Source organism: Puntigrus tetrazona, chromosome 3 (assembly GCF_018831695.1).
Source record: "Puntigrus tetrazona isolate hp1 chromosome 3, ASM1883169v1, whole genome shotgun sequence".
Lineage (NCBI taxonomy): Eukaryota > Metazoa > Chordata > Actinopteri > Cypriniformes > Cyprinidae > Puntigrus > Puntigrus tetrazona.
The window spans coordinates 4,643,416-4,715,504 of NC_056701.1; the positions used below are offsets into that span (position 1 = coordinate 4,643,416).

Genomic DNA, 72,089 nt, shown 5'->3' on the forward strand with positions numbered 1-72,089 from the left:
ATGAGAGGCTGGATTGTCAAATCAAAATCCTCCTATGCTTCACCAGTGGTTTGTGTCCGAAAGAAAGATGGGACGCTCCGCCTCTGTATTGATTATCGCTCTTTTGAACCAAAAACAATCCCGATAGACATCCTTTGCCCAGGATACAGGATCTGACAGATTCCCTGGGTGGCTATACTTGGTTCAGCATACTTGATCAAGGTAAAGCCTATCATCAGGGTTTTATTGCCAAGGACTCTAGACATGTCACAGCTTTCACCACCCCTTGGGGGCTGTATGAATGGGTGAGAATCCCATTTGGCCTATCAAACGCCCCAGCGGCCTTCCAGAGGAGCATGGAGGAAATGCTAGGTACCCTGCGTGATGAGTGTTGCATCCCATATCTGGATGATGTCCTCTGTTATGCAAAAACCTTCGAGGAACACGTAGAAGGAGTTCGGAAAGTCTTACAGGCACTGCAGAAACATGGGGTGAAGCTAAGGCCGGAAAAATGTGAGTTCTTTCGATTGGAAGTCAGGTATGTTGGCCACCTCGTGTCAGCTCAGGGGTGAGGATTGATCCTAAGGACCTGGATGCAGTGCGTTTGCTAGCCAGCAAGACCCCAAAGACAGCCGGAGACGTGAGAAAGCTGACAGGATTTCTGGGCTATTATCGTTCCTATATTCAAGACTTTTCACGAATAGCCAAGCCAATCTACGAGTTACTCCAAGGTAAGAGAGAAGCAGCAACTCCACTGAGTGGTAAAAGCAAGGGACCACAAATGGCATCACGGACACCCGTGAACTGGATGCCAATCCACCAAAAGCACTGGAACAGCTCATTAATTTGCTTGTTAGTCCTCCAGTGTTAGCTTACCCAGACTTTAATCTACCTTTTTCGTATTACATACAGATGCTTCAGACCAAGGGCTTGGTGCCATCCTATATCAAGACCAAGGGGCAAGTTGAAAGTCATTGGATACGGGTCGAGAACGCTCACACCGGCTGAGCGTAATTATCATCTACACAGTGGGAAATTGGAGTTTCTTGCGCTGAAGTGGGCGGTGTGTGAGAAGTTCAGAGACTACTTGTTCTACGCCCCTTACTTCACCGTATATACTGACAACAATCCATTAACCTATGTCATGAGTACGGCTAAACTCAATGCAGTAGGCCATAGATGGGTTGGGGAACTTTCCGATTTTAGATTTGACATCAAATACAGGCCTGAAAGTCCAATGCAGACGCTGACACATTGTCACGTCTCCCACTGGACATTGACAGTTACACAAAGTCTTGTACAGAGGAATTCCCAAGTGATGTGGTTTGTGCTGTCTGGGATGGAAGTAGAGTGGCTAAGCAGAAAGATGTGGCCTGGGTCACTGCTCTTAAAATCTCATCTCATGTTTCACCTAACCATTCCCTTGATCAGTTGGTCACCATTAGCCACGATGAGCTGGTACAGGCACAGAGAGAAGACGACTCCATTGGTGAAGTCATAAGGCTAAAGGAAGCAGGTTCACTCCTTACTGATGAAATACGTAAGCGAGCAAGTGGGGGAGCCAAAAGATTATTTCATGAATGGGGAAAACTTGGTCTCGAAAGTGATCTCTTGTTCAGACTTACCAAAGAGAGAAAACAGTTGGTACTTCCCGCCAAGTACAGAGATCTTGTGTTAAAAAAACTGCACAATGAAATGGCTCATGTCGGAACAGAAAGAGTCCTGAACCTAGCGAGAGAAAGGTTCTATTGGCCTTTTATGGCCAAAGATATTGAGGACTATATCACAAAAAGATGCCCATGCATAAAGTCAAAAAAGCCAGTTACTCATGTGAGAGCCCCAATGAGTAGCATCACTTCTAGCTCACCTCTAGAGTTAGTGTGCATAGACTTCTTGCATCTGGAGACCAGCCGTGGTGGCTATGAGTATATCCTTGTAGTAGTTGACCATTTTACGAGGTTTGCAAGCTTATCCCACAAAGAATAAGAGCGGCAAGACAGCAGCTGAGCGTATTTTCAATGATTTCATACCACGCTTTGGATATCCATCGAAATTACATCATGACCAAGGCCGTGAATTTGAGAATACACTCTTCCACACACTCAGAAAGTTGTCAGGGATTAGCCACTCAAGAACATCGCTATACCACCCGCAAGGTAATCCAGCTGAGCGGTTTAATCGCACTATACTCCAGATGTTAAGAACCCTGACTGACAAAGAGAAAGAACAGTGGAAAGATAAGATTCCCCAAGTTGTACATGCATACAATTGTACTCGTCATGAGTCAACAGGCTTCTCTCCATTCTTTCTTCTATATGGCCGCCACCCTCGCCTGCCAATTGACTTACTGTTTGGGCTGGTAGACGATTTGGAACAGGACACCCCAAAAGGATATGCGAAGAAGTGGGCAACTCAAATGTCAGAAGCCTACCGAATTGCCAGCGAGAATAGTAAGCAAGCCAGTGCAAAGGGCAAAGTACTCTATGATAGAAAGGTGAGAGGTGTTGTGTTACAGCCTGGCGACCGGGTTCTAGTTAGAAACCTCAGTGAGCGGGAGGGCCAGGAAAATTAAGATCTTACTGGGAAAAATCTATCTACATCGAAAAAGAACAGCTTGCTGAGAACCCAGTGTATGTAGTGTACTCAGAGAAAGGGGACAAACAAAAGACAAGAACGCTGCACGCAACCTGTTACTATTAGTGAATGACCTTCCTGTGGAAGCTCCTCAAACCTTACTATGTCAGCCTCTGAGAAAAGAAGGAAAGGCGGAGCTCTGGTTCATCATACTGATCCTGTGGTCTCGCAGGAAGAATCTGATTCAGGGTCTGAGGATGACTCCAGTGGACCCTGTTACTGGTTAAGGGTACCAACAGAAAGGATACCGGACAGACCTGCTGCAATCCAACTCCAACAACCTACCTCCAGTTCAAGATGTCTTACCCGGTATCTGTAAGGAGGAAACGGTTATACCCAGTACACGCCTGATACGAACCTGGTGCCGATGATGGAAACCGGGAAAGGGAATCCATCGAGGAACATGAACCGGTGGTTGCTGAACCTGAGGAGGAAGATGGAAGTGAGGAGACTTCAGGGCCTACTCATGAGGAGGAAGCCTTCATCCATCCAGAGTCAGACGAACATTCAGCGGTAAGAAGGTCAAGTCGGAGTAGACAACCTAGAAGAATCCTAACATATGGAAGCCTAGGCCAGCCTACACTGACAACACCAGCTACCGTCAGCTCTGTAAATGTTACGTTGCCTTCACTAGCATACAGTTGGCCTCATGTTACTCAGCACTCGCTTGTTCCCTATACAACACCTCCTTCCCATCTGAGTCCATACCCAGCCCTTTATCCCCTTTCACTCACACACAATATTCTTATACTCCACCACCATATATATATCCCGTATCTCTTGCTTGTTGAGCAAAGGTAGCAAAGAGAGTGAACATTAAGTTACAGTAGTAAATGTGAAATGAAAAATGGTGGGACCCATTTCTTTTTGCCGGGGAGTGTGTGACGTCCACAAAAGTGTTACAATTGTGTGGTGTAAAAATGGCATTGAACTTTTACATATTATAAATATGTTTATATATTTTTTCAATACCTTGAAATGTTTTATTTCAGATGCTTATAATGTGTAGTTATCGCGAGCTTATTGTGATGCACGCTAGGGCCAGCAGGGGGTGTAGTCGCATAGTGATTCTCTGTTTCTTCTTCGTGGACTGAAACATAACTGCAGAGAATTCTGAGCACTCGACACGCTGTTGCCCTGTCTCCTGATTATTCTCCTGTATTTCAGGTTGGTAATGTGCATACATCACAAAAATATGATAAAACAAAAGAGGACATTAACTAACTATGCTGGCCAGGTAGTTGGTTATGTGAGGTAAAGTTTTATCACTGTTCAGCCAAGTTTCAATACCGTTTTCACGAGAAATGTAATCTTCACGAAATGTGCGGAGTCATTCTAAACATTCCTTTAGTCGTTCTATAATATTCCTTTATTTGATATCTGGGTTAATATAATATTTGTCTGAATGTTAAATTTATGTATTTCTTTTGTGGCCACGTGTAAGTGTCTCTTGTTGTTCACGTGGGTGTATACTTAGTACACAGGTTTTAGGGGCTAGTTAAGTTGCCTCGTGAATCCGCCATTTTAGGTGTAGCACGTGTTAAAATGTTAACGATAGGTTATTTGAGATGTATATTAAGTTACAACTATATGAAAAAAAGTAGAAACGAGTGTTGAAGAGTAATGCAGTTGAGTAATCAATGTTGTGTACTGATGATAAAAGCATGTTAATTTGCTTAAAACAAGTTAAACAAAATGGTAATATACCAGGTATGATGTGTTTCATGTTAAACAAAGAATTGGTGAAAGAGGTATGCTGTATAGTTTATTATGCATTTTGAGAATGAAAATAAGTATTTACATAATGTTACAAGACATTGCATTGAATATAAAAACGGTTTAAAGAACGAAATGTGTTATTGTGAACTGTGAAATAAAACATAACTGCAGAGAATTCTGAGCACTCGACACGCTGTTGCCCTGTCTCCTGATTATTCTCCTGTATTTCAGGAACTTTATCTGCTGACGTGGTTCTGCCGCTGCATGTACCCGTTACACAATCACTATCAATCTCTACATTCAGTCTATATTGCACTTGATCTCTTGTGATAAACTGGCAGCAGAATCAACACAAGAGACATATCTTTCCTAAGAAACTCTTTTCCTCATTCCACACATCGACATCTAAAACAGGTTTTAAGGTTTGCACTTGACTTTTATTGTACAGCTTTCTAAAAAACTAAACTGATGGGTCTTTTAATGAACTTATCAACTGTAAATATCAAATATTCAATATACATTTCATACACAAAGTACAATCATTTTCTGTTATTAGAAAACTGACATTATTGTCTGGATTGTTTGTTTTGTTTTTAATCCTGTCTGTAATGTTATGAGAGTTCATAAGAAGATTATAAAGTTATTATTACTGGCTTAGTATTTATTTTAAGTGTGTCACTGAACATAATCGACTCAAATAAGTTGCACATTTATGACTCAAATTGTTGATAACTCAAATAATTTTTTTCACTTTTGCACCTTACTATATGATGATTGAAATAATAATGTTTTATTTTGTTTTTATTTGTAGATCATGAGTAAAAACAAGTGTACATTAAGAAAAAAGCATTATTTTTGATTGTTTGGGATCCAGTTTGTATTCCAGGATTTAAAAACAATAAACTTCAAAATAATCCTAAATGATGAATTTGGGAAGTTAAACTTCTTCTTTCAGATCTGTAATATTTTCATAGCAATAACTGCACTTACATTTTTCAGCACTTGCACTGAAATTAACTCATTTTCCTTTATATGATTAAACAGTGTTTGTTAATTTAATCTTTTATCACTGGTGTTATTCACTGAAACACTGTCACATTATATAGGATACGTTACAAATCCAGGTTATTGTAGCTATGTATTTGTTTTATGGTAAATCTATAGGTTTAAACTCCCTGAAGTTGTATTGTTTGAACATACGGCAGCGTGGATTTATGGTGTTCATGTGTTTTCTTAACAGCTGTAACAAAAAATATGATAAAACAATCTGTAAGTATTAACTCTTGAGCATCAATAAAAAAAAAGTTATACATAGGTTCTGGACATAAATATCCATGTCAAAAAACTGATATAAACATTTTAATCTTAGGAGCACAGACATAAGTTTGGTCTCATTTAAAAGACATTTGTTGAAGTAAAAGAAAGTTTAAAAAGTGAAACCAAACAAAGTTATAGAGGTTTAAGTTTTTGAAAAATATTTATGAACAAACTTTTATATAAAATATATATTTTATGAAACATATAAACCTGCAAATAGCTTTCAGTAAGATTTTGTTTAGGAACAGTACTGATAAAAATATATTTAAGGAAATGGAGGTGAAATATCAAAATGTATACAGCTGGTTATAAAAATAAAAATAAAAAAACGGAAAAGGACAAAAATGTCCAAAAGGTTAAAAATTAAACCTTAAAATACGTGTATATTAGGCACATATAAAATATTTTTTAAAAGGCTAAATGAAAGATATTACAGTGCTGCACTTACATCAAGCGTTAAACTTTCAGAGATGTATAAACTCTATCATTAGAACTGAATAACTTCAGAAGATTTAGACAGAACCTGCATTTAGTTTCATGAACAGATTAACAAGAAGTTATACCTGGAAACAATCAGGGAACTAATCAACAAGAAAAACTACAAGAGGACTACAAACAGAACAGGAGACAAGAACAAAACTGAATGCAGACAAAAAAAAAAAGTCCTAATAACAAAAACACAAGATACATAAAACCAAGTGTCAAAGGTCTTTTAGGAGCTTGGGAGTAAAACATCTCTTTTGTTTCTTGAAACAAAAGAAGAATTAAAACAGGGTTGGAAAGACATAAACATTCAAAGAAATACAAAATCAATATGAAATCAAATTAATAAAAAACATTAAACATAATGAAAACATAATTGTACTGTGAAAATAAAGAACAATCAGTAACTGAATGATCTCCATGATCTTCAATCATGATCAAAACATTATTTATGTTGAAGTAAAGCTACAATCTTTTAATGAAATTCTAGGCATCTGTATTGTGTCTATAATACTGCAACCACCCTGGGTACCCTAGCAACAACATAGCAACATGCCAGTAACTGCCCCAGTAACTTAGCAACAGCCTAGCAACTACTCTGATTACCTAGCAACTGCATAGCAACACCTTAGCAATCACTCTGGATACCCTAGAGATCTACCTGGGTCTCTTAGCAACTGTATAGCAACATCCTAGCAACCACCCAGTAACTCCTAAACAACAACCCTGAGTCCCTCTTCTACTGCATCTATTTCTTTATAGACTGTAAACCTATTTTAAACCGAAAAACAATCAAACTTTCACAACCTGTAAGCTACTTTTAAAACATTAAAAACTTTCTGTCCTGGCTTTCTCAAGCTAACTGCAGATCTAGTTATTGCTGTTACACTTTTACTTTAGTTGATCCTTGACTGATCTCTTTAATAATCTTCACAGATGATCAGTGGCGTGGAGTTTTCATTCCTATGAAACCCCAAACAAACAAATGGATAGAGTTTCTCATTAAAAGACTGATCAGTGTAAGAGTAGATATAAGAGCTGGACTCCACATCATAAAAAAAAGACGAGACCCTTCTCATAATCCACAAAAACACCGACCCTCTGGGGCTTTACACTCAGAGAAATAGAGTAATCAGAAGAATCACAAGCTTGATATTTCTCATTTCTCCGTCCCACGATCCAGTATCCTCTCTCAGGTCTCAGAGGGAATGTGCTCTTGTTCACAGATTCTCTGGCCACTCCTAAATCCCACTCAGTTTGTCCCTTCACCTGCACCTCAAAGTAGAAACACCTCGAGGAAAATCCATCCTTCCCAAGAACACCGAGATATTCATCAAATCTGTCTTTCCCTCCATTTACTTCTTTTATTTGTTTGTTTTCATCTTTCACTTGTTTCCCATCATCAGACACAGTGAGACGTGGATGAGCCGTATCAGCATCCAGAATCACATTCACTGAGAAAAATATAGAAAACTCTGCTTTACACAAGATTACATCATAAAGATAATAACAGTTATTTATTTTTACAAGAATCAAACTTCACAACACAAACAAAAGACACTATTATTTGTAAATAAATATAATGTTTAATGTACATTATATTATAAAACTGTTTTATTCACTTTGTTGTTCATTTTGGATCCCTTTTTCTGATTTAGTTTTCTTTTCTTTGGTTTTTAGTCATGTATGAAAAATAAATAATTATAGTAAATAATGTATTTTTTTATATAATTAAGCCTTTAATTAAAAAAAAATGATAATAATGTCTTTTTACTCACCCTTGTATGATCTTAAATATATGAGAGCTGAAAACAGAAAGTATGAAGTTATAAAGCGTCCATAACAGAATTCATCTTTAGATTAATGAAGAGATCAATAATTTCAATCAATTCTTGAAGACCAATAAAATCCAAGAACATCTTACAGAGTTTATATCAATTATATAAATAAACATAATTAATATATATATATGAAGAAACAGTATTCATTCTTTGTTTGACTAAATAATATTAAAGTAATGAATCTATATTTGAATAAGATCATATTAAAGATTCACATTTAATGATAATTATCTTCAGATGTTGTAAAGGTTGAAGATGTTCAGGTTCATTGTCTCTGATGAACACTTGTGTGACGTTAACAACACTGAATGATCAGAACTGGTTTGTCAGAAAATTATATACTATTTTAATAGGATTTGTTCTTTTCTCATGTTTTTGTCTGAATTTTCTCTAGAAGCTGGTTTAGCTGACTAGTCAGGTACGTTTAGTGTGTTCTGTTATTATTTATTAAACAATATTGATTGTGGCATAATATCCAGCTGTTGTCTTTTTACAATCATGACAGACCTGCATAAATATACATTATACAAACAACCGGTGACCATTTACTAGAAGATCTACACAAAATACATGAATAGCCAACAGTTATCACTGTATACTGTATTTTACTGCTGAAGACAGACTTTAAATGAATAATGAATAACATAATAAAGACAGATTCACCATGTTGTATTATTCTTTTCTCATTCTGTAGTTCACTGTATTTATCCTGTAGTTGACTGTGTTCTAAAGAAGATTCACAAAAGACAAGACAAAACAAACATCATTCAGAAAACAAATATAATTTGTGATTGAGGAATAATAAATTACGAGATCCAAGATATACATAAAATACATGAATAGCCAAAATCCGTAAAAATACAGTAAAAACGTCTGTTTTTAACAAAGAATTCTCCATATTTTTAGTTTACAGGTGCTTTTTCGTAATTTTTAATGACGCATTGCATTGTGGGTGCAAGATCCTTGAGCGTGAGAAACAAACGCCATTAATACACAAAATTACTTCATTCAGTTTCCGGAGAAGGATTAGTTTAACGCTTCTGAGATAAAATGTAAGTTTAGGATTTAGTTTTTGTTCTTTACAGTCTTTATTAATGCCAGTGTTGTATTCAGTGCTATCTCTTATTAGTTTGTTGAGACCCCTTGAGTTTAATTTAACGTTACTGTTTTGCATGTCCTCACACAACGACACAATTATTTGATATCAGTATAGATTTAATTGGTATTTTTGGAGATGATGTGAATACATGTGACTGCCCTTATATTTCAGTGTTTTATTAGACTAATTTATTGTGGTTGCATGAAATTTCTGGCGTGAATCGCGTGTATGGAAAAGGAAACGTCATCAACACATTACTTCATCCAGAGAAGGATTAACATCCCTGAGGTAAAATATTAAGAAGACTTGCTTTTTCAACAACATATTGCCTGTTTTTGCTCTATTTCACCAACAAAAAACATTACAAACCCAGCCACAGCACTGTTTTCCTTCCTGAATGAATCAGCAGTTTAAATGAATCTGTTCAGTCGTTATGACTCACTTATCAACAGTGACTTACTGCCACCTACTAGCGGATTAGTTCTTTATTTAAATCATTTCAAATGTCAGCATCCAACGTTTTGTTTAATATCAAAACAAGTATGCATAAAATTAGGACCTTATAAATATATCTTTAAGTATGTAAAAGCTGATCGAGCACTGAATATATTGCTTCAGAATAAATCTAGGTGATGCTAAATCCTAAACCTTGTCTGCGTGTTAATCTTTTGGTGTCATTAATTTCTTTACTTGTGAAGTTAAACTAGTATTTATTTCTTTCAGAATAAATCCTGGTCAAAGGCTGAGATGAAGGGAACAAAACATCAAAATCTTCCAAGACTGTCGAAATTCCTGAAAAAGCTGCCACCCTGTTTATTTCTGATTTTGTTGTTTTTTCTTTTGATTTGACTTGGTCTCTTTACTGTTTTACTTTGGAGCTCAACTTTTGAACAGTGCAGCACTAACATTGTACACACAAATACTGTTTAAAAACAAACAAAAACTTTAGCAAGCATTTTCTGCACATTGCTCAATGAATTACTAACACTGAAGCCATGACTTTGTATCCAAGGTTTGATTCTTGTATATATGCATGTAGGTGTGATTATTTAGCTGCAGCTTTGTTTTTATTCCTGTCTTTGTGTTTTTCTTTTAATTAATTTGACTTGGTTTCTTTTATTTTACTAATGGAGCTAATTGTTTTGACAGTGCATCACTAATATTGCACACAACGCTATGTAAAACATGACATTGTTTTAATGTTGCTTGTATGCATGTTATTAGTTGGTGTTTTTGAAAATTATTTTGCAGTATTACAGTTTTGTGCTTGTATTTTCGTATGTAATACAAAAGCTATTGCATACATTTACCTGTAGTGAAAAATAAATGTTTGGTTTGTGTACACGTCCTTCGTTTATTGGACCATGTTTATTATATATTGTTTGTTTTTAGTATAAATAAAATTAGATATCTTAGCATAACTAGTGATTATATAGAGAGCAATACAGTTTCATTATTTGCTATATAACCATTAACGGAAGTAGTTAAATGGTACGGAGAATGCTCTGAAAATTTACAGAATTTTCAGTTTTTAAATTGAAGGAAACGTCTGTAATTTTACCACAAAATGACCTGGTAATTTTCTGCCGCAAGTTCTCCGTTTTTTTACAGATTTATTTTTTACAGTGAACAGTTATCACTGTATACTGTATTTTACTGCTGAAGACAGACTTTAAATGAATAATGAATAACATAATAAAGACAGATTCACCATGTTGTAGTCCCCATTTCTCTTTCTGTAGTTGACTGTGTCTATCCCGTAGTTGACTGTGATCTAAAGAAGATTCACAAAAGAGAAAAATAGACAACATTCAGAAAACAAAAATAATTTGTGATTGAGAAATAATAAATTATGAGATCCAAGTTATACATTAAAGTTTATATATGAATGAGCAATATCTGTTAATTAAATATTTTCTGGATGAAAACAGACGTGACATTAATATTGAGAGAAATAATTGGTCACACTTTTATTGACAAATTTTACATAACACTGTTTTTAGTTCAGGGACATAAGGTTAGTTATTGTTTAAATTGTTCTCGATTCTGATTCTTATCGATTTCCATTTTAATTCCAATGTGGTTAAAATTGTTTTTGAATTAAGTCACACATTAGATATAAATGTATTTATTTATTTATTATGTTTGTCTTTTTGGAAAATTAATTAAAGTTAATTGCAGCTGAAAGTCATGAATAAAAATCAGCTGGAGACATAAAATGTTGAACTGATTAATAGCTTGTTTTAAGCAAAATAAAGCAGCATGATTCTAGTTTATAAATAAATGGAGATTGTGTTTTTTTCACAACTGTTCTGATAAAAGAACAAAACGACAACTAAGAACAATAACATATAATTTATAAATTAATTATTCATTGACTCTCTCAAGTTTGACTAGTTTGTTTTATTACTAGATGAAGAGAAATGAAAGAAACTAGTCAAAGAGTGTTTAACGGTTTAAAAACAGATCTCTTAAAAACACTTCACTTCTCGCTGGGTCTTTTGACAATTCCCTGAAAACTGCAGTAATCTGAATAACACCATATTGATCAACTATAGACCAATATCAAGATCATTAAAAAGGTTGTGTAGCCATTTTTTGGTTGTAATTTTCTTTCACGCCTCTAGAGAGACACCTTCATGCTGTATTTATGATCTCAAGTAAACTCAGAGGTGAGACTTTTATTTAATCAAAGTAATGAACTGAACTTTATTTTCAAAAATATGGACATAACATTTTATTATCTATCTGTTCTAGCAAAGCTCACCTACAAAATAAAGTCAAGAAAGTCTGAATGCAATCCGTTCTTCGTCTGAACAGCCAAGTGAACAAAACTAAAGAAATGTTATCATAGATATGAAATGTGCAGCTTTGTTTCTTTCTTTTTTTACATGATTGCACTGATACTATTTAAACCGATAACCGATAATTTAAAACAATAACATCTCTGAATTTAATAATGAAATGTCTTTAACTGAAAATTGAGTGTTTAATCTTGTCATTATATATAAATGACAGTCTATTCTCAGTTGATATTCTCAAAAGTGCTTCACAAATAAACATGTTTTACATTTTTATTTCAATGATGTAATTAGCAATTAATTGAATTTGATCTTTGAAGCAGATTTCTTATGTTACAGCATTAAATAAAGTTTCTAATAGATCAAGTTATCTGTCTGCATGTCCTGCGCTCATCAAAAGCTGTCACGCGCTCAATTAATACACAGCTCAGATGAACTGTATAGCGTGCGTATTATTATTCAATTATTGAACAATTATTTGATCATTAATAACTGGCTTTGTCCGTGGTATTATAAACTACACAATAATGTTATATTATTTTAATGAAGCATCAATTCTGTTTAAAAGATTCAATCCTGTTTACATGAACCCCAAGCAGGTTTAAGTTTACAGACCTGTTGCTATGACAGCAAGTCTAGGATGAGCTTTAAAGACTTCCTTAAAACAAGTTTATCAAATAAAAGCCAGGCTTATTTCAGTTGGTCTGACTTATCTTGAACCAAATCAACTGACAATAAGTCTAACAGAAATAAGCCTGACTTATTCAGTAAACTTGTTTTATGGAACAGGCCCTAAATGATCCAAGATCAAGGAAAGTCATTGACAGTTACATATAACTGTGTTAGTGACGTATGAAGAACGTGTCCTGGGATTGTTTGTGAGACACAGCTGCTTGAGAGCAAAGAAAAAGATGACAGCATGCAGCTTGTTAAAGTGGGAACCAACTGTGCATTTAAAGAATGAGCACTGGATTTTATGATCACGTTTTTTTATTATAAAAGTTTTAATTTGTCATTCTTTTCTTTTATTATTGTGTTTAATGAAGAGCATCGTCAAGAATGCTTAATCAAGAATCATTGTTATGTATAAAATATGATATAAAAAAACTTTAATTATCAGAACCATACACTGCCTTATTTGCAAAACCAATTAAAATAACAAGAAAAGAAACATCTTACCTTTGTATTTACGGGCAAACACAGCTATCAGTATCACACTGAGCACAACAAAAACTGAAATCATGATGACTGATGTCCTCCAAGAATTAAACATATTACCTGTAAATCAAAACAGAAATGAAGCACATTGTGTGTGAATCAAACTTTTTAATGAGATGAGTAAAATATATAATGTATATAATTTCTGAACAGTAAAATATTTTTGCTACTTAATAAACAAAGCTGATAATCATTAAATCTTTTTACTGCATCAAATAAACCACAAGAAGATTCTTGAACAAAAGTGTCAGAAGTTACTTGAGGTGATAATCTGTGTCTCCAGCATGTGATGCTTCAGTCTGATCCTGCAGTGAATCTTGTCGTCTCTCTCATATACAGTGATGGTGTGTTTCACACTGAATCCATCTATTTTTTTCTGCATCTCTGTAGTTTCTGAACTCAAACGGACTCCTTCTCTGTTCAGCCACTCAAGAACAGGTTCAGGGTTCCAGCCTTCAGAGTCACACTGTAGATGAAGTCCTCCTGAACGATCAAACCCATCTACAGTGATCTCCGGAGGACGTCCTACAGCTACAGACAAACAAGAAGAAGATTATGTTGTTGTTTTAGAGCATGTTAAGACTTTCCTTGATGTACAATCTGAAGAAATTGATGCTAGCTGCTGAGAGTCAGAGCCAGTCTGAAGATTAGAGTTTCTTAGACAATCATGTAGTGTATGATGGTCACAAACTACAAGTTTTTAGCTTCAGGATTGATTTCATCCAATCAGAGGATATTAAATGTGTTTTATATTTTCAGCTGATTTTAGAACAGATATTATTTAATTTGTCACGCATCTCCTATCAACAATGAGTTTGTTGTGATCCTCTCTCATTCAGTGTATGATGGCCATCTTTCTTTTGTGACTTTTTATAAAGCTGGTAAGTGTATGGTGCCTAGTGTTTTAAAATCTGATTCATCTTTTAATGTGTGTAGTGTATTCCAGCCTTTAGTTTTCATTGGTTCACTCACCTTCAACTCTGACATTAACAGTAACATCATCACTCCAGGATTTGGACTCAATAAAACACTTATAAAGTCCTTCATCAGAGACTCGGACTGATGAGAGTTTGAGTGATGCATCTCCTCTCTGTAGTTCTTGATGATTCAGTTCTGTTCTCCTCTGTAGGATACAATCTGCTCTGTGTTTCTGTCTTCATGATCCTCATAGAGATGCACTAGTTGTGAGTCTTTCAGGTCAGATCTAAACCACTCCACTCTCATGTCCTCAACACTGATGCTGGGTTTGACTGAACAGGGCAGAATCACATCTTCACCAGCTACAGCAAAAACAGCATCTGCGGGACCAACTACTTCATACTGCTCTGTAAAAGAGAAGAAGTGAACCTCCTGTCAGTGAAACTTCAGCAAGACAAAGACTACAGCGTTCACATGTAAAGCAGTAACTGTTTCTCTCCACAAAACTTTGCATCCAAACATGTCTGCTTAAAATCACCGCTTGTGCACATTTCTGTTTTATTAAATATTAAGTGTTTTTTTTTTTGCAGTTTTGCTTTTACTCAATTTTGTAGATGTCCATGACAATGTTAATAATGTTGACATTATAATTTAATGTTACAGTGAGTCAGTTGTTATCACAGACTATAAACTAAACTATAAATAGACTTGTAAATATAGAGTTCAGCTGGACAATGAATAGACATGAAGACACACTTCAGCTCTTTACATGGATGTGAATAATTACCTGATCTCGAATCTGTGATTCCACTAATAATCAGCAGAAACAGACAAATGAACTTCATCTTAAAGGACACAGATGCTAAAACGAAAGAAACAAACAGTCATCTCATGTGTGAACTTGTGTGTGTTTTACATTTACACAGAGAGAATACAACAGTTTACTTACAGACCTAGAAACAACTGGTTAAATTAGTCCAGACCAAGCAGGTCCAAATACACAACGTGTATCTACATGTAGTAGCCCAGTATTTAACTTTATCCTTTTTAAACACATTTTAATAGTTTAGTATCACTTCAAGATCTACGTATCGGTTAAACACCTCTGATCTCACGACAGACACTTCTTCAAGTAAATGTGTTTCTCGACTTACCTTCGACTAAACATCGACGCGTTCACTAGAGTTTAATAAATAATTGATATGATTACACGAGTGTTAACTAAAAGCTGATGTGACAGTATGTAAAGATTAAAAAGAGATTATTCCTGTCTCAGTTTCACTTTCACCTATAACTGAACGATCCTCTGAGGACACGCCCACAACAACAACACCTGATCATAATCTGAATCCGTCTCTGTTTAAAGAAGTATGTCTTATTCTGGCTTGTAGCCTGTAAAACTGATCTTTGTTGAGCGCCGTGATTTATTTATTTATTTTACATCTGAATTGACCTCATTGACAGATTTCCTATTTAGATGTTGATAAATGTAGTTCCTCCTTATTGGACCAGGGTCACTTTCCTGCACAAGACAATTTCTTAAAAACGTATTAATAGACTACATTTCTGTCCTACAAAATCAGCTTTTCCTAGTTTAAGGTCTAAAATATTGGGAATGATGGTGGAATAGGTTAAAATCCCATTTAACATTAAGAAATGGTAAAGGAAATTTTTTTATAACTTTAAATAAACTTTTCCCTCCCCCTCGGGGGTCCGCGGCCGTACAAATAGTGTTTCGGTGTTTCCCCATCGGGCCCCCCTTAGGATCGTTCTAACTTATGTTTTACATTTCCAACAAGAGGGTTTGTAGACTTTTTTAACAAATCGGTTTGAATACCAATTTCTAACAACAATAAAGACGGTCGAAACATTACATGTTAAAATATTTTTTACTCAGGCATGAAGCGAGCTGTGCGGAGACGTCATCAGTGAGCGTCCGCAGGGTCCTTTCACTCGCTGTACGCCTGTCACGCCGTAGTTTCCAGTCTTCTATAGGTCAAACTGCACCAGCAGCAAAAACTGAAATGATTCGATCGTTAGGTTTACTCAAATACTCCCTGAATGTCTCTCAGAGGGCTCATGTCAGGCTGTTATCATCCAACAGAGGGGTCGGGAAAAGAATAGTCCCCGCGACATTCACTGGAGGTACCTTTAATTTGTTTAATAGCCCTATGGATAATCCATTAAATAACATGTTAAATTAATCAAAACACAGCAGCGTCATGAAATAGTACATGCGAAGAAAGATTTTGATCAAACCTAGCACAGACTCTTCGGTTAAAGCATGTTTAAGTTACTTTGTCTCATTACCAAACCATGATTAGTGCAGGATAACTCTGCAATCTCTGTAAATAATCCCTAAAGACTATCTAGCATAGACAATAGCAATCATCAAATCCAAACTCATCTCCTTGGTCAATAAATCATCAGTGCTGTTTAATTCTGACTCTTCTCGTCTTCAACAGTGGATACTGATGGCAGACAGCAGCTTCTTCACCCTAGATCTGTCAGTGTGTGGAGCTCCAGCTGTTCTGGTGTTAATGTGTCTCGTCGCAGATACAGCACACAACAGGCTGAGAGCGCAGAGGAGGAGACGCTCCACAGCATCATCAGTGACACCGAGAACGTTCAAGGTACAGGAACCGTAGAAAACCTACTGAATCACAGGCCTCTGAATGATCACCACGGTCATAACCATGCTACTATATGCCTTCTGTCGTCTCATTAATAGTTTGAACACTTTTAGCAACCTTTTTCCTTCAGGTTGTGGTTTATGTGTCTCTTTGTGGTAAGATCTTTACTGGCATTCATGAAGTAAACCTAAAAGAGTTTTTTTTCTTTTTTAAACAATCATGTTCAAATGTGACACGTCAGGTTTATTTGTTCGTGTCTTAAAGCTGCAGAGCTCTGATCATAAAGCTGAGCATCTAAATATCAAATTCTGTAAGAAACAATTGTCAGATATAGTGACAGCTAAAATGTGTGTGTAGTCAAATCTATTGTTATTTGAATTAATAAATGTAATGCTTTCCATGAGTGTGAAAGTAATATTCTCTACTGTATCATACTGTATGAGAAATAAAAACCTGATGTATCAAATCTGATGCACAATTTAAAACGCATTAAATTTTTTAAATATATATTTTACAAGAATCAAACCGTTCCATTTAAATGTAATATTTTACAGGGTTAAAATACAGTATTTAGTAGCATATGGGAATTGTGAGGATGTTAAAACTCTGCTGTTTCTTTGTTTAAATAAGGATCCTTCTCCAAACATGAGTTTCAAGCAGAGACGAAGAAACTGCTGGATATTGTGGCCAGATCACTGTATTCTGAGAAAGAGGTGATAAATGAACAAAAATAATGTGCAAGCTGATTATTACCAGTTTATTATATATATATATATATATATATATATATATATATATGTATATGTGTATATATATATATATGTGTGTGTGTGTGTGTGTGTGTGTGTGTGTGTGTATATATATATATATGTATATGTATATGTATATATATGTATATGTGTCTATATGTGTATATACAGTGTATATGTATATATATGTGTGTGTATGTGTATGTGTGTGTGTGTATATGTGTAAATTTTAACAATAATAAATGTTGCATGTAATTTCAAGGCTTGGATCCTGAAATATATAGCAATACATGAATGAAATAAAAATCCTATAAAAACATGAATCAGACCACAGCTCCATCTAATGGACGTCTATTTTCTGGCACATACCTGCTGTGTTAGGTGTTCATCAGGGAGCTGATCTCAAACGGCAGCGATGCTCTGGAGAAGCTGAGACACAAGATGATCACAGCGGGAGGAGAAACAGCACCGATGGAGATCCACCTGCAGACGGATGCCGCCAGAGGCACCTTCACCATCCAGGTACCTCCAACCCAAACACCTCCTTCACCACAGCTCTGCGCGGGGTACAGAGTCACGGATTACAATCAGACGGAGTAGCTGTTTTCTTAAGGCCGTGTCATGTTCTGTAATCCATCACTTTATTTAAATTCTCGAGACCGATAGCATTTTGAGGAAAGTAGATGAAGAACAGCTTTTCTGTTGCTGGCTTTAATTTATGCAATAAAACCGACACTTCATTTTTTGATGTTCATGCAAACAATCAACCATCTACATAACTGGAAGGTAATGCAGACGGTTATTCCAGAACTTTCCAATGATTATGAGTGGCCATTGCGGACATAATTAATCTCAACAAGAATATGATTGGTTGCAATGCTCCGTGCTAAAATCGTTTTGTTATGCTGCAGTTGAGTTTTCACACCACTTTAATAACCGCAGTTTAAATGAGGAAGAACATTTTTAGTCAATAAAGCAGCTGAACCACTGTTACTTACTTTATTCATTCAATAAATAGAATAAAATTCATAATAGCTCTAAAAGGTTCACTGGTAAAATATGCATTTTTTTAATAAAATACCTTAATATATAAACATCACATAACTACAAAATGCTAACTGAATAATGCATTAATAATGCAAAAATACCAACTGAAATACACATTTAATTGTACATAATTTATATGCAATTAAATAATAAAAATGCAGGTAATAAAAAAAATTACATACTTCAAACATTACATTATACTTACAAAAAATGTTAATTTATATAATAAATTTTCTATTGTAGTGATGGAGCGCTTTCATATCGGTGTAGAATGCATTGATCGCTATTTTTCTCTTGCAGGACACGGGGGTTGGGATGAACAAAGAGGAGCTGGTTGCTAACCTGGGCACCATCGCTCGATCCGGATCAAAGGTGCGTCTCTCAAACTCCGCTGTCCTTCATCGGTCCGGTGGTTTTATTTCACGGCCCTCTGGTCCTTCTTCCTCCGTCAGGCTTTCCTGGATGCTCTTCAGAATCAAGCGGAGGCCAGCAGCTCCATCATCGGTCAGTTCGGTGTGGGCTTTTACTCCGCCTTCATGGTGGCTGATAAAGTGGAGGTTTATTCTCAGTGCGCAGAACCAGACGCTCCTGGATACAAGTGGTCCTCAGACGGGTGAGACAAATGAGAAGAGGCATGGGTTTAATAACAATAATGGTATCTTGATTATGGCAGAAATCATAATTACACTTAGTTTGGTCAATATCATAATTACGATTATTTAAACGGGATTGGGAGTGGGCAATATGACCAAGACAATACGTTGAAGAGAAACAACAAATAATAGAGTAAAAATGAATGCATATTACAGTAGTGGCATGACATATTTCTAATCTAATACGTTTGGGGTGAAAAGTGCATGCTTTAAACTATTTATTTTACATCAATTGTTGGGTTTTCTTGATCATCGGAAGCCAAGTCTGGAGACCAAATACTAAAATGACCATCAACTGCTAGCTTTTGCCATATTTGTGGCATCATACCTATTTTAAATTAAAATAAAAAACACATTTTCTGTGCTTTACTCCCTGGAAGCTCCGGAGTGTTTGAGATCGCAGAAGCTTCGGGTGTGCGTCCGGGAACCAAGATCGTGCTGCACCTCAAAGACGACTGCAAAGAGTTTTCATCGGAAGACCGAGTCAAAGGTGTGAGAGAGAGAGAGAGAGAGAGAGAGAGAGAGAGAGACAGAGAGAGAGAGAGAGAGAGAGAGAGAGAGAGAGAGAGAGAGAGAGAGAGAGAGAGAGAGAGAGAGAGAGAGAGAGAGAGAGAGAGAGAGAGAGAGAGAGAGAGAGAGAGAGAGAGAGAGAGAGAGAGACACACACACACACGACGTGCTCGGGGGAGAAACTCGCTGAAGTGACTGTGTCTGTTTTGCAGAGGTCGTGACCAAGTACAGCAACTTTGTCAGTTTTCCCATCTTCCTGAACGGACGGCGGTTGAACACGCTGCAGGTACGGCGTTGCGAGGTCCGCTTGCGAATGACCTCCGACCTCCCCTGCGGCTCTGAGCGCTTTCTCTCTCTCCGCAGGCGCTGTGGATGATGGAGCCCAAAGACATCAGCGAGTGGCAGCACGAGGAGTTTTATCGCTACGTGGCTCAAGCTCACGATAAACCGCGCTACACGCTGCACTACCGCGCTGACGCTCCGCTCAACATCCGCAGCATCTTCTACGTGCCAGAGATGGTGAGCTTACTTAAAAAGGACAATGCACATATCAGAATTGTACAAATACATACTTATTTTAAATTAGTTACATCAAGGGCCGTCAAACCTGATATCATGATTAATTAGGTAAGTGTTACATGGATGCATGTATATATTAAGGGGAAAAAATGGTATAAATTATATAAATATACATATTTGCATGCGCATACATGTTTATATATTTATATATACATGCATTATGGGAAAACATTTTGCATGCAATTAATGATTTGACAGCATTACTTACATCTTTTAGTTATGTTACGTAACTAACAACTGAAATATGATTTTAAAGTACTCATTTCTGCTAATTAATATAATATTTTAAATAAATATGTACATAAATTGCACATACATTATTTAAAAAAGGTGAAAAAATTACATTATGCATTTTAGAAAAATCAATTTTACATTATTTACAAACTAGTGTATTTAAAATACAAACTCAGGCATAATTTATTAAATTATATGCATTTAAACTCAAAATACAGTGTTTACCTGATTTGCAATTGTCTTTTTTATTTTGCACATAAATAGCATTCAGCATATGAACATTGCTTATTATTTTTTAAATAGTTTTTTTTGTATTATATGTTTTATTTAGTATTCAGTGGTGTATCTGAGCCATGTAAAAAAATCCCAGTGGCACTCTTAGTTTTGTAACGATGCACAACAGACTGCGTTATCCTTGCGTGTGAGCAGAAACCGTCCATGTTCGACGTGAGTCGTGAGATGGGATCCAGCGTGGCCCTGTACAGCAGGAAGGTCCTGATCCAAACCAAAGCCGCGGACATCCTTCCCAAGTGGCTGCGCTTCCTACGAGGTCAGATGAGCGTCCATGCGTCTGCGTGAAACATGCATTATCAGATTAAAAACGTGTTCGTGTGGCCTCTTCCGCAGGCGTTGTGGACAGCGAGGACATCCCTCTGAACCTCAGCCGAGAGCTGCTGCAGGAAAGCGCTCTGATCAGGTACGAACCCCCCTGAAGCGGCATTACCCCTTCTTGCATTTTGCACAAGAGCAAGAACGACAAAACTATTCTCTTTCAGGAAACTGCGGGACGTTTTACAGCAGCGGGTCATTCGCTTCCTGTTGGACCAGAGCAAGAAGGACGCGGAGAAGTACGCTCGCTTCTTCGACGACTACGGGCTGTTCATGCGCGAGGGCATCGTCACCACGGCAGAGCAGAGCGTTAAGGTGCTAGACGACTCGTCCGGCCGTCGCCTCATTCTCTCCCACTGTGTTTAAACGGCTGTGTCTCGTCGTCACAGGAAGACATCGCCAAGCTGCTGCGCTTCGAGTCTTCGGCCCTTCCCTGCGGGGCAGCAGACCAGCCTGATGGAGTACGCCTCTCGCATGAAGGCGGGAAGCAGGAACATTTACTACCTGTGTGCGCCGAATCGCCACCTGGCCGAGCACTCGCCGTACTTCGAGGCCATGAAACAGAAAGACATGGAGGTGAGGCCAGAGACGGTCGGGTCTAATGTTCACTGTCATGCTCCAGAGCAAAGGCTGATAGGATGCGGTAACTGCTAATGAATTTGCAATCCTCCTATTTTAGATAGAAACTGTGCTTCATGCACTGGCTGTTGATGTAAATGAACACGAGGGGGCGCCAGCGACGCCGTTCTCCATCTCAAAATGGCCAAAAGCACTGGTCGGCAGCTAATGGAAGACGAGAGACACGCAGCGATTAAATCATTTTAGCTGTTTATTTGATCTAGAAAAGGCGGTTTTCTCAAGGACCTAATTTTTTTTTTCTTCTTAAGGGATGAATCGGATTCAAAAGGCGCTTAATTGTAAATGTTGAAACAGCGACTCATTTGGTTATTATATAGAAGTTTTCATTTAATAATACAACTGCATTACACTTTTATATCAATATATATTGAGGAATAACAAAACAAACTAAAAACAGTTTTTAGTCAATGTCTGTATGTTCTTTTACACCACAGGGTGAAAATAAAATAAAAAGGAAGCTCACTTAATATTAAAACCTATTATCTATTAAATCGGTGTTGCTCTTTATTAATATATCAGTATATAATAAATTAATAACATTGTTTAAAATAACACGGTTTTAATTTCTTACCTTTAACCTGCAGAAGAACAAACTCTAATTTAAATATTTAATTCTGTGCTAAATTTATTCCATTAATCATTATGTATTTATATTATAATATATTTATATTTTAATATTTATCAGATAATGCATCGTTTGATCCAGCATTTAAGCACAAGGATTTATTGTCTGTGTCTGCCTGCAGGTCTTGTTCTGCTTCGAGCAGTTTGACGAGCTCACGCTGCTTCACCTCAGAGAGTTCGACAGGAAGAAGCTCATCTCAGCCGAGACCGACATCGTTGTAGATCACTACAAAGAGGAGAAATTTCAAGACAGCAAACCAGGTAAGACGGGGCGTAGGGGAGGTACGGTCACGGTCATTATCTGGGACGTCCCTGGAATTGAAGAAGTCACGTTCTTGATTGCTTGCCTTGTTTTGCAAACCATGTTAATGCGGTTTAAGCGTTTAGACAAATAAACGGACGGCTAATTACCTAGAAAGTCGTGATATCAGCTCGAGTCGCTGGTGACGGGATTGTGTTGCGCAGCTTCAGAGCGTCTGACAGATCAGCAGGCGGAAGATCTCATGGCCTGGATGAGGAACGCACTCGGACAGAGAGTCACCAACATCAAGGTTAACCTCGTGTGCATACATTCTCATTCACTGCTTCTCGCATTGAAAATAATTGTGTAGCAAAGGTATCTTTCAGTAAACATCAGTCAGTAGCTAAATTTAAAAAAAATTGCAGGCACATACTGTAAAAATATATGAAGTATTTAGATTTGTCCTATACACGTATACCAAATATTTTTCACATTTTTAATTAGCCCGTTACATTTAACTATATAAAATTAATTTAATATTTTATCTTCAAATTTTCTTTAGTATTCTTTTCTTTCAAATAATCATTTAAACTTCAATATCTATATTTCATGTCCATTTATTTGGTTGTTAATCAGCTATGTAATATAAAATATTGTCTGTTAAAAATATAAACGCTTTAAATTCATATTTTTTTATTTCTATACAATTAAATGCATTTCTTAAATTACAGTATGCAATTAAAAATAGCATGCATTTTATATATATATATATATATATATATATATATATATATATATATATATATTAATTTTTAATTATATCCAAAATGCAGTTATGTACAATTCATGCATTAGCATTCGTTTTAATTTGATATATATTTTTAGTAAATTATTTTTTCTCACAAAATCACTTTTGTAGCCCAAATTAGTATTTTGTCTGATTATGTATCATTTACCAACATGCATTCATTATATATATATATATATATATATATATATATATATATATATATATATAAAAATGCACACACACATATTTTGCAATCATTCATTTAGTTTGCATACAAATGAAAAATTTACACTTGTGTTTGTCATTTCAACATAATACTAACTTATCAATATTTCATGTCCATTTATTAGTTATAATAACCAGCTGTACAATCACTCTTTGTGTTATAATGATGATTGACATGGTGCTTAATTGTGAATGCTTAAGCGTCTACATAATTAAGTTAATTCAAACAGTGATTTGCACTCACAAATGTGTAGAAACCTGACGCCGACGATCATTGACGTTAACGTACGACTGTTTGCGCAGGTGACGCCGCGTCTGGACACACACCCTGCTATGATCACGGTCCTGGAGATGGGCGCCGCTCGGCACTTCCTGCGCACGCAGCAGCTCGCCCGCAGCTCAGAGGAGAGAGCCCAGATCCTGCAGCCCACGCTGGAGATCAACGCCGGGTACGACACCGCCGTTTCCCTACAGGGAGGAGATGCACACCGTTATAATGCGTCTTAAAGGAGAAGTTATACTCACTTTGAGGCCATTTGTTTCTTCATTAGAACGGGTTTAGAGAAATGCATTGCATCACTCGCTGCCCAGTGCGTGCTCTGCAGCGAATGGGTGCCGTCAGAAAGAGAGTAAAAACATCACAATGATCCACCTCCAGCCCATCACTGGAAGTCTTGAAGTGAAAAGCTGCCTCCTCCCGTGAAATAGTCCGTTGTTATGTTTTCTCAGGACCGCAGGCCAGTCATAAGTGTCCGTTTTCCGACACTGAGGTCCTTACAGCATCGGAAAGCTGAACAAACCTTTAAAAAAAGGCAAAATAAAAATCTTTCCCTTGATGTACGGTTAGATCACCGTTAAAGTTGTCCAAATGAAGTTCTTAGCAATGCATATCACTAATCACAAAGTAAATTTCAATATATTTACGATAGGAAACGTGCAAAACATCTTTAAAATTTGCCCCACGCAATGCATTTTTAGCTGTTGCTCTTTTGGGCTGGTTTCAGTTTTAAACCCTTTTTTTTGTCTGTTCCGTGCATGTTTTTTTTCTCCAAAAAATGTTAAATGACGGACTGCAGTCATGTGGACTACTGATGTTTTTTTACCAGCGTCTCCCCTAACACCGAGCGTTTGTTTTGCAGACACGACCTGATCAAGAAGCTTCACGCCCTGAAGGACTCGACCCCGGAGCTGGCGCAGCTCCTCCTCGACCAGGTAAAGAAACCGTTCCTCCTCCTCTCTCTCTCATCTCAACCCCGTTTCCGGTTAAAAACCCCAACTTCTATTTTTTTCACACCAGATATATGACAACGCCATGATCACCGCCGGCCTGAACGAAGACCCTCGTCCGATGATCTCTCGTCTGAATCGGCTCCTCGCTCAAGCCCTGGAGAAACACTGACACGGCCGACGGACTTGTTTTGCCTTTATTAGAGCCATGCATGGGTGCCGCGAAGGGGGCGTCCCAGGGGTCACCCTCGCACACTAAACACAAACAAGCGTTGTTTATATGGAGACTTGAGATGCTTTGTGCAGGTGTGACATTGTCGTTTCGGCGGGAGACGTGATGAGGCTGACCGGAGACAATTATTGAGCAGTTTGAAGATGCAAGAAAGTGATTCCAGTCAAGCGTTAGATGTCGAGTGTTGATATTTGTTGTACCTTTTTGCTCTAAAATTCTGTACGTGTAAGTTAGCGCGAGGACGGTATTAAATAAAACAAACATGTCTCAAATGCTTTGCTCTCACCACTGACATCCGCTAAAACGTTTAATAGCGGGTTAACGCTTTGGTTTATTGAAAGGACAGCGCGTGCACGACCGTTCTGGCGCTTCCTTAACGTCTCGACCGCGAAAGAAGATCCGTCTCGGCTGAATCCGACGGTGCCCGACTCTGTGAAGCGAAAGCGGGATCCGGAGCGCTCGGAAACGAAGTGCGCCACGCGCCGCGCCGCGGTTGCGTCGTTCGGCCAGCAGGAGGCGCGTCGACGCCGCCGATGATGAGCGCACGCTGCGCTGCGTGACGCGACGCCGACGGAGGTGAAGCAGCCGGTTAGTCACGCATTTACAGTAGATCATGTGGATTCTAGTTCACCTCGCCGTTATGAAGAACGCCCTGCTCGTGCCGTTTCGTTCCCCGCGTTGATCGCGCATCAGTGCAAAACTGATCACATAACACTTTCATGCTAGGCGCTGATCGATTAGGTTAAGAAAACGCTCCCGCGGCACGGTATGAATTTTTTAAACGCACAACTATTCCAGGTTATCGAATTAATTCGGGCTCATAAATGATGCACGCGTGATAATTACAAGGGAACGCTCTGAATTGACTTCGGACTGAGCCCAGCGCGCCACACGAACAGTTTCTTTTATGAATAAAACATAAAAATAAAAAAAAAACGCGAGAGAAAGGTCGGTGCGCGTGCAAGCGTTCAAAATCCCGCATCCTGAAAAAGCGCGACCGGACAGGGTTCGGACCGAGTAACGCGTTCCTGCGTTCAAAAAACACAAAGCGGCGACGTCGAGCGTTTGTTGCAACTGAAACGGTGTCTTAAAACGTGGCAGAACGGCGATGGAAACGCGTTCCGTGGGGAAAAAAACTCGCTGAACTTACGCAAATTTTAAATTCGTTGAACGCTAGCGGCGACCCGTTTCGTAGCGTTCCGGAACACGCAGAACGAGCGCGAGGTCACGTGCACGCCGCGAACTTCAAAGAGAGCGACGAACGCGTCCCCCAAGAAACGCAGGGCTCTCTTGAAGAGGACGAACGCATACCTAAGGCGTTTGACTTCTTGCGTCCGTAAACGACACGGAACTCAACTCCGTCTGTATAAATAAATATATAATTATGAGAAACCAATTCACAATTTTTTTGCATAAAGTGTCGAATTGCAACACACAAAGCAATACCGAATGCCATAAAATATTCAAAAGCATTGACAGAATTGACTTACGACATACAGCTTAATAAAAAATAATAATAAGCGAAGACGTACCTCAGTTTAAGCGATTTCATTGGCCTCTCCTCAGACAGCTGTTAGCGTGAAGAAACACGCAGTATGTGGCTTTAAAGAAAAACTGCACGTGTGATTCCTCTAAATGAGATCTCGGGATCAAGCATAGCGTGTATTTTTCGAGCTGTAGTTGTTTGTTAGGCGTCTCGTGCTCAGGTCCGCTCGGAGCAGGGTTTCTCTCCCTGTGCCCGGAGCTTCTCTTGAGAAATAGAAAGTGCAATTTGACGCAAAAACAATAAATATGCACATTTTGGAAAAACATTTAATTTTTGTATGTGGCTAAATTACGAATCATTAAGCAATGCCACACTTGCAATCATTGAATTACCTGTATGTTACCTTAAATTTAGACCAAAGACTAATAAATAAATAAATAAATGCATTTTCTATATATTCAATCACATCCAAGCCTGTTTAAAAAAAAAAAAAAATGAAGCACGCAGAAAATGTGAATTGCAGGACAAGGGCTCTTGGTGGCAGTGGCGCCTTTCAGGCAGCAGGGGGCGCAGTGGAGCCGGCGGTGAGCAGATCGTCTCGACCTCGGGCTGAGAAGTAAAACGGTCATTTAGCCTAACTTCTGTGCCACATTTCATAATTGCTTTTTCAAATGCATCCGACACGCTCACTTCTTGGCTTAGTACAAAAAAAAAAAAAAAAAAAGTTCACAAAGTAAAACCTAAATAGATCTATAAAATACAAGACTGCACTTTTATATCTAAAATAAATGAAATGATTTTAAGAAAAAAAAATTAAAATAAATATATATATATAGCACAGGCACCATATGAAAACAATCAGGTGTTCATTTAAAAATGCATATTAATAACCTGAAATCAGAAAAACCCGCATATGAAGTCACCACAAGGGCCGTGTCTGTTGCACACAGTTTATTTAACAATATGGTATATAAGTACGAAACAAGTTCTTAACCAGTTTATACAGCGATCTCAATCTTTTTTCCTTTTATTTACAGTATGTCATCAAGCTGCATGATTTACATTAAAGAATCGTTCACCTTCAATTCAAGTTTCATGAGGAGAAAAACAAAAGAGGTTGACTGAAGAACTCTTTGAACAAATCAGCAGTCAGACGAAGCTCCGGCCTCATACGCGAGGCGGAGGGGACATCATTGATGTTTCAGAGATCAAACGAGAAAAACAGGAACATCTTCCTACATCTTAAGAGACAACTACTGAATCCAGGCCAATAAATTAACGCATTTGGGCACCTTGAAAAATAAGAGCAACTTTCACAATTTGCTCGCATGTTTGTGTGTGTGTTCTTGTGTGTGTGTGTGTGTGTGTGTGCGTGCGTGTGTGTGTGTGTGTGTGTGTGCATGTGTGTGCAGTAGCCAAGCTCCTTTCTGTACAAATGAATACAGGTCCTCTGTACAAACTCCACAGTTTGGAGAGAAAAAAGGCGGCGCGTTCCTTTTCCAAACCTGGTAAATGTGAATACGTATCAGACAGGAATGAGGATTGCTCCGATCCTAATTCCACACCTAGTATCTTACAGTCCCTAAACACGCACACACACACTCACAAAAAAAAAAAAAAAAAAAAACCAACGCATTTCAGTTTGCAAACATACAAAACGAAAGTCTTCAATAATAAAATCAAATATTTTGCCTTGAGAAATTCCATTTAAAAAGTCCATAAGCTCAAAATAAACCCCTCCCTGAAAAAAAAAAAAAAAAAAAAAAAAAACATCGAAAACAATTAAAAATGTAACTCGTAGACCAAGACTGCATTTCGGCCGGTCCAACAACCCTCCCAGGAAAATACCCTTTGTGATTCTGCTCTTTAAACAGTAATTTCAGTCCCTCCGACAGGAAGAAAAAGCAGTCCATTGGTTGTGTAAACCTATTACAGTTCATTCTGTCACCTCCTAATTTCCTGTGTAGAAAACACACCTCTCTCTCCTCAAAAAGAACGTCTCTTAATGCTACAATCCCTCGACGAACTTCTCTAACGTGTCTCCCGATGTGTCCCCAACCATACTCAACTCGTTGGGGAGCCCTCCACGGTTTGGCGTGTTCAGCTGCGGAAGCATTGCACTCTGTTCGGGTGTGCACATGTGAGCCTGGTCCATGGGGCCCGGCATGGGTCCCGCCAGGCTGGGGTGGGACGCGCCGGAGTGCAGGGGCGAGGGTTGGGGCTGCATGCGCGGGGACGGGCTGGAATGTGGTGGCTGTTGGGATGGGGGGCGGGGCGATTGCACGGGCGCAGGCGACCTCACTTGGTTGCCCAGCGCGTTGGCCATGGCCTGCCCGGGCAGGTGAGCCCCCTGCGGCTGTCCTGCGAGCATGTGGGGCTGGGGACTCATGGAAGCAGCCTGAGCCGGCGATCCCATCTGCTGCTTCAGCATCTGCTGCTGCTGTTGTTGCTGCTGCTGCTGCTGCAGAATGCGCTGTTGCAGCATGTTCTGCTGGGCTTCCATGCTCATGCCAGGCTGGCCCATCTGAGCCATTTGCGGCATCTGACCCATCGGTCCGGCGCCTCCTTGCATGGCCATCTGCTGCTGCATGCGAATTTGCGAGTAACTGGCCGCGCCTTGAGGCTGCGGGAACCTCCCTTGTCCTGGAGGCATCGCTCCCTGCTGCTGCTGCTGCATGCGCATTAGCTGCCTGCGGAACAGCTGCTGGTTTCCGTTGTGCGCGGCGTTCAGCATCTGTCCCTGTGGTCCGAGGGCGGCCATGGCTTGGGGCGCGGCCGGCTGCGGCTGCTGAGGTGGCATGACGGGCCTCTGCACGGGGCCGGTTTGCATCGCAGCCATGTTCTGCATTCCCGGCTGAGCTGCGAGCATGGCCTGCGGGTTCTGCTGCTGCGGCTGGCTGGCTTGGTACTTGGCCGTTCTCTGTTTGATGAATGCAGCCATGAGATGCGGGTTAGATTTGAGGATGTTGAGGACCTGCTGCTGCTGCTGAGGGGAGCTTGGCGATTTTAAGGTGCGCAGCAGGTCTTGCAACGCTCCGGGAGCGATGCTGCTGGCCACCCCTCTTTGCTGCATGCCTTGCTGCTGCGGGGCCTGTGGCTGCGCCTGCTGGGGAGGCATGACGGCCTGCATCTGCCGCGGCTGCTGCTGCTGCTGCTGCTGCATCATGGCACGCTGTATCATTTGTGCCTGTTGTGGCGTCTGCACTACCTGAGACTGCTGCGGGGCCATGGCCATCTGCTGTGGCGGCACTTGCTGCGTCGGAGGCGCCTGGGGATTCTGCATGGACCCTTGCATCCCAGCTGGCCACTGGCCAGGCTGCATGTTCTGAACCATCTGAGGGCCACGAGGGGCCATCATCTGCATGGGAGTCATCATGCGAGTCTGGTTCATCTGCATGCCATTTACGTTCATCCTGTAGTCTTGCTGCTGCTGCTGTTGTTGTTGTTGTTGTTGCTGCTGCTGCTGCTGTTGTTGTTGTTGTTGCTGCTGCTGCACTTTGGTCATCATCTCTATTTGTTTCGCAACCTTTAAAGCCTGCTGCTGCTGCGGAGAGGGCTGCGGCTGCAGTTGCGGCGGCATGGGCAGGGGGGACTGCTGCTGGGGCAGAGGCGAGGACTGCGTGCCTGACTTACCCTGCGACCCAGGTGTAGGCGGTTGGTTGGGGAAGGGTTGCACCATTGCAGCCACGTTTGGATGCGTCTGCTGGGGCTGGGTGGGTAATGCCTGCGAGGTCTGAGGCGTATTAGGCTGCTGCTGCAGCTGCTGAGAGTTGGGCGTCCCTGGACCTCCTGAGGTAGTTGGGGAGGGCAGACTGGGCGGCATTCCTCTGCCCTGCATGAGTGCCATGCGCCGGCGCATCATCTGCGCCTGCTGCAGCCGCTGCTGAATCTGCTGCTGGCGCAGCTTGTGCTTGATATTGAGACAGAAGGGCACGGGGCACTTGTTCTCCTGGCAGTGCTTGGCATGGTAGCAGCACAACGCGATGAGTTGCTTGCAAACGGGGCAGCCTCCGTTGGTCTTGCGCTTGCAGCCCTTGGTGTGCTGCACCACTCTCTTCATCTTCTGACAAGACGGCAGAGAGCAGTTGGCGTTGCGGCACTGGCAGGCATGCACCAATGACTGGATGCAGCGCTGGATGCTGAGGCGTCGACTCTCCTGTGGACTCTTGTTGGCCTCGCCACTCTGGTTGTTGCTGTCGTCGTCGAGGCCCAAACCCCACTTCACCATTTGGTGCTCGTGGCCCTTGGAGTTGTAGCAGTTAATGCATAGATCAAAGTCCTGAAAGAAATCAGAAGTAGTATTAATATCATTTTCAGAATAATCATAGCGCAAAATATTGACTGCTGCATGACCGATTGATGTTATATTCACAGTTGGAGACGCAGTTGTCAAGAAAGCCTCGCTTCATTAGTAGGTTGTAGGTTTAAAACTCCCATTTAAACCTCGGATATTGATAAATTGGCAATAAAATAGTACCATTTTTGTTTCTTAAAAAAAAACAATGGCTGATGACTGACCTCGCATACGGTACAATGCCAGCGTGTCTCTACATGGTGCTTGCATTCGTTGCAAGTGTACACAAATCGGTCTTGGCCCTGATTGTGTAGCTCCACCAGCATGCACATAGTGCTCCATTTGCAACGACGCAGGGAACTGAACTCCCAGTGCTTGTCCCTGGCCAGTGTCAGGAAAGCATCACGGCCATCCATCAGATCGCAGGTCAGCAGGGGGTCAGGATCCATTATTGGAGGCAAGGTATTGATCACTGGACCGGCATGCAGGTGGATCACGAAGAAGACCTGGATTTTTTGGGGCGCAAGAGTGTTTCTGGTCAGCACTTGGCATATTCAGAGCAAAACAAATGGTATTCAGGTAAAAAAAAAAAAAAAGATTTAATGAGACAGGTCTAACCTCTTTGTGCTTCTCCATTGTTGCATATAGCTTCTGGGACAGATCATTAGCTACATTCGGCATCCCAGGCTTCTTTTTGTTTGCGCGGCTCACGCTGCTCTTATTTTTATTGGTCTTCTTATTGTTCTTCTTTTTGGCGTTCTTGCTGTCAACTTGGGTTCCCTGTTGAAAAAAAATGATGTTTAACAAATGGCTAGAGACTACAATAAATACTCATTCACACCATTTGGCTCTTTGACTAACCTCAGTTGTCTCAGAGGAGGCTGTATTCTCCTCCTTCTTCCTCTCCTCCTCCTCTTGCTCCAGCTCCTTGATGCTCTCCTCCAAAACATTGGGCCAAAAATCACCCTCGAAATAGGGCAGCTCGTAGGCACTTGTAAGCCGGTCCTCTGTGGCCTGCTTAAATATGTCCTGCATAACACAAGCAAGTCATTTTGTGAGTCATATCTGTGTCAGTGTGACGTTAACCCATAGTGAATGAAAACTAACCGACCGCAAATCCCTTAAAAACCAATTCAGCACTGGGCATACCTTATAGTCATGGATGATTCTTTCTGCGAAGGCTTTGTCTAGCATTTTTCGATACCACTCCTGCAGTCTTTTAGGCTTGGGAATCTTTTGATCAGGAGGGTGACAGTGGAAGATATAGTCATCGCCTTCACTAGGTGGGCAGGCCCAGATATGACCAGTCACATAGCTGTAGGTGGGAAAAAAGTCCATTAGTGCATAACCAATGCCGCAAATGCAAATGTTAGCTGTGAAGTGAAAAATAAAGAGGTGCATGCAAGTTTCCCGATTTGGTGTTAGCTTAAGAATGGCTTTTTAGTATTTTAACACTAAAATCAACGACACACATGAAAGGACTTAAAACTTACCCAAGTTTCTTAACATACTCCAAATAACCAATGAGGATTTCATGGTAAACCGCAGTTCTTAGCATCCGAGGCTTGAAGAAGTGAATACTGTCAAGATATGATATGTATACCCGTCTAGAAAGAGAAGTAAAATGTTAATTAGCAATTACTGCCATGTTCAAGATGGACTTCATTACTTTCCCCCCTCACTGATCAGTATTTGCATGATACCTGGTGTTAGGAAAGGGACAATCAGATCCATATTCCTGGACGTGCATGCCAAAGAAACACACATCCACTCCGTCAATCTCCTCAAACGCAAAAAGTGCTTTGGTTCTGTAGGGAAAGCTTTCTGACATCTCTCCTGAGTCAACAAACCTGCAGAGAAATAATTGCTCCTGTCAATTTAGGTACATGCTAGACTTTTCTCAGTCAGTGTGAAACCAAAAACAAACCACTTCTGAATACATTTTAAAATGTCTTTACTAAGGGAACTATACTTGATTCATATTCATTATGCGTGACGTTACCTGGATTTCATTCCAGGTTTGACCTCCACGGTCTTATCAGAGCTGGCGACCACCCGCACAAACACCTCTCCGGCCTCGGGGTGATTCTGTCTCTTCAAGTACTTGTTCACTCGGTCCTCGATGTACGAGCCCAGTCTCGTGCTCTGTAACCCTGATCAGAAAAACACAGAGGGTTACTTCACTCTGCGACAGATAGAGCAGCAAGCAGGAAGACGCTTCGAAAGCACTCACTTTTAGCAGAAAACTTGTTTTCCTTTCTTGTTTTCCCTGACTTCTTCATGCAGTTTTCACAGATGAAACTGTTACAGGAACGAGAGACAAATAAAGCAGCTGCAAGATCACGTCAAGCCAAACTCTTCAGGGGAACAGTGGGACAAGATGCTTACCCTGATGGCCAGATGACGTCGTAATGTAGTACGCAGATTTGATGCATTTTCCGGCCACAGTCTTTACATTCAACAAAGCTGTTAGACAGAAGGTCATGTTAGTGGTTGATAATTCATGACATTTCCATAGATATTCATTAGAATATGCGCCATTCAAACAAAGCTTAAAATGACGAAACTTACGGCTCAGGGTCCAACATGTCATTTTTCTTCTTCTCAAACTGCTCCTTTGATATCATACTGCAGAAAGACGTACAAGATAAGTTCTTCCTCTGCATATGCACAAGTCATTTTTGAGTATAAACTGTGTAATTTAACATAGAAAAACCTCAAAGCCTTCTGGGCGTCAGAAGATACGTACGTCTGCGGCTGGGCCGGGTCATCTCCCAGGGTGACACTGTCGCCCTGAATCTCGTTGAAGCACTTCTCGCAGAAGTGATACCTGTCGGCAACAAGGCCATATTTGGGTGAACTGGAGCCAGCACACAAGAGCACAGGCAAACCGGCGCGAACGGAGAGCAGCACAGCACAAGAGCGCAGAACGAAGGGGTCGGGCAGAGATTGACACACACAGCAAACAGGCCAAGGCAGAGTAGAGGTTAGCATTCAAACACGTAAATGAACGTTAAATAAAAAAAGAAAACAACAACAATGGATAGCTACAGGATGGAATGTCCTTTCATGCACTAGAAAGTAGCGACATGCACTTTCTGATTGCTTTTAAGAACAAATTAAAGGCATGAAACAGAAATAAAGACAATGCGGTGAGATCAGAAACATGCACTAATGCCAGCTGTGGAAAAGTGATGCACCAAAGCTTTTCCAGGCATGTTATTAAAACTAAAGGCTGGTAGATTTGGGGGGAAAATTATGATTTTGAAAAAGCAATAAAACATTTATTCTAATTCTGGAAAGCTACACAGTTCTGAAAAACAATGATTTTATCTTAATATGACTATAAATAACTAAACTAAATAACTAGTAATTATTTTATTACCGTCACTAAAAGAAAAACGATTTGCTAAATAAGAACAAAAATATTACAATTTTGATTTCACTTTTAAAATAAAGTATTTAATAAAATTAATACAATTTTATTTTACAACTGTAAAATTAAAACACGCCTGTCTTAAATTATTCGTTTTTAAACACTGACCATCAATGCAGTGCATATATATTTAATTAAAATGCAGATGTCGTGATCTGATTATCACAAAGTCTAGTAGGCGAAGATCTAGGCTTGCAAACAGATTTAAAACCCACAACGACTGACCCACAAAGTGTAACCTTGAGCAAGACACTTAACCTCTGAACTTGCTTTTATGATTCAATTTTTAAAGGCGCAAACAACATGGAGTCAACTGAGCACTAAATGTCAGAAGCGTATCACAGTGCATCACAGTCCCACTTGAAAAGTCATTCATCGCCATCTCATTTCTCACACCACTGATCATGCCATTGGTTACCTGTTTTGGTAGCTATAATATGTGCCGTCCCTGGAGATAGTGCAGAGCTGTTTGCCATAGCAGCAAAGCGTCTGAGGTGAAAACTTCGTACTGTGGAGACAGAGAAAATTTAATTCTGTTAAAAGCAACTTAAAGCTGTAGCAGTATTATAGTATCTATTACACTATTTTTTTATTATATTTTTCAGTTAATTTTAGCAATTTGTTACATCCATTATAATGTTTCCACAAATTTTTTTTTTAAATGAAAGTATAAACCGTGGCTGACAAATATTTATTCAAACTTACATAAAAGCAATGAAGTGTACGCTTACACTTGGATTTATATCGATAGTAACATAAGAACCAATTTTATTATGATTTATTGGATAACGCTCTACAAGTATTGGTTACTGAAGTTTATTTATGCATTCACTGAAACAGCATAGAACAAAAAAATCTTGGTTCATCAAAATGTCATCCATCAATGATCCAAAACCAGAGGTTTGTATTTGGTTACTAAGACACGCTAAACCAAGCAGCTCCAGTTCTCACCTTGCGCCCACAGCAGTACCCCAGACTTTGCATGACGGGGTCAATTTCCTGCTCGAACACCTCGGCCAGCTTTGAGCAGTACTTGTACACTCGAGATGTTTTGCGGTTGTAGAGCCAGGCGTTGTTGAACATCAGCCAGATGTCGTCAACATACTGCCAGGGCTCCTGGTACTGCCCGGTGTCCAGCTTCCTCTTGATGGTGGAAAGGTCAATTGGGTTCTTTACAATGTCAAAGTAGTCCTGGTGACAAACAAAAACAAACAAGTCAAATACACTGCCCTGTGTAATATTGTCTGATTACATGGGAAGCTTTAACTGAATTGTTTTCAGCATTAAAAGAATAGTTAACCCAAAAATTTAAATTACCCCATATTTCCCGAAGCCATCCTAGGTGTTATATGACTTTTCAGACAAGCTTGGTAACGCTCGTGGATAGCAGCCATTATTTTGAAGTTCTGTAAATCGGATATATCCATCGTGAAACTAACCTATACGCCTTCGGGGGGTTATCACATGTGCTCTGAAGCAGAAGGATGGGTTTTTGTAACAAAAATATTTCTAGTTTTAAAATTCTAATGTAAATAATTGACTCACGGCCGACCTATGACTCGACGTATGACAACTTGCATCAGCACGTCGTGTCATAGGTCAGCCAGAAGCTGGGAACTCGCCGATCACTCGCCGATCAGTTATTTACGTTAGAATTTTAAGACAGGAAATATTTATGTTACAAAAACCCATCGATCTGCTTCAAAAGGCATGTGATAACTCCCCCCCAAGGCGTATAGGTTAGTTTTATACGTCGCAGTACTTGCAGATGTAACCGATTTTCTTAGCTTCAAAATAATGTCACTTGCATTATTTTCTCACTGTGTTCGTCTGAAATAAGAAAGTCATATACACCTAGGATGGCTTCTGACTGAAAAAAAAAAAAAAAAAAGTGGGGTAATTTTCAGTTTTGGTGAACTATACATTTTTTAATACTAGGCAAAATCTGATTTTTTACAAAAAGTTTTATCTAATTTATTTAGAGCATTTAAAGAGATATTAATAAAAGATTGGCCCAATAAACAGGTGTATGGTATTTACCGGGATGCCCAGGAGAGTGGGATCCACTGGCTGGCGGAAGGGCAAGGACTCTGGGTCTTGACGATACAGAGCCTCTAATGTAGGCATCAGCGCCTGTCTGAGCTCCTCTGGCTTGAAAACTGGAACAAATTATGATGTTCTGTGACTAATCAAGTTGCAGATATTACTAAACGTGGTTTGAATGGTGTCAGAATATTGTTTTTACTTTTCTTGCGACTGGGCGGATTGATTGGATGGTGTAGTGCTGTTGGTGCTGGACACTTCCTCCTCTTTCGGCTCGGTCTTTGTCTCTGGTTTCTTCTCCTCGGTTTCCATCGGTTCCTGTTTAGGCTCTACAGACTGTGGTTGCTCTTTTATTTGAGGAGGTTTGACATCTTCATCCTAATGAACAACATAAGCAATGTTAAGACCTTTGCTAAAAATATCGTGAAACTAGAGACAAAGAGTTAAATATTGTCATTAGGGCAAGCAAGACAAATGAGTTGTAGAGTTCTATGACAAATAAAAGGTAAATAAATTGTCAAATGAGAAATTAAGAATATCTACAAAAGAAACAATCATTATTTCATATGATCTTTCAGAATTTTTCGCTGACAAAAGAAATAGTTCTTATAAATGTTTTATTTCAGGATTCTTTGAACAGAATCTTTAAAATAAAGCATAAGACCAATAAAAGTTAAATAGAGCATCAGTTATATGAAATATAAATCCATTTTAACAAATGTCTTTACTGTCACTTTTGATCAATTTAATGCCTCATTGCTGAATAAAATAGCAATTTCTCACCAATGTTAACACTATTTTCTAAATTTCGAATAGTAGCGGAAATACTTAAACGCAACCAAATAAAATCAAGAATTTCTGAACCATTTTAAAGCCAATTTTAAGCTTCGCATTAAGTCACACCTCCATCTTGATATCGGGCCGCTTTTCCCAGAGTTAAAGTCCTGCTCGTCTTCTTGATGCTCGGTTTTGGGTTCGACAGCAGGGTAGTCGGGAGGCAAAGCTTGCTGGGAGTGGGTCTCGGCCACGGATGCAGGCGTGGGAACTCTATTATCAACACTAGCGGCCATCTGAGAGAGCTAACAGAAAGACAAACGAGGAAGGACATGAGTTAAGGGCGTCACGGCATACAGCTGCAATCGAGGCTGTGTTTTCATGGCGATCCTCACCGAGTGCTGGGCTGCTGCGCTTGCACAGAGGTGGGCTGCTGCATCTGCAGGGGGCTCGGGCTGGGGCTGCAGGGGCGTGGCGGCTGGGAGGGGCGGGAGGAGCCCAGGGCTGAGGGAGGCGGGGCAAGCCGCTGGGGATGTGGGTGGGCGTGGCGTGGCCCCGGCCGAGGCCGGCGTGGAAGGCTGGGTCTGGAGTGGCTGTAGGCTAGCGGCAGCTGACGGGGTGGAGGCGGAGGGCGGAGGAGGGGTGGAGCACAGGGCGGACGGGGTGCCCAGAGGGCCCACGGGATTCAGGGTCAGGTTAGCGTTCGGCTGCTGCTGCAGAGGAGAGATGGAGGGCAAACCGACTCAGATACAGCACAAGAAACTACAACAGAGTGCAACAGTCTGGTTCGGTGGTAAAACTCCATTCATTTTCTCCATAGAAAAGTATCTCAAACTGTTAAAAACAGACCTTTTGTGTGAGCCTAGTTTGTTAACTGAAGGTTTTGTTGAAGCAATTTTTTGAACTTATTTTTTCCGTAGTGGGAGGCCAGTAGAAAACGACATTACCCTTAATTCCACACCAATCAGAGAGGTGCAGCGAGCAAAGTGTTGCTTAGCCAACTCCCATGAAACACCACTAATGACGCAATCAAAACATTCTAGTCATCCTATGCTCTCAACAAAAATAAACCTCTACATACAAATATACAGATTTCAAAAACATTTACTATATTTAAATGACTGTAAAGAAGGGAAAGTAGTAAAATTTCAAAATAAAAATAGAGAGGAAAAACTATTTCTTTAAAGTACCAAGTGTTGTACCTCCGTGTTATAGTTTAAATACCATTTTCTTTTTAATATAAGTCTGTAATATTATGATTCTCCTCAAAGCTGGTCGGTTTAGTTCATGGCTTAACTTTTTTTTTTTTTACCTCTATGGAAAAATGAATGGGAAAGCACTTCTGGAACCAATGGCGCTGGAAATAGGCAAGGACTAATGCACTCCATGACAGGAAGACAAGAAGTGTTTGTGGTCTCTTATGAAAGACCAATTTACAGCACAAACAATGAAAGCGTACTGAAGATGTGACACTTCTGACTCCTCACCTGTGGACATTCTGTCCCGACTGCTGGGCCAGGTTTACATTCACATTCATGCCCCCGGAGGCAGGCAGGAGCGGCGTCTGGTTCATGAACTGGTTCTGGTTGGGCGTCTGGCCCACCATGTTGTTAGCATGGCCACCCATCATTGCTGGTGCCTGTGGCAACCTGGAGGGAGACATGCCCATCTGCAAAAGAATGAAGAGAAATTAGATTTGAGCCACAAAAGTACAATTTCACCCCCAATTTTTTTTCTCGGCGCAACATGAGTGATGAAGCTATGAACCCCCCTCAAGAACAAAATTGACTATAAATAAACTTAAAATGAAGGGAGAAAACATTTCAATCCGGTCCAAAAATTCCAAAACTGGAATCAATCTGAAATGAATTCTTGCTGCTCACCGCTGGTACAGTGCCCATGCCCATCTGAGGAGGGTGTGTCATGGGGACGCAGCCGAGGAGCTCCACCGGTGACTGGGACATCTGCACGTTCTGCATGGTCGCGGGTTGAACTGGCCCATCCCTGAAGAACATGATAAAAACACACATTAAAAAAAAAAAAAAGTTAAGAGGTTTTCTGTTCAGCGGGAGATTGAAGCTTTTGAGTAATTCCTGCGCTACCAGTATGACCTGCCCGACTGCTTTTATCCTACCCAGACATAAAAGCGGCATTCACAACCTATTTCAGTTCTGTAAAGTGACATTTTAGAGCGCAAATGATTTATGTTTTGGCAATATTTTATAAATTAAGGTTGACCTCTAATGTGTTCACTTGAGACAATGTTTCAGAAAAGCTGCTTTTTCGGAGAGGAAGTTATACATTCACGGCAAAAAAAAAGAATCACAGATGATACAGAAATATGATACCGTTAAAGTCAGTGAGATAACAGACTAATGATGCTGAAAATTTTGCATCACAGAGTTACTAAAATTGTTTCAAATCCAATTAAAACAAAGTTATTTTAAATTGTAATATTATTTGAAAGATCACAGTTTGTATTCTAGTTTTAATTAAATACATGGAGCCTTGGTGACAATCAGACACTAACTACCTTAAACCTTTGAACAGCAGATTATATCACGTATACACAATGAAAAATCATACCTTGAGGGACCTGCATCCGGGCCATCAACTGATTTAGCACATTGGACATAGAAACAGGTCCATCTGAGGAAGTAAGGCATATTTTGAGCAGCTAATCAAGAAAGCAGCCAAGGAAATCTAACAACCACAAGATTAAAGCATACTTAAAAAAAAAAACAAGCCACTAACTCGGAGGCCGAATGGCTTGTCCAGGTCCCATAGTGTTGGGCTGGGGAAGGCCAGGCTGCTGAGGACCCTGAGCGCCCATTTGGGGCCCGACAGCCTGGACTTTCTCTTCTCCTCCAGCTCTTTCTGGATCTTATAGATCTTCTCAGCCAGAAAGTGGTAATACTCATCCTGGAGATGAGATGGTAAGAGATATATAAACATAAGCCACCTTCTTACAGTCACAAAACACCGTCCTCAAAGAAGGTTGTAGCAAGAAAGTTTGTGCTCTTTACCCTGCTGTTGGCAGACTCGTACATGTCCCCTTCTACCTTACGCGCATAAGCGACCAGGTTCTCCATGCGTCTGTCCTTCAGTGCTGCAGGGTCAGGGGTCGGGAATATGGCTTGAACTCTGTGGAGAACACGGGTTTAAGAGAACTGCCCTTGACAAATCATGAATGTGAAACGGGAGGATGTGGACTCACAGCTTGTGCACTAGGTGATTCCTCAAGTCCTGAGTGACGTGCTCGTGCCAGGGGCTTCTTCATGCCAGGCATTGACAGAGGAGCAGCTGTGGGCAGGTTCCCAGTGCCGCCCATGTTCGACCCGTCTGGCATCATCTGACTGTGGGAGCAGGATTACAACATTAGTTTTTGGGGTTTTTGCCAAGAAATTCTTCTAGCTAAAATCACTCACTTTTATTTAGAAATCAATTAAATGACTGGCGAGATGACATTTTGCTTAAAATATTTGTTCAATTTGTTTCAGTATAGTCCTTTAGACTTTTTAAAAATGTTTTTCCCTTCTACGATCTCAGACTTCAACATAACCACTTACCGCACGAGAAGCGCTTGTAATATCTTTCTACAACGACCCTGTTTGCTCTCTTAAATTGCTGGACTCAGCGTGTGTGAGAGGTTAAAAGGCGAAGGGTGAAGGTGAAGAGACTCACTTGTTGTTGAGGATGAGAGAGAGGAATCAGTGTGAAGGTTCGTCTGATCGGCCATACCGTTACCGCCGATGTTCATCTGGTTAGTGCCTGAAGATGTTGCGGGAAACCAGACAAGGGGTACACAATATGAGAAGCAGCATGACGTTTCAATGCAAAACCGACAGCAGATGCAATCAAAACTATCGTTCACAGACCATGATGCCGATTTAGACTTTTCCTGTGCGTTTAGAAAATTTAATCACACAAAGATTCTGATGCTCTTGGGCTTGTTTAAAAATATCTGATAAACCGCATTAAAAGTAATTGAGTAAAAAAATCCAGATGCACTTGTGGGCATGTTTGAAGATATTTGCATTTAGTAGATATAATTATGCAATAGGATTTCTATTGCACTTGTCTGCATGTTTAGTAAATGGCTCACAGTAATCAATATCATGCAAGATGAAGTTACAGAATGAAAGCAGCTTTCAAAAGGTTAATAATGAACATGGAACGCTGTATTGCTTCAATGACACGCTTAGCTCTTCTCAAATTTATTTTTGTTACATTTCCTTCGCGAACTGAAATGGTTACCTAGTGCAGTGAATGGAGCGCATCTGTTGCCGTTGTCTATGGGCTGCTGTCCCGCTTACTCGTGTTCATGCGCCAGCCGCTGGAGTTCCTCGCATCGGGGTCGAGCCGACACGCCCGCTGCATAGAGCCAGGGTTCATGTGTGTGCCACCGCTGATGGCGCATGAAGGGCTGACTCGGCGCCCACCGCCCAGAGGAGCCTGCACAGTGTTAGAGAGAGCTCAGCATCGCAAACAGAAGAATAGTGCGTTGAATCAAACCAGTTCTATTTGAATATTCCAAAGGTTTTTCGCACAGGAATTTTTTATGAATATACAGTTCACCCTATTTATACAGCTGCTTTTATTCCTAAAATAGGTGAAATCATTAGTTGCATATAAAAATATAACATGCAATAAAGAAAGAAAGTCTACAATTTACTTAACTAAACCATGTATGTTTCCCAGTTTATTCATTACATTAAGAATTGTAGATTTTCTTTGATACCATCAGGCTTTATTTCCCTAGTCATCTGGGTTGTCTTGCCTTGAAACAAACAGACATTATTTCATTAATCTTTTTCTCTACTGCAATCTTTCAGTAATCCCACTGATCTGGAAACAGAAGTGGCTGAAGTGAAATAGCCATTTTGCAAACGCGGAGCACTTCTGAGCAGCGGCAGAGCGCAGAACTACCAAAGAGACACAGAGAGCGCTTCTGTTGCCACCAGGGGATTTAAACGAGTCAGTGAGCGGCTGTCCAATCAGAGAGCGCGAGCTCTTGTGCGTCCTGCCCCCTGTGAAAAAACCAGGGTGGAGCCTCCCGCAGTGTCAGATTACAGTCCCGTGCCTGCCGGAATTCACCGCTGGTCTCATGCTTTCACATTCAGAGCAGCCGAGGTGCAGACGACCTACAGGTGGCAGCACTCATCTGAACGCACCTCGTATCTCTCAAAGCATCAGACGCTAACACACACTCAGTGTACAAACTGAGTTCATATGTGTTTAAATCACTTTTATAGTTTTTATACTTTAAAAATAGTAATGTTGTGTATCAGGTAAAAGCACTTTTTTTTTTTTTTTTTGTATTGATCAAATTGCCAACAATTTTCAATGACCCTAATAGGAGGCTAAATATTTAGTCATTTTGGAAATCTCAGTCATTAACTCCACTGATGGTGCTAGGAACTTGATTGTTTGCTTTATATGCAACGTTGCATGAAGCGTAATCTCGATCTATGAAAATGGTCAAAATCCTGCTTATATAAAGAATACATCGTGCAGGTGATTTATTTAAATGAGGGTATGACTTCACTCGCTGGTTTCTCCTTGTCGCTGGCATTTTTCAGGGCAGACAGACGGGCAGTCGTGTCGGGTAGTTCTTCCAGTGCGATGATCTGTCGGAGGCGCAGTGAGCCACTGTGGAAACGGGAAAATCATTAAAATGACGATGCCTCAGCAACCACACACGAAAATCATCTGAAAACCTAAATGAACAAAAAACCCAAATAAAAATGATGAATAATGATTACCATACGTTGACGGGATGTTACAGGCAGGTTGATTACTGGGGAAAGGGGAATATTTCTTTTTAAATACTTGGAGTCTTGAATCGCTTGATACTTTTTTTACATGTTTAGGGTAGCAACGCTGTTTTGAAACAACAATTTGGCGTTCGTTAACATCCTGAACTCTAACATTATGGCAGGAACTAAGGAATCGACACCTTCACACGCCAACTGGACAAAATCATAAACCTTTCATTTCAGCGAACAAAAATTAAGTATATGTAATTGGTCTGAAGAAAACAGTAGATGGGCTGAAATGAAAATGCTAATTCACACTGATTCCAGGTGACACTTTACGAAAAACCAGAAAGACAGCGTGTCAATTCCTATACTAAGCAGCTGAGCTGCCTTTATACAGCGCCTTCAGATGTACATTAGTATAAAATGCCATTTTTGAAAAGAAAAGCAACAAGTTAGCAGGGTAGATAAATGTTTTCTATGTTACTGGGTTGTCATTATGTTTGTATTAAATGTTACAATCATCAAATATTTACAACTAAAAAAACTAGCGGTGTATTTGAACTAAAGATTTTGACAGTCTATCAAGAATTTTCTAATCTTGCCGACATATTTGCCTGATAGTCGAATCTAATTTTTGGGGCAAAACGACACACGTAGTCAAGTCAGACATTCGATAGTCATAAATACTGATGCCACAGGCAAAATGTATAACCGATGTGCCCACAGATACAACAGGGTAAATGCTGATTAAACTACGTTTAAGGAATAGTTCATCCAAAAATTTAAATCCTGCCAACATTTACTCATCCTCGGGTAGTTCTAAACCTGTATGAATTTCTTAGCCTGTTGAACACAAAGGATGATATTCGAATAAAGTTTGTAACCAGGCTGGGAAAAAGTACCATGACCCAAAACAGCCTGGTTACAAACAAGCCAAACTATCTTCCTTGTGTTCTTAATGGGCTCTATATTAACTTCTACATAGTAGTTTTTATGAAATCAGACATTTGAGCACTGGATGTTGGCAAAAAGGTATGATATCTTATAATATTTGATTGAGCATCAAATCAAGACTATTAAGGGTCCCTCCTAAACTATTCACATTATATTGGTAATTAAATCTTTTTTTAGTTTAAACAAATCGATGAGCTTCTGTGCAGGACAACACATACAGAAATAATTTGGCCAAATTCGAACATTTAAAATACAGCATTGTTGACTATATATTGGAAGCAATGTAGTTTTGTGACAACTTTGTTATTTAAACTGCTACTGTAGAAATGAGCAAAATGGGTCCGAATGCGTCGAAAATGGCTACGATATTAACGCCTCCTGCATCGTGAAGCTGCCGCCGAGGAGCAATATAAATAATCACGCCATTTTAACAAGCACAACTAATAAATCAGGACATAACACTTTGACGAGCATGACTTCTCCACATTTGTTTTTTCACGCCACAATAAAACACTCCTACCAAATGAAATCATGTTAAGGAATAAAAGCGCTTTCGAATGCCCAGACTCCTTCTTCATACTTAGACAGTGAGACCACAAGAGCCACGAATGACTTCCTGTTTACACGGCCCGAAAGCCCGCCAGACAGTTTAACAACACTGAGATGTACAGTCATCACCAAATATGGCTGTGGCCAACGAGCTGGAGGAATACACAAGCACTTTCAGATCGGGCTTGAGATGGCACATGACGGACCATGATTTCTATAAACTCAGAGCTTGGGGTTAAGTGTCGAGTCCGGTTATACATTAACATAACGGCTCTGTTTTTGATTCTCACCTTGGCAGGATTTCCTCTACTTGGCAGTGGGTCATGTGGTTGAGGACGTCTTCATGGTGCGGCAGTGGGGCAGGGCGCAGGCGCGCACCCGGCCGCTACCTGCCTCGCCGCTGGCACTTGTGGGCGTAGGCAGCAGGACCAGCTGCTGGATCAGTTTGCGCTTCTTCTGGGTCGGGCCGTGGGGCCCGCAGGAGACCCTGTCCCGGGACCATGCTCACTGAGGGCACCTGCTGCCGCAGCTGGAGAGAAGGGTTTCATTAGACAGGAAGCTCACTTCAGTCGTTAGATATAAAAATAATAAATCTTTCTGATCATTCTCAGTTAGTGAAAGCCTCAAGCCATGAGAGGCTGTGTTGTGATTTTAGTTGCTGAGGTGTTGCTGCCATTTACGCCTTAATCAAAACAATGTGTTCTTGTTCTCTGGCTTCAACAACACGCATCGTTTTATTTTTATTTGCAAACTGTCCAGCCAATAACATCCCATATAACCTATTTTTTACTTCTTTTTTTTCCAGAAAACAAAATTTTATTTCATATTCCAAGTAACATCAATCAAACTGCAGCTGGGTTTTTTGATTAAGTTATAATAAATTAAACACTTGATTTGTAAAATTAAAATTAACTGAAATATTTTTATGTATATATTAAAGGTTTAAACTCCCATCAGTTGTTTCCTGGCAAAAGGAAATAACTCCACATCAGATGGCGCTTTTATTTAAAGTGGCTGCTTATTGTTTTTGGCAAATTAATTCTTCAGATTTTAAACATATTCGTTTCTCTGTGATGCAAATTACCCCCAGCATCATTACACCAAGTCTTAGTGTCAGTTGGCGATCCTCAGAAATCAATTAGCATAAAAAAAAAAAAAAACCTCTTACTGCTCATACTATACATTTAAAAATAGACGAAAGAAAATAAAGCTAATTAAAATAAATATATCTCTGCTGACCTAATTACGCAATCAATTATAGAATAATTTTTAAATATGACTGTTTAAACGCAATAATTTAGATTTCATTTACCCAGTTTATCAACTCATGTTCTGTCGCACGAAACATGCACTTCAATTAGCTCTCGAAGAATAAATAGCTGCTGAATATGATGCGTGACGCAGAGACAAGAGAGGCTTAGCACGGACTGGAACCGGAGCCAGCTGTGGAGGGTTACTTCACCAGGGATGCAGACGCTGGAAGCACCCTTCAGGTGGGCTGGAGGCTGCTGGGAAGAGCTGCCTTGTTCTGGATCTGAGCGCTAATCCAGCGCCGGGACATCTGCTGGACCGAACCCCGCTGCACTGCTGCCTCGAACGGGCCAGCATGGGTTGCAAGACCCATCTATGGAGTGGTGGAAAACAAAAACATCAGCATCTGTGAACCTCACCCCACCTGGGCTGCCAGTGTAATGCTTCAATTGAAATGCTAGAGAGCAGGTATGCTACAGAGGCACAAGGTCCCGCCTCTGCCAGTGTAGCGTAGGACGCTGTCGAGCCAAACATTCATAGGTCAAAGAGTGTACTAAAAGATACTGTCATCAGCTGCCGGTGACATCCGCCTCCGCCTCACGTCTGGAGCAGCGGAGACCGGCCTGCCTTTTAGGGAGCGCTTTGAGAGAGAAAAATAGTGTCTGCTCCTCATGAAAAACTATTTAAACCTTTAGATAATGCACACTACTGGCAAGATCTTAAATAGATTTTCTCTTATTTCACCAAGGATGGATTTGATCAAAAAGTAAACGTAATAAATTCACAACAAAGTAACGGATTTCTTTTGGATATATGAAGAAAAAATAAACACTTCTAATTCAAAGGGCATTTAATCATAAATTTATTTACTTTTTGTTCCATTTAGTTTGGCTTCTCGCTGAATTGGTTTTTAATTTGTTAACAACAAAAGTTACCGATCACAAGGTTCAATTATTAATTTATTTTACTAAATATACTTGTAATAAAAAATCATATTAATATATAGACATGCAAACGCCAATATCTTTAAATATACCGTATGCAGTAACGCATTCATACACAATAGAACAAATCCTTTCATGCATGTGATTAGCACCAGTAAAATAAAATATATATATATATAAAATTTTAATTACATTTTCTCCACAACTTTATTATTTACTGCTACTAAACAAAGTGCATATAGACGAATAACTGCATTAACCTGAGTTACTTAAAGCACTTTTTCAGTGATGCTGTCACGTATGGTTCTGCAGCGAGCGTCGGATCAGAGCTCCTCCAGCGGCGTGTAAATCCGGCCCATCTCACCGTCACAATGCGAGCCTGCAGCCATTACAGCGCACGAGCCGCCGCCGAACGTGCCATTGGAGGAACTCCTGTCCTGAGCAATACATGCCCCCGCTGCCTGACGCTCTTCCCGCCTCTCACACACCGCCCACGCAAAGCCACAAACCCCTTCTCTTCTGCAATATTGGTAGACTTTTTAAAAACGGGCTGTAACAAGAAATCATCTGGCTTTTTATTTTGTTGCTGCATAACCAAACAAAATAAATCTCACAGGACCAAACTTACCCTGTTGCTGTGCGTACTCATGCCCCGCTGGCCGTTTTAAAATTAAATGGCATTTTCAGAAAGAATGCAGATTCATGTTGCGACTATAAACAGAGCTCATACTACAAACGAACATTTCTACATGTCTAAATGTCCCATTTTTATATTATACAATTTAAATATGTGAAATTTGATAGACAAACTAAAAGATGTGATTATTGTTTTTCTCAATTAAATGTGGCAAAACACGATGCTTTGTATTTGTCTGTGGATAGACTAAAACACTCAAATTAGCAGTAATTAAATAAAAAAAAAAAGAAAAAAAAGAAGGATATGGTTTTTTCAAATTTACTCATGTCACATTTTTATAGAGTACACATGAACGTTTATTTCTACATGAGATTTTAAAAAAATAAAATAATGCGGTGAATATTATTGCTCATTTATTTATTTTTTAACTTTGTTTTGTGGCTGGAAATGCTAAAATCAGCGAAGGTTTTAAATAAGACTGTATCTGAATTGAACATAATTCGATCAACATTAAGTTACTATTCATAAGAATTACATTTCCTCTATTCAAAAGGCAGATACAAAAAAAGAGCAAAAGCAATATTTTACATTAAAAAAAAAAAAATCATCCACTACAGAAGAGTGACGTGCTTTAACATTTAAAAATATTGAAACTCTTCGGTCCTTTTGAACGTGATGCTACTGGCCTTATTGGCTTCAACGATCTATGTTAAGCAATATGGAAACGGGCTGAATGATTCAAAACGGGTAACTCAACTCGTGAAGTTAGACAATGAAAAAGTGGAGGTTAAGTCTTATACCACAATCGCACTTGCATAATGTTACTTCTAAGATGAGAGAAATTGCAAACAGAATTCAGTCAGCATGTGCGAACAAAGAAATTCATCCACGTCATGAAGCACTTCTGAACTACTCTATGAATTGGACACAATGAATTAATGCTCTCAAAATAGCGCCATGGATTATTAGAACACTAAAATGCTGGAAAATAACTATAATTGAAGAAATAAGCTGGTTTTGTCCACTGTTGTTGAAGGTATTATTGAAACGCCCAGCATGTGTCACCAGATTATTACGGCTTGACAGGAAAAGAGCTAGGACATTTTAAAAGTGAAATTTTGAGGTAAAAAATTTGTGTGATTTGCAGTAAGATTGCAATAACACACATTTCAATTAGGACAAGGTGATATAATTTAAAATTTAAAGCCAGATTTTTCCTCCAAAGTGAAAAAGTTGTGAAAGCAGACTATTTTACAATATCTTCTTTACAGTGATTGTTATAAATCAAAAAACTTGTGTTGTCTAATATTAGTAATATTGTTTTCTCATAGAAAAGCACGCTTGATAGTCGTATTCTTGAGTTAGGATGCAGATGCAATATTTTATCCATCAAAAACATCTTTAAGAATTGTAGCGGGCTAATTTTTATATGGTGAAATGTAATAATTATTCTGACCTTGTGTTTTTAAGAAATCGTTGGTCTTTCAGAGTAGCAATCGCATTTAATTATGATAACCACCGCTTAAACTAAGCGCATAAACATCTGCAGACATTTAGCAAACTTATATACATCTTTAAAAGACCGCTATCGATTTATTTCTTCCGCTCACTTAAATTATTTTATGCCAAATTTAATCGCAGTTCACTCACTGATCCTCTTGTGCAAGTAGTATAAATCAGTTCTACAACTAACAGCCAAACAAATACATCCACCGCAGTAACAACAGAAAAGGAAAATCCCACATACACCACCGCCCAGCTTTAAAATTAATTAGTCAGATTTCCATTTGATTAAAGACGCCGTTCATATGTCACTTTTTGTTATTAAACAAAAGAATATCTAATCAAATTAGTTCGCCTTATGATGACAAACCGGATCGCCCCATGAACACAACTCCAAGAAAACCAAACGAAACGCCGGAACTTGGCGTAAAACTGCTGGTTTCTTCTGAACACGCGAGAGCCGACGGTATCGAAGCGAAGCGCTGGCATCGGGCCGTGACTCATCTCACACACTTCTGCCACCTGCTCGTGACTCGTAATTCAGCGGGCCAAACACACGCCGCACCAGCCGACAGCACATCTATTCACCTCTGAACAAACACGGCAGATATGGAAACCTCGTGATCTCTGGCAGCCTCGCGCGCGATGCTAGTCGCACATTTTCAGTCGCAGGCTCCCATCGGGCGACCGATTTCTCAATACGGGCCCGGCACCTCGATGCAAGAGCGTTGACGCAGAAAGTGACAAAAAAGCACAGTGCAACAACGCACTGGAGCCCCGATGGGTTTCTGTAAAACCACAACAGTCAGACTAATGCGTGATAGCCACAGTTCACCTTTTTGTGCAATCCCTCCTTCTGGCGCGCCTGAGAAGATCAAGGAGGCTCGGTTCAATTCATCGCTTGCTTGAGGATCTGGAATATGAGCTTGAGGTCGGTTTTAAGAATGGGACTCATTGGCTGGAGAAGCTACCGATCGAGATCAAGCGGTAAAGTACAAAATGAAAAAAATATACCAATGGATGAACTGTTCACAATAAGAATGTTAAAATAGAAAGAAGAAATTCATTTCCAGCTTTTCCCCCACATTCTTCTCGCATTGTTAAGAATCCATTCATGTAAATGCAATCAAACGGACAAATTAATTAAATGCGATGCTACAGGAATATCTTTTTCACACAAAGTAGGGCTGGGTGATATATATGGATCAATATATTATTGGTAAAGCCGATTCTTGAGCCAGGTAACACACCGGTTTTTGAGACATTGCATTATTATATCATTTTTTGAAGAAAGAACTTGATAAACCATTTATATTTTTGGGTGAAATTTTTGCTTTAAATGTGACCAATTCACACAAGTACTGTAACTGAGCACCACTGCAATTTTAATCAAAACCAAACGCCAAGAGCGACGCTTGCAGTACAAGGTTTGCAGACAGAAATTTCTAAACGGCCAGTCAAAATCAGGGCATGCAACCGATTGTTCTGCAACCTATATTTCAGTCAAAAATAAGAAGAATAGTTTGGTGTTCGCCAAATAAATGGAAAGACAGAATAAATCATAACCAACAATGACGTGATGCTAACAACATTGTCACATTATTTTTATGTTTTCAAAATATTCTTTCTGCTCAGCAAGGCTGCATGTATTTGAATATTTAAAAAATGTCCAGGTCTCCAAAATGGTTTTCCTAACTTAAATTAGTTTTGCTTTTTTTATTTTTCTCGTCTTTTGAAAAGCCAGACAAAACTAAAAAAAAAGTTGAAAATAAATTGGCAAAATATAGGGGATAATGCACACAAAAAAAAAAAAAAAACAGTATTCGGTCTTTGGTGCAGGGCACTTAAACTGGCTTCAGCCAAGAATTTTATTTGTAATCCCTAGTTAAAACTAATTTTTCAAAAGTTTCTATTTTTATTTCTCCCATTCAATTTTATATATGGGTTGAAAATATCCATTGTAAACCACATCACACATACCGCACACACACCTCAAGTTGAACACAACCCACACTTCTCATGTCACTTTTAGGCTTTCTTTACTTACACAGATAAGGAAATGGGCAAAATAGCCATAGAACCATCATGCAGCAAGCCTTCTTAAATCCAAGTAACATTAGTACATAGTTACCCCACTAGCAGCAGTGGAAACAATGGGTTGAAACTGAAACTACACATGCATGAAACTGGTCAAACTGAAACTATTTGTTTATCTGTATTTATGTTTGCTCGTGATAATCATTACACCGGCAGGAACATTTCAGGACCCAAGACATAAAAACAGCCATGCGACTTACCTTGTTCATGTTTCCGTTGCTGGGATTGATGGTGCTGCGCGCCATCTGTGGTGCACTCCTGGTAAGGTTCCTGCCAACACACTGCCAGAAACGCTGACCCTTGCCCGGGCGCCGGGAAAGGTCTGCATGGCCTGGTCTCCTGGTATCATCCCCGAGCTGCCCTCGTTCTTCCGGCCGCCCCATCACGCCATTCATCATCTGCTCCCGCGGAGCTACGGTACCTGCCCCATGAGTCCATGAGCCTGCTGTTACTGTTCAGCATGGCCGGGTTGAAACTACTGAGGCCCATACCCGGACTCTGTTGCTGCTCTGACCGGTAGGGTTGCCGACCGCTTCGGTTGCTTCAGACCGGTGAGCCCTGGCCCATGGGACTTTCCAAGGCACCCAGTTGGCCACCCATTCCAGACTGAGGGCTGAGGTTTCCGCCAGACCCAGAGCTGCTCCCTGCCTGCAGGAGCTGGGACAGTTGCTTGTGTTTGGCAGCAAAGGCCCGGACGGAAGGCTCCCATCCGCTCCCCACCCTCCGTCAGCCATTAGAGGGCATGGACATCAGCCCCAGGTTCTATTGGGTATCAATCATCTGAAGCATCAAGCTTCCAAGTCAAACAAGGACACAAAGTCTAGAAAAAGAAAGAAAAAGATTTACTGTTTGGTCAAAAATTAATAATTGGTCAATTGTGAAAACAGTCTCTATTGATATCAAATTTATCACCATCTATAATCACATGTAATTAAATCAACAGATCACCCTAAACGGTGGCTTTGTCCCATCTCAGTTAACTTTTTCACTCACTCATCCTGACTCGTGTGAACAATGAAATCAAAGTTTTGACTAATAAAAGGTCACCCTTTGCGCAGACACACAGAATCAACTTCTGTTTTGGTTTGAGAACTGCGTGGAGGAAGCCGACGCCGTTGTAATGCGTTCTGCGCTCGTAGCGCGGAAGCGCTCAGATCTCATAGCTAAAAATAAGAATCACCCAGCCGTGCTCATCTGTTAGCCCCTCATACCCTCTAGTCTCCAACAGCTGCCTGTCAGCTGGTTCTCACTTCTCACCGTGAGACCAACATCGGTCGACAGACAGAGAACGGCGCATTTGTTTTCTAAATAAATAATGATCCAATCAAACACCAGATGAATCGCCCGAGCTGAAATAATACATATTGATAAACTGTAAATCATGTCAAAAGCATGGAAATGAATTACACTTCACTCAATCCAGACTGCATGTTCCTGGTTTTAAAAAACAGCTGGTTGAAGTTAATTGGTTATGTTTGGAGCGTTGCCCCCAATAAACAATGGCTTATAGCACTAAGACGGAGACCTAATTTGCACACACTTCATTTAAAAAAAAAAAAAAACATGACCTAGATAACGCTAATGACAACGTGAAAACGCATTCGCATTTTATTTGACAAAATGCATTCTGTATGCATAAAATAATTTGAAAATGCATGCCCTAAAAAAAAAAAAAAATTCGATTGGATTAGGACTAGTCATAAACAATATTTTACTGGTACTGAATAAAAACAACAGGTGCATGTGAAAGTGGTTTGAAGGCTTATAAAACTTTTATGATGCTACTTTTCTTGTAATGCAAAATGTGAAATCATTGGCGACTTTGCTATGTAGGAAGAGTTCATGAACCTTTAATTCTGTCATTAAATACCATCTAAACATACCCATAAGATTTTCCACCGCACTGCGGGCACAAATAAAGATTTTCTGAATCAAATTTCACCTCAGTTGAAAGTCCATGCAAACCTAAACTTTGATGCTTTTTATGCTGATGAGGAAAGTTTCGCGGTGTTTGTAACAACACAGGGGAAGTATTTGACGAATTTATTATTTTGGATAAACGCACCCTTTATGTATTGAATAGTGCAGGAATCATTGACCACTTTTAACAATGCTTTCGACGGATGAAAACGCAAAGTTTAAAGGGATAATCAAGATAAATCTTCAAGACGATTTTCAGAAATTCAATGTTTCAAACGGTGGTAAACAAACTAAATTTAATATCAGTCATCATTAACGCACAAAAATCAGCCCAAATATCAGGTGTATCTTTGGTCTCTGCAGCACCACGGGTTGGAATCCAGGCTCGCTGGTTTCATCTGCCTTGGCGATGTTCTCCCAAAAGCATCCTTCCCAAATCAGTCATGCTTCAGCCGACATTAAAACCGCAGGCGCAGCCGCCTGCCTGAAGTTGGTGGGAGGCAATGCTACACGCTTGGCTGTGTTTGTATGTACACTAATGCAAACACGCCGGAATAAAAGCGCACTCCACGGCTGCCACACGCCACAATAACAAGAGGGAGGAACGCCCCAGCTGGCAAACAACACACCCACTGAACCGTCTCCGACAACAGTAAATGGTAAAAAAGAAAAAGAAAAAGTGAAAACAAAAAAGGCCACAGCGACTAACACAAATCCACAAATTAGCATGCGCAGATTACAGGACACGCGGCATGTGTTGTCGCTTCACACCAGCGTCCAACCATAGCTAATGCCGCTCGCTGGTTACACTACTGCGAGAAGTGCACTTAATGAAAGAGAGGCTAACATGGACCGATTGTTAACAGCCTTCAGCGCCCATCTACACTGTAAAAACTGATTTTTGGATGAAATAAAACGCTATTGGAGATGTTTGCACAACACCGTTTAGTCTACTTTAAATGTCTAATTTAAAATCAGGTGTCATTTGGTCGCTTCTTTGCAATTATTTAGTAAAATTTACTCATCAATATTCGAGTGGTAACAAATCCTAAACCGTCTCACAGCGCATGACTCTCTGCAACACACACACACACACACACACACACACACACACACACACACACAGTAAATGATAAGATTCACAGTGATTTCCAACATGAAGCATCATAACGTGGATAAAAGTGCTTTAAACACACCTTGTGCTGTAATTGGGGTTGTCTTAAATATTCTTTTTGATTTTTATTTTTATTTTGATAAACCGATATCACTTTTAAGACCCAAGAATCTTACTATTTTTTCAGCTAATGTGTGAAAACTAAACACAACTAAATTGTTAGTTCCCCAAAAGTTAAAGTTTTGTCATTATTTTTACTAAAAATATGAGCTGAAGTGAACCAAAAGACTTTTTGTAAAGTAGGTTCTCTAGGGCTGCGCACTAATCCAATTTCTAACCGCAATTACGATGCAACAATTAAATCAATCGCTCAAAGTGGTAATTAATCATTCAAAAACACTTCTTATTTCTAATGCTATCTTAAAAGAAATAGTTAACCTACAAAATGAAAATCACCCCATATTTTACTCACCCCAAAGCCATCCTAGGTATATGACTTTCTTTATGCTTAACAGTAAAAAATTAAAAGCTTGTGGATAGCAGCCATTATTTGAAGCTCTCTAAATCGGATATATTTCTACTTTAAAATTATAAATACAACTGACTAACTGAGCGAAGTGTCGCTTCTTTTGGTTGACTTCTGACTGAAGTACGACAGTTGAGTCACACGTCAGCCGAATATAACTAAAATAACATGGGTCAGTTATTTACATTAAAAAGTATTAACCATCTTTCAAAGGTTTTGCATCGCTTTAATTTACTTCTTTCGTATAGCATTAAAATATCTTTTTATTTAAAAAAGAAACCAATAACAACCATTTCACTTGAGGCTTGATTACAATTTTCACCGCTTTAAGCAACCGAAAGTAAACATGTATTTAATGTAAACTGCGACGAACGAATTTCAATTAATGAACAATTTCAAGGACATGATCAACAATTGTGATTTTTGCAATCGCTCAGCCCTAACCTCATGTTGAGCTTGGCCTGTTGCTCATTCATGCTAGATTTACTCTGTTGTTATTTGGAGAAGAACAAATGTGTGGACTTTTCATTTTAAAAATGTTTAGCCACGCAGTTTGGGCATGTGCAGGGTGACGAGGATGCAAGCCGCTTGGATAAAAGTATCCGTGAATCCAAACCAGGCCTGCTGGTCAATAGATAAGACTGCTTAACAGTGGGAAACCGCAACACTGGTTACGCCAGTTACCCACCACTCTGATTCGTTGTAAAAACAAATCATTTACTTCAGTTAGAGACACCATAGACACTTCCAATTAAAATTGAACACTGCCACCAATGCAGCACAATAACGCATAGTCGCATGACAGATCAGATTTCATTCATCACGTGAGGAGACGTATACAAGCGGATTGACAAAAAAGAGTGAAATGAGAGATCTAGACGATATCGGATGATCTGCTTAAAAACTAAATGCAAAGCTACCGCTTGGCATTATTTTAAAAGCCAAAACCCCTGACTTTTGCCATATTTATTCAAGGTCATACTACAATGTTTTTTATTCATTTAATTGTTTGCAAATGTTCGCTGATTTTTACTTCATTTAAGCTTTGTGTCTATTATTTTATTTGACATGGAGGTGTATGTTGTGCTTCAAGCATTCGTGATAATTTTGCTGAAAAGATCGCCCATGTTTCGTAGGTTATTTGTTTGCACACCTAACTGCACATCTAATTAAACTTGTGTCAGCCATTTTATATGAGGTATTAGCTGCATCGCATAAGGTACTATTCTTTGTGTTAATTGAATGTTCTATGATTTAAGAGTAGGCTAAGCGCAGCTTGATGTTTTATTTTGTTGTTTCTGAACTGCATTCACGCGAACTGACGTGAATTTGGAGCCAATTTGAGAGCAAAGTCCTATTTAAAAGCAAAGAGAGGAAAACGCAAATTAAAACTTTAAACCGCTTGTCATTCATTTGAAAGTGGAAGTAAAATACCGCTTATTAATCGCTGTAGGTTGCATAAAAAAATAAAAAAGGACACGGAAACATCATGTGACATCAGTGGTTCAACCGCGAAATTTGAACTTATAAGAATATCGTTATTTTAGCTTTTGCATAGAAACAGTCTTCTTGCAGCTTCAGAAATTGCAGTTGAACAACTGATGTCAATAAAAATAGCTTGAACGCATCTTTGCTTAGTTTCTGGATCTGGAAATGTTTCAGTTGCACTCCTGTGTCAAAAGAGATTAACAGAAATATCCTATTTTGCGATCCGACGAACAGTTGTCTACGAGTTTAAGAAGAAACGAGAGTGAGTAACTGAGACTTTTACTTTTTGGTGAATTATCCTGATGTATCGCACGCGCTTTGCTGCTTATGATATGAAAAAAGTCTGATTGCTGTGGCTCGCAGAAGCGGGCGGCGCGGAGCCAATAGGAATCGACGGTTCTTCTGCTTTACTAATAGTTACAGCACAAAATGAACACGACGAACATCAGTGTTAAAAAAAGTACATTAAGCAAAAGATGTGTCATCTCATTCTCAATCAAGAGTTTTCCCAAATGCTTGTAACCTATTGCTCGCATTATATGTACCTATTAAAAGCCATTCAATGACCTTGAACTTACTTTTAATTAGCTAGAAAAAATACATATTAAATAGCTAAATACATGCACTGTATTAAATATATTAAATATATATTACTAACATGTAAAGGGATAGTTAACCTGTAATAAAGCTTACCCCTACTCTACACACCTAAAAGTAAAAATCATGGGGTACTTTTCATATTAGGATCAATCATTCTTTAAATGCATAAGTGAATGACTTTTATGCACAAATTGACAGGATGCACTATATCTTTTATAACATTAATTGAGATATCTATTCCTCACATACTGCACCTGGACGCCAAACAAATGTATCGGAATTGGAGATCAGTACTGTGAAATTTGCCTCAGCCCTATTAGCAATCAACCATGACTCAGAGTATCATGTTGTGGCTTTGACCAGCAACCACTGCGCTAAATTTAGAAAACATAGATTGGCCAAGTAAATCTCTTCAGAGCGCACTTAAAGCCGTGTATGTTAATCCAAAAACATGGGAGGAATTAGGAGACAGGAAATAACGGACTTCTCCGCGCTGAGCTGTGGAATTTCCTGATGCGAAGTCTTAAGTTATGCTCTTTAAACAAAATGCTACTTCTACACGCAACACATGCCGCTTCGCAAGAAACCCACTCAGGACGCCCCCGAAATCTCAACCAGAAGGCGCCTGACTCAGTTTACTAAAACAAGACAACTGAAATTGGCTAAACGCTGCCTTCATTTTGCCTAGCGCCATTACGCTTTCAACCATTTCACATTTTCTGACACGAGTAATGCCTGCCTGTGCAAAACTCGCTGCCATGATGCCATGAAGTGGGTGGTTGTCCTACCGTAAACAACGACCGGAGAATCCATCCATTCATAACATAATCCTACATCAAAATGTTGATGTGCATGCCATGTAATATTTTTTCCAATACAATGAACTGGTAAATCAAGGGAAAAATTAAAATTTATAAATAAAATCACACTAAACCTGAAGCAGAACAAGCTTAAGAGAATTTACATCTTCGGATGATAATAATATTTAATATTAATATGTATTTTATATTTTAATTGAATTAAAACAGAAAAGTTAGGTATGTAAATATTAACCACTAAAATCGAACTATACCAAAACGCTAAAATAAGGATAAAATAAATCAAGATGCAAACGAAATCATATTTCTGGGGCTTTGGGTGTTCTGTTAAACAATGGGGCTTTTTGAGTCCAAAAGGTTGCGTAATCACTGCACTGAAGTCCCTGCATAAGCAATATTCAGCTGAGGAAACCTCAACAGATGGCGATGAAGATTCTGCGCGAAATGGGCAAGAAAAGAAAACTTGCTTTCCTCGAGATCTGCCGATTGTCGCTGGCGCTGATTATTAGCAGCCCTCGCCACCTGCATCCGAGATGCTCGTAGCCGCATTAACGCCGTAATAACTTGCAACAAGATCTCGCCAAGGAGCACGCCAGGAAGATAAATATCAGAGTCGGGTGTCATTACATTCCATAGAATAAGGATCGCATTCAGCAGCTGGATGGCTACAATCGTTCAAGAGAATAAAACTAACAACCGTCATCGCTATTACTGCCTTAGAGGCATTTTTGCTGTATGCGCATCTCCATTCGATGCATCCCCGCGCAGACCAAACCTCGCGCACTAGAAAGAAGCGATTTGGTCAGAACTGGCCTTCCTGCAGCAGAGTTACGCTCGACAGGTTTCTGTAACAGACCTGGCTTTTAGGGGTGAAAAGTCATACCTGAAGGATGGATATTCTTATTGGACAGGTAAAGAGGACTCTTAGTGATAGTGTTTGTCTCTACCTAACCTGGTTCGACCTGACAGGACAGGCAGAGATGGGAGTGAATTTTGAACGACGTAATTAACTCGATACTCACTTTTAATTGCTTACAAGTTCTTAACAGCTGCTTTTAAACAACACCATCTGACAGATTAAAACCTTTGAAAACTTGTATATATGCAAAGATACATATGTATTTTTTGACCACCAAACAACATATAAACAACTATATATTTGTATTTGAATAGAACTAATAAAATGATTATAGATAAAAATATTTAGTTTAGAAATAAAATGCCTCTTCATTTGTTAGCAGAAAAGCAACGTATTAATATATCTAGGAACATATTTTACAGATATCATCACAATCATATTCATCAGTTATTTCATACCAAAACGATTGTATAAAGCACTGTTTGATATTTAAAAGCATACAGATGGATAATCCGTTAAATACATATCCAACCCTAAGAATAAATAGTTAATAGTACGTTATTATAAACGCGCCCATAGTGAAATATCTTATTGTCCATCTAACGTTAGTTATCATTGCAAACATTTTAGTTCTCAAAAAAACGAAAGGAAACAACAGTGATATCGGTCATAAATATCAAGAACGATCGTTAGCAAACCTGGAGCCGTCTGCGGGGGTTGAGATAGACGACGTGCGTCTTTCCTCGGTTTCTGGTGGACAGGTGAGCGATTTCTGACGACGAGACTTCTACCTACTTCTTCCAGACAGGTGAGATCGCCGCTCGAACCCCTGCCTGAGAGATCCCCACCTAACACTCCGAAGTTCAGGCCGGTCTGAAAGGGTTTCTGATCTCAACGAGCGCGTTACAAAACAGAAGAAGACCTGGGCCACGAGAGAGCCTTCCTGAGCCGAACTCATTTCAGCTCTGGGAGGTTATATTTGACAGGTGCGATCGGCAGCATCTATACCCGGAGTGTCGTGGAGGAGGACAGCGCAGGTGAGTTGAGTTTGGGCCGCTTGCGCTGGAGGGACCCATATCCGTGTGATTATCAGCCATCGCGCTCTCTCTCGCTTCACAAAAAACACGTCAAAGCAATAAATGCGTCTTCCAAGAGCTCCGGGAGGGGGACAGCGAAATAAACCAAATCAACCCTCGGGTTTTTCTATTATTATTCAGCGATCAGGGCCAATACTAACAGGATGGGGCTCAAACGCGACCTCAACAGCGCCCCCGCCCGCCAACACCGCCATTCACCCCATGATAATCCAACACCCAAACCTGCATAATTAACCTCACGATCACCCCAAACCCCGCGAAAATAAATTATATCAATGTTAAAACCGAAAACAACCGACGAGGGGAGAAAATCATCAATCCCGGTCCAAGTGGCTCGCGGGTCTGTTCAAAAGGCAATTTTCTGCACAAAAATAAAGACCTTTCAAGTCCATGTCCAGCCCGGAAGCGAATAATCATGAAAGTGTGAAAATAAATGAAAAATGAGAGCAATAATTTATTTTAATATAGGCGAGTGGCACAGGAGCATACGCTCGCGCTGAAGGGGGAAATCAGATATACGGGGGTTTTCCAGCCGACCACAAAACGGCTCCATTACGCTAATATCTGCCACAAAGATTCGCGATTCGGCCCGAAGCTTGTCGTTTCCGTCGCAGGGAAGCTATCGGGCCGGTTTCGATGGAGCCGGTGCGTAAAAATAATATATCGCTCTCCCGAAATCCCGACGCTCATCCGCGACAAGATGGCGGCTGCTGATTCCTTCGATACAAAAGTTTTTTTTTTTCTTTCAGCCAGACCATGGAGGGGGGAGGGGCTACTGCCACGTCCTTACGCAAACGTACGTCACGCGGTCGTAACCAAACAGCCGCTAGGGGCGTGGTCTGCATGTAAATGGCGCAGATGTAGTATTTCAATCGTCAGTTTTTGAGCGTCCTCTGCTAAAAGTGCACCAAGTTAAGAAATATTGTGTTAGCACACTTTATTACAAGTAAATGAAAGCATTGTCTGAAAGAGACGTACCTGGGAGACGTTTACTGTAGTTAGTAGACTGCGATTGAATCCACACGATACATTAACGTGTAACTTTTTGTAAATATAGTTGCGTAGAAAAGATGCCTGACAGGAATAAAATTAATAGTTCATCTTAAAATTAAACGTGTGTAGTCGTGCGTGTGTGCAGGATGTTGCTATTATGAACAGACACTGAAATTTTAAGATTCATTACAAATCAGCAGACGAAGCTTATCTCTCAACACTGTATTATTGGCTTTCCCTTTTCATCCATTAGCCTTGATGTAACAGTATGGCACATGCATTGGATATAACACAAAAATGAATTACAGGTTAGCACACAGAGCAATGCATATGTACAAACACAGGAGAGAATAAAAAAATCCTTACACAAATGAATACAGATTTAGTTCACTAATTAAGTAACAGAGAGAAAACTCAATCTGTACATTCTGAATAAATACGCTTATAAGAAGTCCCAGTGTGTGATATTTGATTAAACACGACGGCGTGTCAAACGTCACATACACACATTTCCTACGTCAAATTGCTTGGAATCACCAACTGGCCAATTGAAGTGAGAGGTAAATAAAATAAAACGCGGGCTCTTCTGTTATCACACATTAGTTCAGCCTCGCTCGCCTCCCAAACGTGTTTTCCTCGCAATAAAGTAATGTAATGCAAAGTTCACAAGGAGCACGTTTTACAAAAATAACAGATGAAAAACACGAATGCTTCTCATTGCCAAGTCTGCCAGCAGTTCGCCATGTACGCTTATTTTAGATGATCAAGTTTTATATTGCTCTACTACTCCTAAACAGAGGAGCCCGAAGGGTTGTGTGCTCATTCCTATCCAGACAGCAAGGGCACTTTTATTATTTAGCAAAAGTCGTGTCTATAAAATATATTAAAATACATGGATTGCTGCGCTCGTGTCACCAAAACGATCAACAGAACATCAAATCGCACAATAAAATGACATATTAGAATACACCGAGCAAAATGACGATATTCATCCTGTACACTTTTAAATGAAAAAGCTGGTTCACATTCAAAAGGAATATACAGTGAAAATGGACGCCGGGCCAATTGTTATGAAAAGGCACAGCGCCAAAGATCACGCCATGAATCTGAATCATCTATCACACACCAGCTCGTGCACGAAATGAACAGATAAACAGGATGGTGTCGTTGAATCGGATCGACGCATTCTAAATGAGTAAAAGGCACTAATATACACGATGAGAAATACTGACAAAGTCACGCTTTTTTTTGTTTTGTTTTTTTTTTTAACAATTCCTTTTAAACTCATAGGTTCTGGCGATTGCGACCACAGCAACGCCAAGAAAAGGTACACATTTCACGCTTTAATAAATATCGCCACTGAAAGTGAAGCATGGCAAACCAATAGCAAGTGTTTGAGCACACAACCCTTCAGAAAGTAATACAGGTCGCCTTTATAAAGCCAGAACGTAAGGGAAAAAAAGCTAAGACACAACTGCTATTAAAATGCAAAACATCACTTTAAATCATTAGACAGTCATAAAATGTATGTGGTGTATCAGTGCAGATTAAGTTACTCACAAAGCTCAATGTTAAAAAGATTGCATCTACTTCCTTTGCTAATATCCCATACAATAATTTACCCTTTACTATTGCACATCAAAAGACAAGCAGGCAGAGTCAGGCTATGGTCTAATCTATATTCTAATATTCACATGAGTCTGTACATTTGACCGGCCGGGTGCGTGTTTTGTGTTAGTAAATTGCTTTTGGCGTGATTCATTTCAATACTCTCCCATAAATTTTTCGCCTGTAAGGTAAACTCTTTCATGCTAATTTTTCATCATGAGCTTTAGTAAATTCTGACAGTAGTTTTTTACACTAAAGAAAGTTTGCACTGATGCAAGCTGTTAGTACAACTGGCCCCAAATTCTCTTGTTGTTTTGGATTGTAACCTATTCTGCTTCTTCTTGCAGGACTGTTACGTGAGGAGTTTTATGGATGAACCAGAAAGTCTTGTTACTTGAACCTGCTGGTTGTCGCTGCAGTCTCCGCATTCTCCACTGGGCAGCGCCTCAGGTCTTCGCAGTGTGCTGGATCATGGGTCAGGAACACACGCACCGCTCGCGACAGCAACACCCCTTCGCCCAGTACTCAGCGGAAGAGTGAGAAGGAACGGGCATGATGGGACAAAGCAGGAGCGCCCGCGATGAGCGCTTCGCAGCGCACGGGACCACACGCCACAGGGAGAGACGCCAGAATGCCAAATGGTTGGGTTAAAGCGGCGACTCCTGATCCAGGTCTGCTTCCCCACACCCGAGCAAATCCCCCTGCAGCAGAAACGCTACTACGCCTGTCTGATTCTGGATCCAGCTGGGACCAAAGCCAGACCTTCTGAGCTCGGGAACTCCAGTGTCCACCTCCCCACCATCCACCTTGTTTCTCAGCTCTAAGCTTCTGCAAGGATCCGGTCGGACGCCATGAGGAAGCCATTGAAACTGGTATCGACCGGCCAACGCCACGCTTCTCTCTCCAAGTACAGGGATCAGGGAATACGCCTGGTGAACTCTTCTTCTTCGCAAGTCGGCAGGTGAATACAATCTACCCCATGACTTCAAGACTCTCGATCGCGGAGAGTGGTGTCAGCCCTCAGCACCCAGATAGAGTACAGCTGGAGCCTCTTCGACCCATGAAGGCTACATATTCAGCAGCCACGCATACCCCAGCGGCCACCACTACACCCCAGCCCTCGCAGCATCCTGGCAGGACTAACCCGTCCGTGCTCCACGGGTCCCGCTCATTGACTGGCGACTTCAGTCACCTGCTCGGAAGGAGGGAGCGATCGGACACCACAGGCCAGTGAACAGAGAGGGAATCAAGATGCGAGAAGTGGATATTGTAGAAACGTGAGCGGCTGAAACTCATGTGGATCATGAGCTTAACCTGGCCAATCACAGAAACTCTCTGTGTCTCTCTCTGTTTTTCAATACCTGCTTGTCATCCTTTTCTCTCATTTGTCTGGAACTGCTTTTGCATGAGGAAAAGCCAAAACTGGACCTCGATGACTACGAGAAGAGCTGCTCTTTTTCTCTCTATCACCCACAATCAAGGCAGATATAGACACAGAGATATGCTTTTCTGTAGCTCTCATTCTTGCTGACTGACTAAGAGTATTGCTCACCAATCTTTATTGCTACTATCAGATGGAGTGAAAGACATCTTGAAGACTATCTATCGCTAAATCTGTTCAGATCTTGACTGTCTCTTTGTCAGGTTACCCTTTCAGCAGATTTGTTCGCTTGATCTAAAGACAGCATTTCTTTTGGAACAGTTCCTAACTCCTAATAAGAGGAAGAACCTAACAGTTTCTTGGAGTACGACCAGTGGTTAACAGTGGTTGTTGCTTTGGTCGATATCAAACACTCAAAACAGTGCTGTTATTACCATGTGACAGGACAGCCCATTTACATCATCAGTGTAAATGCTATAGGAGTACCGGACAGGCTAATCCGGGTCGTAAAGAAAAGATTTGGAATGAACTTGTACTATGGAATCGCTTTTCTCCCTTTTCACGTGACAGTGATTATTGATTGGTTCTAACTTTTGTAGCAGCCCATTAAAATGTATGTGTTCTCCATAACATACGAGCAGTTTTGGCAGTACTTGAGGCCTACAAGAAAGTCCAAGCCCATGAGCATATTTTTCTATTAATGATCAAGACCAGCTCAGTCAAGCCAAAATCCAAATGTTCCTGAATAGATGGTCTTAGCTAAGATTTGGGTAAACCCCTGATTCATAGAAAGAACTGAAACTATTTCAGCATATAATTACAGAAAGTGCCATATTAGCCAAAATATCAACACTGTGTCTGTCTCCATCCGGGTGGCACTTTTCCATTACGCTTGTGTGTGACATCACTACATGTGGGCGGGCCCCGCCTCATGTTCCCATTTGCAAGATTCCAGTACGCCTTATTGATGCTATTTTGACCAAAATGTACCTAATATAAAACATAAGGTTTTTCTGTTGTATGCTTGGAAACCTTTGTGTTTTATGACTTTGTTCTCTATCGAGTGAGCTGAGGCCTCACTCGCATACTTCAGCCTTGGAAGTCAGACTTCCACAAGAGAGAGAGACACAGAGAGAGAAAACTTGTTTGATGAGTTTCATGGCCTCAACCATGTGAATTTCTGTGTTCTGTGTAGTTTCAGAGTTTTATCAGAGAAACAAGACTCTCTGGAGAACTTCTGAACACGCTGGATTCCAAGTCTTTTTGTCTTTTGTTTTGTTTCTTCATTTTTGTACAGTGAATTTTTTTACTCAATATGTACAATGTAACATGGAACAGAGAACTGAGGTAAAAATACCGCTGTTTTCTTAAAGACACAAAGACAGAGAAAGACATACTCTGTCTTGGGACCTTTGAACGCTTTCTTCCTAAAGATGCCGTAGACCTTGTTTCTCCTGACTCTGAAGGAGAACAAACGAGAATGGAAACTCAGAGGAAAAGAATCACAATGCGAGAAATCCAAACAGACTGAAAGTCAAGAGATGTCATGTGACTCTGAAGCCAGTTATGTTATTGGATGTATTTGTCTGTGAAGTAACCAATCGCTTGCTTGTTTGGCATCCATCATAACTCTCTTTTTGTATTTATTTGCTTTTGTTTGAAAGTTCTTTCATCAACAACAGCTGTCAGAGATTGCAAATTTCAGTCATGTGTCTTTAAATCATCGTGGCGCTATATCAGAAAAACTAAAAGGTTAATTGATTATCTAAACATATTATAATCTAAATGTACAGAGAAACACTCTCTGGCCTCTGTTCCAACCCCAGTGAGCTGTCTTTCTAAAGCAGTTTTATTTAAGATGTCAGATGAAGTTTGCATTTAGAATTTGGCAGATTTTACATTGCAATTGTGAATATACTTTTTTCAATTCATACATTCCTGAAATCTGATCTCTGAAATGTTTGAATATTTATAAAATAATTTTTTATGAATAAACTATAAACTTAATGGCATGCAACAGTTTGGAAAGGTAACAGACAGAAAATATTTCCATCTTTTTTAAAATCACAATGATTTTTTCTTATTAAACGTTATCGGGCAGACTAGTGGAATTAAAAAAGATTGTTTCAGAAAAGTCTCAAAGTTCATTTGGTTTGATTCTGCCTTAAAAGTTGTGTCTCTAGGGTTCGAAAAAGAGCCTCTTTCTCACTTGCTTTTCTTCTGTTTGACCTGCAGACAAGTGTCCATTTCACATAGGCAAAGCTTTGTTATTAAATGTCTAATAGATCAGGCTGTGAGATATTGAAAGCAGATGTTCGATTAGGATGAGTTGCTACACGCACTTGAGTACACAGGAATGCATTTAATAATATGGTTCTCATGCACCTGCAAGATGTGTCTTATTAAAAGCACGTGCCCATCACTTAAGCATACCTTCATCCTAGAGAGCACGCTGCCATTGCTGATGCTCTCAGAAAACACACACTTCCTGCAGTTGTGTGCAACGTGTCGGTTGAACATTGATTAGCTCATAAATCCAGCTGAAAGGGAGAGAGTCATGTATGATTGCACTGTGTGTGTGCCCAGGTGTGTTTATGAGTTTAAATTACTGCTGTATGTCTTTTAGGTCTCTCTCAGCATTCAAGATACACCGTGGTGTAAAATAGATCCAGAGTACAGGAAATAGATCCCGGTAGGCAGGAAATGCAAGGATATAGCCGCTACCTGTAGGTCAAGGACACTAAAGAAAGTAATCAAATGCAGGAAGCAGCAAATGCGCTATAAGCTAATATGCTAACCCTATGTAAAGAAATAAGCATGTCAGGAAGACATATACTTTCAGCAAACATCTCAAAGTTTTCAAGTGTTCAAATTCACAATCTTCAAAAAGAAACTGTGTGCCATATCCATATTCATAAGTGTTTGCCAACAGAAACCGGAATCGCCAAGTTTGCTAAAAGCTACTAAGATGCCAAAACAAGTGTTTCCTTCAAAGTGTGACTTGTCGCGACGCTATTTGTGCTAAGTTGGATAAATTTCAAATCGGCAGCTTATTGAGGTGCTTTACTTTTCTAAGCAATCTAAGCAAATTCTAAGCAAAGTTTAGTTTCTTGCCTGGTGGATGATAAGTCAGGACTGTTTTTCTCTCCTTGAAAGAAAAAGCTAGTACAGTATAGCAAACATGCTAGTACCAGAATGGTTTTGCCTTGCCTGTATTTTTATAGTAGGATAGGTCTAGTTCCTAGTTACTATTTCTTTCAAACCCCAAAAAAAAAAAAAAAGAACACACAAACTGCCTTCAATAAAAGATACAAGTGTCCACACATTCACTTGAAAAAATTCAGTGCCTGAAGCTAATTTTTCTTCTAGCAAGATGTCCCTTGTTGTGTAAATTAAAATGGCTTTAAATGTTCACGAATTTGCACTGCAATATTTTCCTTTTTGTTCGAATGTGATCTCTGGTGTGTTTTATGATGTTGAGTGACATTGACTTTTTCACACAGCTACCATCTGTGTTAATTCTGGCCTATTATTGTCAAAGCAAAGTGTTGAATGTGCTGTGAATGTATTCAAATGATTTTTCCCATAAGCAATCAGCTGTCATAACTTAATGTCTTTTTTTCATCATGCTCCAACAAGCACAATATTGTACAATAGTCAAGGTCAACAATGTGCGCTGACTTTTTCCTCCACAATGTTTCATTGCTTTTTTGTTCCACAAATGATCGCTGCTTATTGGTTGTCACAGATTCAGTAAAATGTTGAAGCGATTCTTGACCTCTGATAGCTGGCATTTTGTAACAAGTGTATATGGTTTACACAGATTTGCCTGCAAGACTGAATCAGTGTTACGTTGAGTTGTTTACGACTCAGCTGCTCTTGTACATGCTGGCTCAAATCCTGATTTCCACCGCTGGCTATATGATGTAATGTCCTGTGTATAGAAGTCCAGGGTGGTATCCAGTGAAATTTGTTTCGCTCGCTTGTTGAGCCTTGGCAATCTCACATGTATAGAAGTACACACATCCACACCCAGTTTCACACACATGAAACAATACCTACTCTATTTGACAGCACACACCTATTTTCAGACGTAAATCAACATGTGGGAGATTTTATCATTCTAATAAAACACATTTGATTGTTTGACCTTTTGCCCTTGCTAAATGTGTCATCCGTATTAAAAGATTTTTTTCCCGCTTGCACTGCAAAAATGTTTTTTCGTCAAGAATTTTTGTCTTGTTTCAGCCAAAATATCTAGAAGGTTTTTCAAGACAAGCAGAAAAAAAACAAGTCAAAATTAAGCAAGTATTTATTTGAAATAAGCAAAATAATTTTGTTTTCTGTTTTTAAATAAGATTATTTTTTGTTTCTTTTAAACAAAAAGTCAAAACAGATATTGTTTTAACTGTATTCAATTTTTTAATTATTAGAATATACCATGTTATCACTTTACCATCTTGTTATATCTTGAACAATCCCTTTAAAAGTGGTTCAAATGATGTCATGTTCCAGAAGTGACATCATTTTGGAGGAAAACAACAGCACAGACTTAGTAAGTAGCGCGCATTTGACTTCATTCGGTGATGCTTCTTTGTGGTTTATTATGTCTTATCCCATCCTGCTGATAAAACTATCAAATCAAAGATGGTTAAAAATATATAAAAATAATTTAATATCATTACACCTACTGTAAACTATCTTTTTAGTTGCTATATTACCTTAACTGTTTGTTAGTCGTTGTTAAAACGAAGAATATCTGGTGCGACTAGAGCATTTTCTATGCATTTCGATCAAGTGAAAGGTTGTCGTTTCATTTTCACTACCGTCCAGTAGATGGCGTTTCACTAGCGTTAACATTGAAATTTCACACAGCATCTCTCTGTTGCTAAGTGGAGAATCATGTCACCATGGCAACCTGTGTGCAATCTGAAGACTAGATGTTGTTTTGAAGGATCATTACTTGGAAGTTAATTAGACACATCAACATATCAATTATCAGGCATTTAGCATCAATGCAGTTTAATTCGACTCATTGATGTCTGTTGCTTCAATGGCTTTTAAAAAGAAAAAATATGTCAAAGGTGTAACAGTTTGTACCAGAAACATTACATTGCATGTAGAACCTGATGTGTATTTTCTTTCTTTTCTTTCTTTCTTTAATTATCCATTTCTTTTTCAATGCAGCAATTATAATAAAATGAGAAGCAAAATTTTTCTCACCATGACTGACAGACATATCTAAAGCGGTCACAAAACCTGTGAGATGCTAGTTGTTGCATGCAATGAAGGTATGGTTTACCATGATTATAGTTGACTCTATATAAACAAAAAAACTTTAAGCCTACATTGTATGATAACGTGACAAAAACCGTATTCGTAATAATATGGATGTCATTATACTCCTTTGACCTGATGAGGTATTTAACAATGTTATTTTCAGTTTATGTGATAACATAATCGCTATGCATACTGCCACGCCAAATAGCGTTAAAGGCTGTCTACTGTATGAGCAATGAGATCGTAGAGACAGCGCATGCGACAAATACACTAAATGACCACTAGAGGCAGTTTAACCTTTACATGACAAACCGTGCAAACTGCCAGAGGGCCTGCTGTCTATCTATTCATCTATCTATCTATCTATCTATCTATCTATATCTATCTATCTATCTATCTATCTATCTGTACAACTTTATTACGTCTGCAAAAATGTAGTTACTCACCCAAAACTGTTCATTCACGCTTCAAAAACCCGGTTAAGGCCACCAATTTTTTTATATTTTGTCATTGTGTGAGCCCCACTGGTCAAAAATGACATTCGGCCATAGAAATTTATTTTAAAAATCTGATATTCATTGAGAAGAGTCAATAGTACATGGAAAAAATGTTTATTTATACAAGCTCATTTGTATACCAACTGAATGTGAACGCTTGAATGTGATAGCTTGTACAATGAAATGATGAAGATGAAGTTGTGAAGAGTTGCAATTTGCTCAAACTGTGTAAGAAATCTGATCCAATCTGATGTGAACAAGTTAATGTTCAGAGATCTTAACTTATTGGTTCAAAATAAATGTTTCATTCAAGAATTGAAACCAAAGCAATTGAAAAAAAATAATAATAATAATAATATTATATGCATATATATAACATCTGCACTATATTGACATTTGACTTCTATTCATGTTATAACTATTCTCTGTTATTTTCTGTAAAAATAAGTAGATTGAAAATCTAATGATATTGTAAATAGATGATGTAAATAGAATAATCTCATATTGATCACCATTACTGATATAAAAATAAATTTTTTATTTTTAAATATTTTTACAAATATTTATTTTTAAATCCCAGGGTTTATCAATAAATATATTAGGTGAAATACTAAATTGGGAATTGTGTTCTAGAAGTATTTCACCTCTATGATATATTAGCCACTATAACTATATAATGTCGCCGTCAGATAAAAATGCATATGATCAGTTCACTGATAAAATGATAGCTAAGTACTATATAATAAAATACATTATTTATTATTTAAACAATATTATAAATTCCTTCTCATAAAGGCATATAACTTCTGCATGAAAAAATAATTATTAATATAATAATTAAAAATGCAACGTAGGGGATAAGTTAAGATTTAGACATTTTATTGGAATATACTGCATATAAAAATATATCTTTCCTGAAAATGACAGTCGTGCTATGGAACATACTTTAAAAATATGCGATTATCATATTTAAAGCACAAGCACTTATATTTTACATATATTTTACATATGTATTTATATATTATATTTTACTACTGTTTTATTGCTTATGGCAATGTTCCACACATATGACAAAGATTTTCCTTAATTCAATCTAGATCAATTTATACTCAAGATAACTTTTACGCTCAGTATGAACGATTTTTCCTTTATTAACTCTTTTCAGCAAAAAGTAATAGCCTATCGAATCCAGACAGCAGTTGGTGGTAGCGACCACTCAGACATCAAGAAACACATGCACAAAGTCTTTCCATGAATCATCTAATATTACATATTGCAAACAAAAGACCGAGCATGGACGGGCGTGAAGCAAACAATGAATGTGAACATGTTCGCCGTGATGATGGCAGCGTTTTTCTTTCCGCTTGTCCCTCCCTTGGACATGCTTAAGGGATCCGAACAGGACGTAGATGGTTCGTGGTGGAGCAAAAAACACGACGACGAAAAAGACTAGGGATAACATAACCTAAAATCTCCAGTGTGCTAAGAAAAAGTGTCGTTTCAGCTTTTTTGTCAGTTTCCGGTCATAGCACGCCCTTAATAGTTCTTGGTTGAGGTCCTTAGAGTTGCTGTGTTTATTACCGACCACTCACGCCATCATTCAAATAAAGACGCATCTTCTAAGTGGCGATCGCCTTGCTTTTGGAGGCCAGCGCTTTATCAGAAACGGAAACCTGACGGCTATAAACCGGTGAACGCTGGATAGCTGTACGGTGAAGATGCTGCTGTACATGTTGGAGTACTGCGCAAAGCAAGAACGCAGAATGCGCTGGGTGTCATCGGCAAAAGGCTTCAGTATCCTGAAGGGCAGGAAAATAATGGATAGGAAATCGCCAGCAGTAGATTGAACATGTAGATGTGCGTGTTCGTCCAGCCGCTTGAGACTTACAGAAGACATGAGCCGTGGACGTTGAAGAAAAGGTCCCACTACGAAGACAGGCGCAGGTCCACGTTGTCAACAGGCAATAGCCGCTAATGCCTGCGATTCAGCTCTGGACTGCAGTTGTATTTAATCTACAATAAGCCAGTGACGAAAGGTTAGTGGTGGCACAGTTTGAAGTTATAATAAGGTTTGAGCACTTAAAATATCTAAATGCGACAATTTCATGCAAAAAAAGAAATGCATGCACCTGCAGTGGATAGCTGTTATTTTTGCTCGCTTTTAAATAGCAAATGTTTCAGACAAATTCTAGAATTAGTTGGGTAAGTATCTTTTAGCGTGGTGGTTTTTGATGGCTTGATAAATTCGGTTCTTATAAAGTGGGTTGGTTTTTCATCATGAGCATGTTCATTGACGTTTCACAAACAGGAAGTGTACAAATACATTTTGATGAACAGCGCATCTGCTGTTTTATCATTTAAAGAATAGTTTTTTTTTGTCGGTTATTAACTACTTGAAAATGTGCTTTTGTGTCGGATAAATACTCGCGTGGTTTTATACTGCACGATACTGAACATTTTAAACGTATAAAGTTTATAAATACTTCCTAGGGTCTGTACCGTATGTAGATTATAGAGAGTGTACGTGCGTATACATAGTGAAACATGCAGCTTGCTGTAAAAGCACAGTGGTTTGAAATCAGCCATTTACATTTTATGAGGACAGGCGGCATTTTTGAGGTTACGTGCAACGGTTTAGATGTGTGACAATAGCATATTGATTGTGATGTAAATAGTTTCATATGCCGCTTAGATTCATGTTTAAATACAAAATCCTAACATGTAAAACGTGCAATTTACACATAATTGCATAATTAATTAACATTGCATTTGTAAAGACTTCAGTATATCAGCATGTACTTTTTCTATTTATTATTGTTTTAATTTATTATTAATGTATTTAGCTCTTTTCATTGTTGTAAAGTACTTTATCTGATTTCAATTTGATTCAAAAGGTGCTATATAAATAAATTTGTCATTGAAATTAGCATGAGCTACATGCAAAGCTAGATGTTTTAAATAATTACAGTGAATCAGCATGAGCTCTTTCAGAAACCTTTTACATTTAAAAAGCTGCTACATACATACCGAAATTGTCATGTTAGTAAACAAGCTTTAATTTCTGATTAAGCAAGAACAACTCACCATGATTTATAGCTTTTCTTTGAGGGTCTGTGAGCAGTGCAGTTCTCTAGATGCTGTGACCGGCGCTAAGGTTTAAAGAAAGAAGTGAAATGC

The 72,089-nt window shown here is 39.5% G+C and overlaps 1 protein-coding gene, 1 long non-coding RNA gene and 2 pseudogenes across 2 annotated transcripts; 2 read left to right on the forward strand and 2 right to left on the reverse strand.

The window, feature by feature from the left end:
- The first annotated feature begins 3,675 nt into the window (after positions 1-3,675).
- On the forward strand, positions 3,676-5,756 carry LOC122341099. Its single transcript, XR_006250421.1, has 2 exons — positions 3,676-3,780; positions 4,564-5,756. It is a non-coding gene; the product is annotated as an uncharacterized LOC122341099 (long non-coding RNA).
- Positions 5,757-5,855: 99 nt separating this feature from the next.
- Positions 5,856-15,343, reverse strand: LOC122340790 (annotated as a pseudogene).
- Positions 15,344-15,944: 601 nt separating this feature from the next.
- On the forward strand, positions 15,945-25,273 carry LOC122340567 (heat shock protein 75 kDa, mitochondrial-like). Its single transcript, XM_043234134.1, is given in 19 exon segments — positions 15,945-16,154; positions 16,475-16,642; positions 17,273-17,355; positions 17,773-17,913; positions 18,739-18,810; positions 18,891-19,051; positions 19,472-19,581; positions 19,814-19,887; positions 19,965-20,120; positions 20,844-20,964; positions 21,042-21,111; positions 21,191-21,338; positions 21,413-21,454; positions 21,456-21,599; positions 22,409-22,547; positions 22,752-22,837; positions 23,846-23,991; positions 24,682-24,754; positions 24,840-25,273. Coding segments are annotated over 19 exon segments (2,157 nt in total). The 5' UTR covers positions 15,945-16,033; the 3' UTR covers positions 24,942-25,273.
- Positions 25,274-28,185: 2,912 nt separating this feature from the next.
- Positions 28,186-40,388, reverse strand: LOC122341629 (annotated as a pseudogene).
- Positions 40,389-72,089: the final 31,701 nt, after the last annotated feature.